Source organism: Gossypium arboreum, chromosome 4, assembly GCF_025698485.1.
Source record: "Gossypium arboreum isolate Shixiya-1 chromosome 4, ASM2569848v2, whole genome shotgun sequence".
Taxonomy (NCBI): domain Eukaryota; kingdom Viridiplantae; phylum Streptophyta; class Magnoliopsida; order Malvales; family Malvaceae; genus Gossypium; species Gossypium arboreum.
Window position 1 is genome coordinate 14,967,257 of NC_069073.1, and position 72,089 is coordinate 15,039,345.

A 72,089-nucleotide genomic window follows, 5' to 3' on the forward strand; every position below is an offset into this window, starting at 1 on the left:
CATTAGTACCTCCTCCATGCATAACATTAACCATTTCCTATGATCAAAACAAATACATATACAACTTGACCAATTCCAACATTTAGCATAGTAATCCTAGGTACATGCCATATGACAAAAATGAAATGAGCTATACAAAGTTTGTTGAGTCAAAACTAGAGTCTGGATGCTAACTTCACTTCTTGGGGCTTCTAGGAATACCTGTACTTGCGCACAGAATAAACAAACCGTAGGTTGAATAATAAAGCTAGTGGCACTTTCATGTCCAAGATATTATAGCATAACATTAGTAAATTGACATAATACACAATCTTGATACCTATCAATACATGTTTCAAAATGCAATACAATTTAGTATATTATATGCATATGAGTATTCTTCTAGCTATGACAAACCAATCTACTCTACATTTCATTATTTGTAATCAATTCAATTCATTTTTCAGTTGTCTTTTAATAAGCCATTTAGCATTCATACTCAATCATACACTCAACATTTATAGTTACATGTCATTGGCATTAAATCATCCAACTTTCATGCTCAGTTCATATCATTTACCTTTTTACTTATCGTTTGGTCCCATTTTGGAGTCTATCGACTCATTCTATTCATTTTGGCCCTCAGATCTTATTTTCGGTTGATTTGCATAATAAGGTACCTGTTTTTCTCAATTCACAATCCATATGCATATACACAATCAATTCCATAACATTACCAATTCATTTTCAGCATTATAAATCAAATTGGCATTTAATAACCATTATTAACATGAGTCAGACTCGAACGAATACACAAATCGTCCAACCAACATACTAATTTAGCATTGGAGTGCATACTGGCACATATAGTGCATCAATGAATAACATGGGTAATCAATCGACACATAGTGCATTTTGGCGCATGAAGCACATCATGGCACATGTAGTGCATCTTGGCACACAAATCACATATTGACGCATAAAGTGCATCCTGGCACACGAGGTACATCCTAGCACATAAGCGCATGAAATTATGCACAATCCAATCCTATGGCATGCCAACTATATCCTGTTGGATCTAGTGCCCTGGTTTTATTATATTTGTTTATTATAAACTTGTAATTTTTTTAAAACAGATTAGTTAATAAGAAAATTCATTGATTACATTAATATACTTTGTATGATTATCCTCATATAGTGTCTGTACGCAAATAAAAATAGAATAAAATGTTACTCATTGGTTGTCAACGTTTAAACTAATACTAAGTGATATTACGTAGTCAGATCATAATGCAGAAAGACAACTTATCTTAGTAGATGAACCTAAACATGCCCTTAGTGTAATTGGAAATGAACAAACTGATTGAAAGACTAATATGTCATTTATCAAGTCCAATTGGGGAAATGCTTTGTCTTGGGCATTGGAGCAAATGACTCCCATAAGATAGAGACATGGATGTGACTAACTAGAGTAGCAGTATATCAGATTGGACCTAAGAAGAATAGATCCTGAATCTATTTATGGATTTATTCACTTGTGACATTCATAGCGTGGCATACCTAAATCCTAAGTGGATGCAGGACTATGTATATGTGATTCGTACACTTTATGTAATTAAAAGCCTGAGTTCGAAAAGATAAGGATTTGAAAGCTAGTGTGTTGGGTGTCCAACTTCTGCAGTATGTAAGGTTATTCACAATAGTGGAATTCATAGCTCAAGACATGGGTAAATGATATCCTCTCATTAGAATTACATGGTTGATGAAAAGTAAACATTGTCATGGGTTTTTCGTCTTTGTAATGGATGACTTGATTACTATTTGATAATAACTGGCTTTTCATTAAGAAATATGTAATGGTTACCATGAGACAAAATAGGATCATATTTGGAGAATGAATATTATCCCAAAGAGGTTAAGAATATCCTATGAGGGTAACACACTTATGACAAGGTCATTGGATGAGTATTGATCGAGTTGCTTTCGTAATGGTATCCTGTTAGGGAGAGCTCAATCATGATACTATAGTGGAATGACTTCCTGACTAAATAATTTTATAATTAATAGGCAAAAAGGTAAATTTTAATTATAAATCATTTGAGCCTCAATTGCATATGTCCTATAGGTGCTTCCACTAGCTCGTCGAAACCAGAAATGAATTACATGTTGAATCAAATGAACATAAATGAATAGAGATGGTGAAATAGAGTAATAGGAAACATTTGAAAATGATTCAGGTTTTCTACAAAATGAAAAAGAAAATGGAGAAATAAAATCATTTGGAAATGAATGCAATTTTCTCCAAAATGAAAAAGAAAAATGAAAATGAGTTGAAAAGAAATCTATGTTTTTCGAATTAAATGAAGTTCGAAAATGTCACATCCCAAAAATCGAGTTAGTAGAATTGGCTTAGAAAATCGAGAATTAGTGAATCAAAAATTGTAATCAGATTAGATAATTAAAATAAATAGGAATAAATATAATAAAATATGAAAATAATTAGAATTATAAATTAAGGTATAGAAATTAAGATTAAGTGTAGAATTAATTTGGCTAAAATGAATTTTTAAAACAAGATTGAATTTAAAAATAATTTAGAAAATGAATTTAAATTGAAAATAAAGACCTATTTGAAAGGGGAAAGAAATTGGAGAAGGTTAAATGGGCAAGGACCCAACTTTTGAAAATTGGTTGCCTATTTTAGCAACCCCCATCGTCTCTTCCCTTTCATTTTCACATTTCATTCAAAAATTTCCCAAAAACCAAATTAAAGCTTTTCTCTCTGAATTGGTTCATCCTTTTTTATTCTTAAGTTTTCTAAACACAAATTCCTCTTTCAATTTCGAAGAATAATCAAGTTTTCTTCTTCAATTCCTTTATTGTTCTTCATACATTCTAGCCCGAATTTGATCTTAAACTCACCATTTTCGTCAAATCAAGGTAACATTTTGACTTTTTACGATTACGATAAGTATGTTGTTATTTTAATTCGAGTTTTAATTGATTTAATCAAGATTTCAATAGATCAACTGATTTTAAACCAATTTTTAGCTTGAATATGATAGATCTCATAGTACAAAGCTAAGCTACTACTTTAAAGTGATTTCTAACTTATTATGATCTAATTAAAAGGTATTTGAACTTGATTTAACAAATCCTTAAGTAATTTAAACAAATTGAACATTTTCGTCTTTCAAATATTCATATAAGCTTGATTTTTCTAGAAAAAATTAGATCTATATAATTAGATAAAATTGATGGTTTATATCTGTCATTAGATGACATTTAGCATTTATGAAATAAAATTTTATGCTTAGAAATGAGATTCGAGTAGCTAAACATCTATTTCCACAAAACTAGCTAATTTTTAGTATTGTGAATGAAAGACTGTGATTTTGGACTGATTTAGTTGTGTTTGCTGTTGTTTATAATGCCTTTGTACTATTTTTGATTTGCAAGTAAAGTTTCAACTCGATTGGAAGCCTCTACAAGTAAGGACAAAGGCAAACAAAAGATTATTTGAGTTTTGGCTTTGAAGCAAAGCTTGGTCAAGGTGAATGGTCCAATGCACTATGATTAATGATAAAATCAGTAAGTTAAAAGGGGTATTAGGTGGTCTAATCACCTAATCTAATTCCCAAGAGTAAGTGTTCTTACTTGAGCTTGATATTTTACAAATAATGCTTACATGAGTTGTGATATGCTAAAGCGTGTAGTATGATTATATTTCTTGAGTATATGTCTGAACATGATTTGAACAGCTGGTTTAATGCACACACATCTGATATGAAGGTGTATTTGGCTCAATGAGCAAAGTGTTTTCACTTGAAGTGCATTATGTAAATATGTGATAAATGTTTGATCATGATAAGTATGACATGTGTAAGTGTGCATAAACCAGAAAATGAATGAGTGAAAGGGATATATTTGCCTTGTAAAATTTTGAAAACAGTGGATATAGTTAGCATGCTATAGGATTTGAGTACTCATTTATATGCTTTGTTATTGGGACATGTTTGGAGGGATAAGGGAATGTAGAGCATTTCTCCATTCATCAGGATATCTTGATGTGTTGAAGAGTGTTAGCTTGATGTTACACTTACTTGGGACATGTAGGCTTTTTTGAGTCATGGTGTGATGGAACTATGAGTATCTAATGAGAGGTATTTGTATACATTTTTATATTCACAAGTTGACAATGTATCAACATGATATGATATTTGAAGATACTAAGTGATAAATTTTTTTGGCATGCTTGCTTTTAACTCTTGTTTTTGTGGTTTGTTGTAGCATCTTGAACACTTACTGAGCTTGTTAAAGCTCAAACTCTTTTGTGTTTATTTTTGCAAGGAAATAGCTTGAGTGGAGTGGTGAAGTGAGAAAGCTTGTGATCCCAAGGCAAATCATCTTGTTTGTGCATGTGAGGTGGTTACTTTGTTAATAAGGGATGTCAATGTGGGTTTATTTCGAGGGACTATACTTTAGTTTTTGATTTGGTCTGTGATGGACTTTCTATAGACTATTTAAGGACTTTTATAACTGGTTTTTAGATGTTTTATTTTGCTTGAATTGCTACATGAATGATGCTAGATGTATGACTAGGCTATATGTTGAATAACATGCATGTGCCTTAATATTTTGTGGCTTTTGATACTTAAAATACTTGCTGAATATTTAGAGAAATACAAAGTGACCAAATGGCAAGGTATGTACCTATAATGCACTTGAAATTTCCTTATATGCAAATTTGGTATGTTGAGTAATTGAATTGGGACTTTAGAAAAGCATGTTAGAGTAGGTGATTAAATTGGATGCGAAATTATGTTAATGTCTGATCTTGGGTGATTGAGCATGATTTATATGATCTATGTATGCCATATGACATCTTAGAATAGGCATTTTGGCTTGAAATCACGAAAGCGAATTTGTATATGAGTGTTAAAGTATTTTATGCTAATGTTGCAAATTTTCTGCAATATATTGCACAGTGCAGTCATGACGATCCTCAATGACGTTGTGACGAGGACTTGTCGTAGGGACACTATTATCATATCGTTGGAACGAGATTTCCCTTCCAGGCAACTTCAAGACGTGATTTTTCGCGTCATCTTAACATAAGCTGATGAGTGAACTGGGCATGTTTTGTTAATATTGCAATTAAGTCCTGATTTTTATACAATGAAATTGAAGGACTTAAACACCATGAAATGCTTTCAAATTTGAATTACAAAATGTTATATTTAATTTCTTAAAAATATTTTTCTGGATATTTTGTGTAATTTACGCTTTAGTCCTTAATCCTCATTTTGAAATTGAATGAGTTTTAATTGTTGTTTGGAACTAAATTTTGCAAATATGGTTTAAAATAAAATGCCCAAGGCACTTGTTGGACTAATTTAATGAATTATGAGTATTTTGCCTACATTTTGTAAAATGATGTTTTTACCCTTGTAATTATTTTTGTTGCATTATGTTCAACGAAGAATGCTTTAGGCTTTTGCACGTTTGTATATTTTCAATTAAGCTTGTACTTGCTTTGTGTGATGGTGGTTTCTGGTGTGTTTGGTTGTTGGTAAGGAGAGTCATATAAGTGGCTAATGTGATGTTCCAGATATGGGTCGGTCCATCCAAGTCGAGTTTGGGGCGCCACAAAAAATGGAAATAAATCATTTGGTTGTAGTGAATCGTTGAATGTAGAAATATTAAATTTATTTTCATATAGACTATTTTACGATAAATTCGTCATGATTTTAACAGAATTATAATTGAGTTGAGAATTATTTAATTGAAAATATATTGAAGTTTATTTATTGGGAAATAGAAAAACAAATATTAGGTTGGATCAAATTATAAATTATTGGGTTAAAAGCCCGAGAAGTATTTATAATTATACACGATAAGAGAAGAGGCCCAAAATCCCTTATGTAAAGCGGGGGAACAGCAAACCCTAGTATAATTAACTAAGGTTGTTGTTCCCTACAACCTAGTTGAACTAGGATTTTTATTTTTCTAGTTGACATAAATTTTTCTAATTCGACAATGGTTCTACCTTCTTTTCCTATAAATGATGACAATAGTATAACTATTAAAACGAGTTTCAAATATCGTTATTCTGCTCGAAAATAGAGAGACTTTTATTCTTTAATAATTAAATATATTTTTTGGAATAATGATTTTGCCGGTTTCTATTTGAGAAGAGAATTTTTGTTTTTAACTAAAAAAATGAAAAGTATTTTAGTTTTGTGTTTGATTCAAATCGTTCGAGTCCACACTTCAAAGCAATTTGTGGTACGAGAATAGTAGAAAAGATCATTTGGTTGAAAGCTGAGAACGTAAAGATCTGCTTATCCGAAAACATAGTTGCGATTTTAGTTTAAGGTTTATTGTTACAAAAATTACAAATCAAGTCGGTTTTCAAAATTCTTATTTTTCGCTGTGCAAGAAAATCATTTTCGAATCAATTTTTTCCATCAATTGGTATCAGAGCTAGGTTATGTTATGTTTATGTGTAAACCGAGACCGAAATTCTCTCTATTCTTTATGTATGATTATATTTGAGGGAATGTATGCGAATAAATGTATTGTAATATTTTATTATTTTATTATTATGGATGATAAAGTAATTTTTCCAAAGTTGTGATTTCTAGAAATTTAAATGTAATTTATTATTATCCCGGACATGTATATTTTAGATCATGGACTATCATCTCCATGCAGGGTTTTATTTTATTATTTATTTAGAATAAAACATGTGAGCAGGGACGAAAATATAAATTTTGTAACCTAATTTTTCTTAACAAAACCCAAAAAAATGAGACACATCCAAACCGATCGAGAGAACGCAAACTTGACCCAAGCAAACCAACAATGGCCGATAGTGATCTAGCAGCGGTGGCTGGCGACATGCAAAAGGAAACGAAGTGACAATGATGACAAAATCGTGAACCTCTACCGCAACAGAAGTCTATGGTAGCAAAATTCAAGACCCAAAGTATGCTTGGTGTGAATTTTGTAATTTTTCAATTTTTATTTTTCTAGGATGGAGCCATGGAAACTCTAACTGGTCAGAGTCATTTAATTTTATGAGATAAGAATGATGGTAATGATATTAATACGAATGCATGTTCATACATATATGAGATAAGTAAGCCATATAGATTAAGGAGAACACCATATGTACTTGCCATGCATCTATTGATTATTCATGATTGAAACTAGACATTAAAAAACCTTACATGTTTTTAAAATATTGAGTGGTAGAAAGTCCCTAAATAAGACTTACAGCCTTCATCATGCTCTAATTCTTGAGATTATCTATGCATTTTTAGGAAATAAATGAGATATTAGTTTGCTGGATAAGTGTTAGTGAAACGCTTTTTGAAACCCAAGTTCAAATCGCTTCTTTCGCACCATTTTTATTATTTTGCAAATTTTGCATCAAACCTAGTATGTGACTTGTTTTAAAATAAATTGTAACATCTGGAATTAGGGCTTAATCGGAACATTGATTTTGAGACCACAAATTTGAAGTAGAGATAATTATTCCGGAATTAGGGCTTAATCGGAACATTGATTTTGAGACCACAAATTTGAAGTAGAGATAATTATTTTATGATTCTCGTGAGGTCTATGATATGGTTGCCTGCTTGTATGAAAGTTTCATGAAGAAATTCTATTGATAAAGTGTTCAATTTGATATTTAGAACTAAATTGCAAAGGTTGCAAAATGTGAGTTCTAGAAGCTTTAGGCATGAAATTGCCATGGATTATTAATTAGAGGTCCTTAAATAGCAATTTTTCCAATTTCTATTTTTATGGACAAAAATGGGCATGAATAGGAAAAATTTGAAAGAAAAGCCTTAAGGGCATTTTTGTCATTTGGTTAATAAAAGAATAAAAAGGGAAAAATAAGTCAAAATTGTGTCCATCTTCTCCTACCTTGGCCAAAAATCTCAAGGGTTCCATAGCTAGGGTTGCTTCAACTGTCAAACTCAATAAAAAAAAAGAGAGTTCGACCGTAAATTGAGAAAAGAGGAAGGTTGTGGACTAAATTAAATAGTAGCCATATTTTGAGTACCGCGGTAAGTTTGTGTGTAAATAATGCAACGTTACATTATTATGTATTTAATGCTTCAATATTGCATGAATTGATTAATTGTCTTTACGGATTTAATTAACGATGACTCGACGATAATTCGATGAGTTCAATACCTCAAAATCTCGGTTGAACCTTAGGAATAGTTAGGATACAAATGTCATGACATTAGGGTTATGTACGATCCCATGTAAAACCATGTCTGGGACATGGCTTTGGCATCGATATGTAATATTGTGTAAGACCATAGCTAGGCTACCGGCATCGATGTGTGATCCCATGTAAGACCATGTCTGGGACATGGCATTCGCATCGACCTACGATCCCATATAAGACCATGTCTGAGACATGGCATTGGCATCGATATGTGATCTCATGTAAGACATATCTAAGATATGGCATTGGCATCCTACCATGTATATGAGAGCTCCCGAGTATCCTTTAGTATTCCAAGTGGTTCAACTGGTAATTCAATGACTATGTTAATGAGATGACAAGGTATGATCATGTTGAAAGGGTACAAGTACGTACACCAAGCTCATAAATATTGAGATTATAAATCGATAAAACCTCGGAAGAAGCGAATGAATGAACTATGATCATGAGTTTATTGTAGATTATGTAAATGGCATGACTTAAGATGTATCTATGATACTTGATGACATTTTGATAAGTATATTATTGTGTTATACGTATAATATTGCATGGTTAATGTTGTTAATTATTTACATGCAAGCTTACTAAGCTTTATGCTTACTCCCTTTCTTTTTTTTCATTGTCGTCAAGCTAGCTCGGGGATCGAAGGAAGTCAGAGCTCAATTCACACTATCAAACTAATCTTTTGGGTATAGTGAATTTAAGTATTTTGAGTATGGCATGTATAGGGACTTGGTCTTTTTGTTATATATCATATTTGTGTAGCCAAATGTGTTGGCTTATAATGATTTGGTGATTCATTTTGTATTTGGCCATGAGATATGACCCATATTAATTATGGGGATGTAATCCTATTCATACATGCATACATGTGCTATGGTCACCCATGTTGTGGTTAAATTCATTTGGCATGGATGAATTATGGATATGATCATGAATGCTTGATGATGGAATTGTGAGTAAATGACATAATAACAACTAAGACATGAATGTGTAAAATGGAATTAAAATGATTTTTCATATTGCATGTGATTTGGTAAACTTGGTCTAAAAAAATATAAAGTTATTATGTATGAGCCATATTTATGAATGTGTAAGTGCTCATTTATGCCATGTAGGATGACATGGTGATACATATAAAAGTGTGCTTGTGTTATTGAGGGTGACAAAAAGTTTGGAAAATAGCCTCAAAGTTGTCCACAAGGGTAGGCACACGGACGTGTGTCTGGACCATGTGTGACACACGGTCTGCCCCATGGGTGTGTGATCCTGTTGTGTGTCCCCTGTACCCTATTAAATACAAAATATAATGCTTAGTGGTAAACACACGGGCAGAGACATGGCTGTGTGTCTCAACCGTGTGAAGGACTCGGCTATAGGACATGGGCGTGTGCCTTGGCCATGTGAAGTCTGCACTTAATTTTTGGAATTTAGTTCTCCACACGGCCTAAGCACACGGGTGTGTGACTTGGTCGTGTGACCCTAATTGCATTGATGACGTCATAAATAGAGAATTATACGGGCTAAGGACACGGTCGTGTCCCAAGCCACACGAGCATGTGTAACCATACAGCCTACCCACACGGGCATGTGACCCTGTTTCATGAAAACTTTCTAAGTTTTTCCTAAAGTTTTCTAAAGTTCTTGGTTTGTTCCCGAACCACTCTTGATGTATGTTTTGGCCTCGTAGGCCCATATAAGGGGCGACATGCATATGTATGAACGAATTTAATTTGAACGAAATTTTGTGACTCGATTTTGTATGTTTGTTTGCGTTTAATTCTGATAATGCCTCAAACCCTGTCCCGACGTAGGATATGGGTAAGGGGTGTTACATTTAGTGTTATCAGAGCTACAGTTTAGTCGATTCTTGGATTAACGTAACATGTGTATGAGTCTAGCTGTACATGCCATAAATGAATTATGATAGTGTGACGACTCTTGACCTTTTTAAATTGTGTTTTCATATAGAAATGAATCCTAATCGAGCTGAAGCTTATGATGTAAGAAATAATGCGCCAGCTCCCGCTTAAGGGGCAACGCCAGTTGAGAGTAGACCCGTGACTGTGAGTCAGGGAGGAGGAGATGAGGCTAGGGAAGCCTTTCTCCATATGATGAATCCTGGTATATGGAGTTCGTTTGAACGAACCCAAACGCTCAACCCCCTCCACCCCCACCTATTCCTCAACCTATCCTCGTAACACCCCAAGGTATGGATTTCGTGAGACTAAATAGAGCTCCAGTTTATAAGATTCGGAAGCAAGGAGTCGAAGAGTTTCGAGCTAGGATAGATGATGATCCCGAAAAAGTAGAGTTTTGGCTCGATAATACTGTAACACCCCAAACTCGGCCTGAATGTTATGGTTGAATCTAGCTATGTCATATGACAGTGCTTTTGAAATTGTATCGTTGCTCTCACCTTATTTCCCGTTTTAAAACACTTCATTATCTTAACACTGGTTCTATTAATCGTCAAAACGTTAACCTCGCGGAAGCTTTCGACACTGTTGAGTGGTCGTGAATATTTTTATAAAACATTTGTTTATTTTAAAAACCAAAGTCTTCCTACTACTAGCAGTAAAACCATAAAATGTTGCAAAACCCAAATTTAAACAAAAACCTGTAATGGCCATAATTAAGTCAAAATTCCCCAAATAAAAATTAAAACCATGATAAGCATAAAACCGTAAATTTATCGTGAGGCAGAAGTAGTGGTCACTATCGAGTCCTCCACTGCACCAATCCGTCATTAAACAGAAAAGGGTGAGTTTTTACAAACTCAATGTGTAATCCCCATAGAAAAATATACACACAGCACAATATCCAAAATTAGTCATATATTTACATATAGTTCGGACCTGAGCCCTTTAAGAATTGGTGTGGACCTTAGCCCACTCAGATACAGAATCAGAAGTCCTTAACCCATCTCAAATATAACATGTCGAATAGAATAGAATAACAGAGTCCTACCCACTAGCCTCAACACACCAACTCCATCCAACCCTGCACACCATGTGCGTGTCTACTGGCCTAGACACCAATTAAGTCAGTATACCCTACAGTTTTGACACGGCCTAGACACATAGGCGTGTCTACTGGCCGTGTGCGGCACACGAGCTGGTATATGGGTGTGTGGTTGGCCGTGTGACCCAAGTCAGTAACCTCTCCAGTTTTCCCACGGCCATGGTGTAATAGGCCAATTTTGGCCCGGGCCCGAAATAAAACAAAAACCTAAACTAAATAAATAAAATGTCCAAAAAATTAACAGTCCATTACAAAACACTACCCAATCTACAAACCAAAAACCCAAGCCCAACAAGATTAAAACCCTAGCAACCCAAAAGGGCCCAAAACTAAACCATTTCCAGCAAACAAAAAGGGAGGCAGAAACCCTAGCCTCTTTACGCCGCCGCTCCTTCCACGCGTGCCTCCGGCCCCCGCACGCCACCACCTCTCCACGTCAACCTCCGTACCTCCATAGCTGGCCTCCGTACCTGCAATGACAACAGCATAGAGAAAAAAAAACAAAGCAAAAAAAAAAACAAACAAAATTGTAAAAAAATTCCGGCTATAAAAAGCCACAAACACATTTTGTATGATTTTTACGGAGAAATATTAATAAAAAAACAGAAGCAATTTGCTAAAGGTGATTCTTTTGTTATTTCAATTTTCTTTTATTCTTTTTTTTCTTTTTTTTCGAAAATAAAATAATATTAAATAAAGAAACAAAAAAAGGAAAGGTTTAGAGAGAACTAAACCATAGAGCTCCGTCACCGGGAACGGCCAAGGTAGCCACTTCCGATGAAAAGTGGCCAAAATCGAAAGGTTTTTAACCTTTTGGGTGGGGATTTCAGAAATTTTGGCATCGGATCTATGTTCAGGGGGGTCAAAATGATAAAATGGCTTTTTTATTTTTTCTACCACCGTGGACAAGCAAGAAGTTGATGATCGGTGACCGTGCACTGCCATGATGGTCCGACGCCGGAACCATGGCCGGAGGGGAGAAGGGTTGAGAGAGAAAAAGAAAGGAGTTTTTGTTTTTTTTTTAAAGGAAGGTTGTAATGGAAAAAAAATTTTGGGGGTTTAAATAAGGAACCAAAATAGTGCCGTTTTGGGATAGCCTGAAACGCCCCAAAAACGATGTCATTTTGGTGTGAAACGGATCTATCCGACCCGCTCCAATTAGGGTCTGCGTGTTTTTGACCGGATGGTCTATTTGCCTTATGGGTCCTTCTGCTTTTTCGCCTATTCTTAATTAAATCCTATTCATTTCTTTTGGCTTTGTAATTTTGCCCCGTAACTTTCGCGTCTTTTTCATCTTGGTCCACATTAAAACTGTGCGTTTTGGAGGGGGATTATTTCCCATTTTGGTCATTCCTTGTTAGCAGCGCATTCAATGTGGTCCTTTCCTTTTCTTACTTATTTCGGATTTGCCCAGAACTTCCGTTTTAAGTCCGATTTAGTCCTTTTTAGTTATTTTTGCTATTTTATTATTAAAATTAATTAATTAACATTATTATTACTATTGTTATTATTATTATTATTATTATTATTATTATTATTATTATTATTATTACTCTTATTTTTTTACTATTATTATTATTATTATTATTATTATTATTATTATTATTATATTTTCCTCATTATATTTAATAACTTATTACCATTATCTTATTATTAAACAAATTAATTTTTACATTATTATTAAATTTCTTTTCGTTTATTTACCTAGTATTTTTTTAAATATATATTTATCATTTTGTTATTTATTTATCTATCTCCTTTCAAACTATAGATTATTTATTATTTATATTAATATTATTATCATTATTATCATTTTTAAACTATTTTACCTATTATTTATTTATTCATTGGTTTACTAATTTATTCATTGGTTTACTAATATGTTCTATTGTTCTTTTATATATATATATATATATATATATATATATATATATATATATATATATATATCTTATTTCTTTATTTTATTGTATTTTTGTCCTTATCATTGTCGTTCACATTACGTGTTTATTATTATTCCGTTATGCATGTTAATACCATGATTTATTTCCCACATTTTACTAAAACATCGTGTTACCTTAATCTTTATTCGATAGATGAAATCTCGTTCTTTTAAAATAAGTAATCATTCGTATTTTAGAATTCGAATGGTCGTTCCCTAACTTACGGGGTTTCGATCTTTTCGATGATTCCGAATAAACGAATGTTTTTAAAGCATGAATTTTAAATATTCTCGGGAATTAAGAAAAGATCGTGTTCTAACTTACAAAATATGATTTCTTTCTAAAACTGAGATAATTGAAAATCTTTTAAAATGAATAAATTTTTCGGCATTTATTTGCATATCGGGAATTTAAGACATTGCGTCCTAACTTACGGGACGTAATTCTTTTTCTCAATTAACGTGAAATATACCCTTTTCATGAATTTTTCAATTAAATAATATTTTAACAAAGGATCATATTTTTAAAAATCTTTTCAAATTTTTAATTTTCGACACTAAGACATTAATTAATCAACTAGGTACCAATTTTGGGCGTATCGGGGGTACTAACCCTTCCTCGTGCGTAATCGACTCCCGAACCTGTTTTCTGAATTTTGTCGACCAAAAATCATCGTTTTAATAAATTTAAACTTTTGTTAAAATTATTAAATTACCAGGTGATCCGATCACACCTAAATAAAAAGGGTTGGTGGCGACTCCCATTTTCATTTTCATTTTTAAAATAAAGTCAACCCCTTTTTCAAAAAAATGGTTTTGACAGCTTGGCGACTCTACTGGGAAAATAAAAGAGTCAAGTCGTAAATTGATTAATTTCTATCTTTTCGTTGAAAATTGAAAAATTCATTTTAAAATACGATCCTTTCATTGCATTTCATTCGTTATTTCTTTTTTTTTTGTTGTAATATGTGCTTTATTGGTTCGATCTTTAGGTGTTTTCGCATATTGCATTGTATTACCGTTCGATCTACCTTTTTAAGTGGGAGTGAGAAACTAGTTCTTCGTGAGGTTTTCACCTCCGCATAGAATAGCGAATCGCTTCCGGGACACATCTGTACCTATGTCTTCATGAGATTTTCATCTCCGTAAAGCCATAGGGAAATGTATTCCCTTGAACCGAACTCGGTCTATATAAGCCTATAATGGGTGAGGATTGAGGAATCTGCTGGTTCAGGTACTGCTTCTTTAGAACCAAACCACATATAACGAGCCTTAAGAGCTCACCCTAGGTAGAACCACTCCAACCCTAATGGTCACACAAATAGGTGCCCTGCCTGTCATTTGTGTTTTGTGTACTGACGTGTTTCTTTTGTTTTGTTTTTTATTGCATTCCATCATCATAGAAAAGAGGTGTTGATTCAAGTTTAGTTGCTAAATAGAGAGCTTGTCATGGAAAATGGATTTCTTGATAAAGTGGAATATAATACGGCCGTCCGAATATAGTCCGAGTAAACACAACGAGAGAAGGCTGATAGTCTGTGGAGGAATATACGACTATAATTCACTGTCTGAGGATTCAAGCCGAAAAAGATTATTCAGGATTAAAGAAGCTAACGAGCATCGGGTCACGGCCCAGATCAAGCAAAAAGGAAATAATCTTTTGGACAATTTGTAAGATTTGACTTTAACATCCGAATAAGAAGAAAAAGATCGATGTCTTCACTTGAAGTACGAGGGAAAGGCCGCATATGTAATCCGTCTTATGTAAAGAAATCTATTTTCTAGAAAAGTTGTTCTAATAGAATTGAATTCAGAATCAATGCCTCTCTTTCTTTTTGTATCCATCCCATGCATCTACATTGCATCATATGTATTAGATTTTCACAAAATGACCCTAATTAAAAAACCATTTTAGTAATCTGTAAACCAACAAAAATCTACCAAGTATGCATCTTTACGATACACGAAGAAAAACTAAAACGATGGGTAAAAGATTGGAAAGATTGGAATAGATGTAGAAGGAGATGCAAGAACAGATGCAAGCGCAAATGCAAGAGCAATTGGCTAAAATCCAATAAGATATGAGGGGCCAAATTCTGGAATCACAAAGGAACATGATGAACCAGCTAACACAACTGCTGACTGGTGGGCTAGACAAAGGAAAGGGTCCTATAGTCAATGCTGGGGATAACAATGAAGATCCTCTCTAACCCCTAGTTTTACCCTGAAAAATGCTCAGACACAACCCGAGGTGTGTACACGAAGGCCATCCGTTACAATCAAGCCCCAACAATTTCAGGCCGGTGCCTCGATGCCAATCAACTATCAAATAGGCTCAGGCTCTAATCTTAAGGATAACCCAACTAATCTCATAGTCCCTAATCTGGATGACATGGTAGAAGCCAAAAGAGCGAGAGTGAAGCTCCCGAAACTATTGGAAGACCGATGCAAGTCATTAGAAAGTGATGGAAAGTGCTGATTATCACTGTGGAATCGATGATAAGGATTTGAGCTTGGTTCCAGACCTGGTGCATCCCCCCAAGTTTAAAACTCCTGAGTTCGAGAAGTATAATGAAACTAACTGGCCCGAGGCTCATATTACCATGTTTTGTAGACGAATGACTGGGTACGTCAATAGTGATAAGCTATTAATTCACTGCTTCCAGGACAATCTGGTTGGGGCAGCATCCAAATGGAACAACCAATTGAGTTGTACCAAGATCAACTCATGAAAGGACCTAGATCAAGCCTTCATGAAACAGTATAGTCATGTGACAGACGTGGCCCCTGACAGAATCACCTTGCAAAATATGGAGAGAAAAAAAAACGAAAGCTTTGGGCAGTATACCCAAAGGTGAAGGGAAGTTGCCACACAAGTCCAACCACCATTTATTAATCACATGCTGGGAAGTACAACCAAAAGTTTCTTAGACATAGTAATGCTCGGTGAAATGATAGAAAATGCGATAAGGTGCGAAAAAATAGAAGCGGAGGAAAGCACCAAGAGATTAGCTCCAAGGAAGAGGGAAAATGAGGTGAACAACACGAGCACGTACAGCAAAGGTCATTCCAAGTCACTCACTATAAACCAACCGAAGACGGTAACTGCCAACCATCAGGGTAACCGAAGACAAGAATTAAATACGAGAACGAATACAGAAAGGCTACAGTTCACACTTATACCCATGACGTATGGAAAGTTGTATCAAAACCTATTTGATGCACACATGGTGTCCCCTTTCTACCTAGAACAGATGCAACCTCCTTTTCCCAAATGGTACGACGTAAATGCTCAGTGCCAATACCATGCTGGAATCATTGGGCATTCAATCGAAAATTGCACTGCGTTCAAAAAGCTAATTAAAAGATTTATTAAAATGGGGATTGTGAAGTTTGACGACCCATCCGTGCCCAATGTAGCAGGAGTTCCCAATGAAGAGTTGCATGAAATCCAAGAATGCATCGAGTTTGAGGCCTTGGTGCAGGACATTATGGACAATAAAGAAATCAAATTTTATAAAGACATCGAATGCCCAGTGGGAATGTTGGAGAATCTAAACATTAACGACTTATCCAAAAAAGGAACCGTGGAATACAATTTAAGGAGCATTTGCCCTTACGTACTTGGGGGTGTTTTGAACAATAGGATTGTGGAAGAGATCCTTGTATTTCTTAAAGCCAATTTAGAGTAATATTCAAAATACGCTTGTTACTTTAAGCCTAGAAGCAATAAGAATCCTTTTGTGAAATAGGCTTATGTCCAAAATCTTTATTCAATAAAATGCATCTTTGCTATCATTTTGAGCAAATATTCTTTTATTCTGTACAGACAATTATGCTTAAATTCTTTTGTTCTTTAGACTTACTTTCAAATATTGTTTTATTCTTCATTCATGATCATACCATACAAATAATTATTCATTCTTTAGAATATTCCTTCGTACATGCAACAGGTCTCCAGATATCAATAACATGAGTGACACTGTTACTAACCCAGAATCTCCTTTTAAGCAAGATATGTGTCTGGAGGATCTCAGGACTTTGAAGATGACAGAGATTGTAACCTATCTCCTGATTTGTTAAGGATGGTAGAACAAGATGAAAACAGATCCTACTTTACAAAGGGTCAACGGACATCGCGAGCCTAAGAGAAGAGAAAGAAGTGAAGATCGGAGCCTATATCACCACAGAGACAAAACGAGACGTCATTGAGTTATTTCAAGAATTCAAAGGCGTTTTGGCATGATCGTATGAAGATACGCTTGGGCTACTAAGACGTGTGGATGCTGTTAAGGCTAAGAAAATATTAAAAGAAGTCCATAAGGGTGTTAGAAGAACACATGCTAATGGTTTTATAATAGCCAGGCAAATCATGAGGTTCGGGTACTACTGGTCCACCATGGAAGGGGATCGTATCAGTTATATCGTAAATGCCAAATTTATGGAGACAAGATTTATGTGCCTCCTTCATTTCTTTATACACTTTCGTTATGTGGAGCATGGATGTTATTGGGCTGATCTCGTCAAAAGCTTCTAGCAGACATCATTATCTTTGTGGCCGTTGATTACTTCGCTAAGTGGGTGAAAATCGCTTCACATGCCAATGTTACAAAGTCGATAGTTATCAAAGTCTAAAAAAAAAAAAGAGATCATGTGTCAACAAGAAATGTCAAAAAAGGTCATATCTAACAATGCACAACAGCACAACATCAAAAGTTTGCAGTTTGTTCAAGAACAAACGCCATATTACCCCAAAATGAATGATACAGCAAAAAAAAGATCGTGGGGAAAATGACCAAGACTTGTAAATATTGGCATGAGAAGTCACCATTTACCTTCTATGCTTATCAAATGTCGGCCAAGACCTTCGCCGGGCCAATACCTTTCTAATTGGTTTATGGAATGGAAGCGATTTTGCCCATTAAAGTCGAGATTCCTTCTCTCCAAGCTTCCATTTAGTCAAGAATTGGATGAAAAAGAATGAGTCCAGTTTCAATATGGTCAAGTGAACCTGATTGAAGAGTTTGAAAGTATCCATCATGGTCAAATATATCAAACATTAATGATGCGAGTTTAAGGTAAGAAGGCTTGCCCTAGAGAATTCCATGAGAAAGACTTAGTTTTGAAAAGGATTCTTTATATACAAAAGGACTTCAAAGGAAAGTGGATGTCGAATGAGGAAAGACCTTATGTGGTAAAGAAGGCCTTCTCTATAAAAGCGTTAATTGTAATCGAGATGCATGGCAATAACCTGCCCAGTCCGGTGAATTTAGATTCAGTCACATTTAGTATTTCCAAAAAAAACTCACACACAAGAAAAACACAAAAAAAATAAAAAAGAAAAGAAAAAGGAAAAGCCAAGGTGAAAACCCACAAATGGCGCTTTGAGACCAAAGGCGTTTTGAATTGAAAACCCGAAAAGGGCAATTCAAATAAAAATGGGGCATGCAGTAGTCTTGTGATCACGTGATTTCTTGATAGGTTTTAAATATTTATAATTAATCATTCTTGAAACTAACTATTATCGCGATGTAGGCAAGTGTACCTATCGAACAGTAGTAAAGTTTTAGCAAGACCGGATTGTCGAACCCAAAGGAACTAAAAGTACTAGTAATGACTGTCTTTTTATTATCTAGCCTAGGAATAAAGAGGTTTTTTTTAATTAACTAATTATCTAAAGTAAGAACTCACAGAGAATAGAATTGGGGAATTGCTTTTGGGAAAATCGATTGAATTAAGACAATACCTAATGAAAAATCCACCTAGACTGTACTTGTTATTCTGGCTCCGAATCGGACGATTTGTTCATTTAACTTGTTCCGTAGAGATCCCTAAGTTATGATATTATCCCTATTTAAGACTAATAACGTCTAATCCCTATATTGAATAATTGAGACCTTTCTCTAATTAACACCCTAGGGTTGCATTAACTCGATCTATGGATCCACTTATTAGATTTCACCCTAATCCGGAAAAATCTTGTCACCCTATGTCTAGGCGCGTAATCAACTCCGCTTAATTATGACAAATGTACTCTTAGACAGGGTCTATTCCTCCTCTGAATAAGAGCTTATCTTAAATCAGTATCCTGGGATATTAAAACAAGAATTAAGAACACATAATTAAGAAAAAGTTAAATATTTATCATACAATTCAGAAAATAATAACAAGATTCGTCTTAGGTTTCATTCCCCTTAGGTATTCAGGGGATTTAGTTCATAACTAAATAAGAAAACATCTTAGAATAATAAAGAATACAAAACATAAAGAAAACCCAAAACTCCTGAAGGGGAAATTAAGGAGAGATCTTCAGTCTTGATGACGAATCCGACTTCTAAGATGGATCAATCGGCTTCCTTGGAGTAATTCCTTACTCCCTATTCTGTGTGTCACTTTTCTTCCTCCTCTAGGGTGTATTTATAGGCTTTGGAATGCCTAAGAGCCCTCAAAATTAGCCTTTTCCGATTGGACTCAATTTGGGCTCGACAGGGACAAGCCCGTGTGCGATTACTTCAAGCCGTGCTCGAGCTTGCCAAATTGACACGGCCGTGTGGTCTACCCGTGGAGGAGGTCCAGGTCATGTTGATTTCGTACTTTGACCCATTTTCTCCGTTTTTGGCCCGTTTCTCGTTCCTTTCGCTCTCCTATGCTCTCCTAAGTATAAAACATGAAATTAAAGCATTAGGAGCATCGAATTCACCAATTCTAATGGGAAATCATCCATAAAATGCGTTAAACATGGGGTAAAAATATGTATAAATTATGGTTTATCAAATACCCCCACTTAAGCATTTGCTTGTCCTCAAGCAAAATTCTCAACTCATAATCAAAATAAATTCTTCTCAATTTATAATTTCTATCGATAATATCTCAAAATAATTCATAGCTAATCATACATTGAGAATTCAACTAAAAGAATATAAAAGTTTCAAACATTCCAAGTTGAGTATTTAATCATGCAAACATAGGTGTCTCCCCTCATCTAAGTAATTACCTTTGATTCAGAATATCATAGAGTTTCACATCCTCACTAAAGATTCACTCAAATCACTCGAGGTGTTTTAAGGACAATAAATGAAGTACTGAATAGTCAATAATGAAAAGTCATTACCATAGGCTTGCATGAAAATCAAATCTCCACCACTGATAAATTGGGATGAAACATCAATAAAAAGGTCTTTAGAGGGTTGTAATGAGGCTTCGTTAGGGGGTGTGGTCACACACTGAAAGAAAGGGTTAGAATCAAGATTGAATTGAAAAATTGCCTAACTAGAAAAAGAGTTAATCATCACTTGCGTACAACAGAGTTTTTTCTCAGAATATGGAATTACTAATGTATATACATAGTTTTTTTTTTCAAAACAAGTTAAAAAAAAATAGACTAACTATTAAGAACAAGACATAGCTAAGCAAATTCTTGAACTCAAATCTCGACAAAAATAGGGATTAATTTAGGGGATTTCAACAATAATATTTTAAGGGTTAATATTAAGGGTGATACAAGAAATGGCTTGTTAGGCTCAATGGGGTTTACTAGGGGTTAATCGTGGAGGTAGGCTTTTCATGGCATGAGTGGGTTATTCCTAAGTGCCTTAATCATTTTGACATATCAAATCAAATGGTGTGGTCTTGACATGCATAATCAAGCAAGTTCTAGAATAACAGTTCGATATTGACGCACTCAAAGAAATAATAAAAGTGAGCATGAAAGAATTAATAGATGCTCAAAAGGCTCAAAAATCTCACAAAAATTATGGCTTTTTTATGTTTAAAACTTCTGAATTCCAACTCAAAGTAATACCTAAACTTTGGGGAAACAACCTAAGATTTTAAATTCTTAAAAATCAACTTATCATGCTTGATTCTTTAATTTCTTGAGGTTTAAACAATCAATGCATAAATGCTTATGTTTTAATTCAAGATATATCAATCATCGTCATAAATCAATCAAAATTTATCCTAAATACGATATGAGAGTTTTCCAAGAGAACAAGGTAGTCATTCAAGGATTTTTCTGATAATGAAATAAATATCCCCCCATACTTAAGATGTACATTGCCCTCAATGTACAAAGATAGATATTAGAATAAAAATAAAATAGGGAGAGAAGTGAAACTTCCTGTATTGAAAATGTATGAAATTCCTAGATTAGCGAGAATTAGTTGCTGGAAATACAACTGGAGGACAAACATGATTCTGAAGGACAAAAGGGTAATTGGGGGAATAATTTCATAGTAATCACAAAGATAAGCCATTTTAAAAACAAAATAATCTTCAAAAATAAATAAAATAAAATCGATGATCTAAATTTTTTTTTAAGTGGCATGGCCTGTTCACACGCCCATGTTGTTTCGGCAGTTTCGACCATGGCCATGTCGCACAACCGTGGCATTTTATCGTACCCCGTGTTGGGGAAATCTTTTACCCTGTTTTCGCACAGCTGTCTCGCATGGCCGTGTTTCCGTCTGTGTTGGTCACACGGCCTTAAGCACGACCGTGTGATAGGCTGTATGAATTTGGGAACCTGTGCGTCGAAGACTCTATTAGTGACCTAGATGTTTAAAAATTCAAATTTAAATAATTTAAAACAGTTAGTACTCGGGTTGCCTCCCGAGAAGTGCTTATTTATAGTCTAAGCTCGTCTTACCTCTCCGTTGAATGATCATGGTGGTTTGAGGAGTTTATACTCCTCATTCCTACTATTAATCTCATCAAAATAAGGTTTTAAATGGGTATTGTTTACCTTAAAAGTGCCGAACTTGGGATGACTCACCTCGACCGTACCGAATGGAAAAATGCTGAGTACCATAAGAGGGATTTCTTCATTCGATGTGGTAGAAACAATGAGGGATCTGTGGCATCTAATAAGACTCTATCTCCAACCTTAAGTTGATTTGGAAAGGGATTGAGCTTTTAACTTATCTCCCACAATTTATGGTGATTTTCCAAAGTCACGTTACTGCTGCTGTCCCAAGCAGATTTATTACCAAATCACTCTTTTACACACCTAACTTGCATGCATGTTATTTAAACATGTATATCACTAGTCAATCATCACATATCTATGATTTTACTTAAGTATAATCTCCAATTCACCGTTTTAAAGCACAACATGTTAGCCGATTTTTCCCTTAGCATCTAAGGCACATGCATGCTCATTTGTTTGGCTCAACTTCACCTATCTCCCATTTTTCATCAAAAGAACATGAAACAACAACCAAAAACCAAAATATGCTTCATGAGTTAGGGTAAAATCAAGAAGAACCCATGAACATCAAAATAGAAGCAAAGTACCAAGAACTTACCTTCAATTTTTCCTCCTCCTAGTGACCGAATATTCAAGGGTTTCCTCCCCTATTTGCTCTCTCTCAAATTCGGCTATGAAGAACAAAAAATGAACAAAAACCTTCCTTTACTTCCTTTTGTTATACTTATCAGTCAACATTTTATGACACATAAATGATATACTAATATTTGTGCCATACTCATGCCATAATTCCAATAAAAAAAATGCCCATAATGCTTATCATGCCCATCATGGAACATTTTCCTAACCCATTATCAATTTTTAACAATTTGTACCATAAATTATTAATATCAAGTGCACATATTGTCTACCACCAACATGATGACTAGCCACTACATGTAAAATGGGAGGTTTGACATGCAAATCCTCCTATTTTGCACTCCTATTTATTTGGCCACTACAAATTAGCCTATAGCATTTTCAAACATTTTCACATAGGTCCAAATTCATAATTTCACTCCCTTTTTCTTATGGAACAAAAATTAACTAAAATTATCGGGTTCTATCTTAAGCTTGGGCCTTCGAGAGGCCCACAAACATAATTAAACCTATGCCAACATTCACAGAATTCCTGAAAATTGGGGCATTACATAGGTTGTACCATTTGTCAGTTTTAGTAGAATTGGTTAAACGATCACCATCAATTTCCGATGTGTTGCCAGAATTACGAGCTTGAAGAGTGATTGTTTTGTCTCCCACATGGAGTGTGAGTTCACCTATGCCAACATCAATAATCGTTTTAGCAATTGCTAAAAAGGGCCTTCCTAGAATTAAAGGAGTGTTGCTATCCTCCTCTATGTTTAGAATAATGAAGTCAATGGGAAATATAAACTTATTAATTTTAACTAGCACATCTTCAATAATACCCCTAGGAAATCTTATAGTTTTATCTGCTAATTGAATGCTCATCCTAGTCTGTTTGGGTTTCCCGAGACCCAATTGTTTGAACATTTTGTAAGGCATGACGTTAATACTAGCCCCCAAATCAGCTAATGCATTATTAACATCTAAACTACCAATTAAGTAAGGAATTGTAAAACTCCCCGGATTCTTAACTTTGTTGGGTAGTTTATTCTGGAGAATAGCTGAGCAAACTGCGTTGAGCTCCACATGCAATGCCTCGTCCATCTTCCGCTTATTTGCTAAAAGATCCTTTAAAATTTTATTGCATTTGGCATCTGTGATAGAGCTTCAATAAACGGTAACTTAATATGTAATTTTTTTATGAGTTTAAGGAATTTACCAAATTGTTCATCTGAGCGATCTCTCCTTGTCGTGTTTAGGTATGGCACACGAGGTTTATATTCGACATTCACTGAATTGTTTTTATTGTGATCTACCTCACCTTGACCTTTGCTTACCACAGTTTCTTGCCTTGGTTCTGGCTCAGGCTCAACAAATCCGTCTTCATCTTGAACATTAATTGCGTTAAGCTATTCCCTTGGGTTAGGTTCAGTATTACTGGTCGTTCGGAGATTAGTTTAGAAAGCTAGCCTATCTGAGTTTCGAGCCCTTGGACTGACGCTTGTTGATTTTTAAGTGTCGTTTTGGTGTTCAGAAAACAGGTTTCTAACACCGATATAAACTTTGAGAGCATCTAATCAAGGTTCGGTTTCTTTTCCTATTGATAGGGTGGCGGTTGGTAGCCCGGAGGTGGTCGCTGACTTCCTTGGCCTCCCAATGAGAAATTTGGGTGGTTCCTCCAACCTGCATTATAAGTGTTACTATATGGATTGTTTTGAGGTCGAGAATTATTACCCATGTAATTTGATTGCTCGTTATCCATGTTGTGGCCATAAGGTTGGTATTCCGAATGGCTTGTTCCACCTCTACTTGCTTCGCATTGCATTTCTGGGTGAACCTGTAAAGAACTAAGAAAACCATCAATTTTCTTATTCAAGAGTTCTACCTGATTAGAAAGCATGGTGACCGAATCGACGTTATAAACATCGGCTGTTTTCGTTGGCTTTTTCCTCATGACTTGCCACTGATAGTTATTCAATGACATCTCCTCTATGAACTCATAAGCATCTTCAAGTGTTTTATTATTGATGGTTCCGGCAACAGCTGCGTCAATCATTTGCCAAGTCGAAGGATTTAAGCCATTATGGAATGTTTGAACCTGAAGCCAAAGCAGTAACCCATGGTGAGGGCACCTTCACAAAAGGTCTTTGTATCTCTCCCATGCATCGTAGAGTGTTTCTCAATCCATCTGCACAAAAGAAGAGATATCATTACTTAATTTAGCCGTTTTAACCGGTGGAAAATATTTTAGTAGAAATATTTTGGTCAATTGTTCCCAAGTAGTAATTGACCCTCATGGTAACGAGTTCAACCACTGTTTAACTTTGTTCCTCAATAAGAAAAGGATAATCGAAGACGAATGGCATAGTCAGAAATGCCATTAATTTTAAATGTATCGCATAGTTCCAAAAAGTTTGCTAAGTGAGCGTCGGGATCTTCATCCTGCAAACCATCAAACTGAACAAACTATTGTATCATTTGACTTGTGTTAGGTTTGAGTTCAAAAGTATTTGCAGCTACAGCAGGTCTAACAATGCTTGATTCAGTTCCTGTTAAAGAAGGTTTAGCATAATCATACATAGTACGTGGAGTAGGATTTTAATTAGCCACAATTGTAGGAGGTAGCTGATTGTCTTGGTTTTTAGTCATCTCTTCGATTAGGGTTGAGTATCGTCTTCTTGCTCGTTCTCTGTGCATCTTAGGCTTCGCCTTATTTCTCTTTGGTTTCTGCGAACTGTGCGATCGATTTCTTCAACAAGTAATGGTCCTGACGGGTTTCTTCTAGTCATAAACTATAAAAACCTGCCAGAAGAAGGAAAAAGGAAATTAGTAAATTAGAATCAAATTTAAAATAAAATTAGATTGCAAGAAAAATAAATGGCTAAAGTAATAAAAATTGAGTGTTCCTAATATTTTAGTTCCCAGGCAACGGCGCCAAAAACTTGATCGCATGATTTCATGATAGGTTTTAAATATTTATAATAATCGTTCTTGAAACCAACTATTATCGTGATGTAGGCAAGGGTACCTATCGAACAGTAGTATAGTTTTAGCAAGACCAAATTGTCGAACCCAAAAAAACTAAAAATACTAGTAATGACTGCCTTTTTATTATCTAGCCTAAGAATAAAGAGGTTTTGTTTTAATTAACTAATTATCTAAAATAAGAATTCATAGAGAATAGAATTGGGGAATTGCTTTTGGGAAAATTGATTGAATTAAGACAATATCTAAGGAAAAATCCACCTAGACTGTACTTGTTATTCTGGCTCCGAATCGGACGATTTGTTCATTTAACTTGTTCCGTAGAGATCCCTAAGTTATGTTATTATCCCTATTTAAGACTAATAACGTCTAATCCCTATATTGAATAATTGAGACCTTTCTCTAATTAACACCCTAGGGTTACATTAACTCGATTAATGGATCCTCTTATTAGGTTTCACCCTAATCCGGAAAAATCTTGTCACCCTATGTCTAGGCGCGCAATTAACTCTGCTTAATTATGGCAAATGTACTCTTAGATAGGGTCTATTCCTCCTCTGAATAAGAGCTTATCTTGAATCAGTATCTTCGGATTTCAAATTAAGAATTAATAACACATAATTAAGAACAAGTTAAATATTTATCATACAATTCAGAAAATACTAACAAGATTCGTATTAGGTTTCATTCCCCTTAGGTATTAAGGGGATTTAGTTCTTAAATAAATAAGAAAACATCTTAGAATAATAAAGAATACAAAACATAAAGAAAACCCAAAACTCCTGAAGGGGAAATTAAGGAGAGATCTTCAGTCTTGATGATGAATCTGGCTTTTGAGATGGATTAATCGGCTTCCTTGGAGTAATTCCTTACTCCCTATTCTGTGTGTCACTTTTCTTCCTCCTCTAGGGTGTATTTATAGGCTTTGGAATGCCTAAGAGCCCTCAAAATTCTCCTTTTTCCGAATTGGACTCAACTTGGGCTTGGCAGGGACACGCCCGTGTGACACGCCCCTTTGCGATTACTTCAGGCCATGCTTGAGCCTGCCAAATTGACACGGCCGTGTTGATTTCGTACTTTGGCCCATTTTCTCCGTTTTTGGCCCGTTTCTCATTCCTTTCGCTCTTCTATGCTCTCCTAAGTATAAAACATAAAATTAAAGCATTAGGAGCATCGAATTCACCAATTCTAATAGGAAACCATCCATAAAATGCGTTAAACATGGGGTAAAAATATGTATAAATTACGGTTTATTACTCTAGGTGTTCCGAATCTCGAGAAGAGTTTCTTAAGGAAACGTACTACCACTCTAGCATCATTAGTAGGTAGAGCTTGGGCTTCCTCTCATTTGGACATATAATCAATTGCTACTAGGATGTATTTATTCCCATATGAACTGGGGAATGGGCCCATGAAATCGATACCCCAAACGTCAAATATTTCACATGAAAGCATATAATTTTGAGGCATTTCATCATGTTTAGATATGTTACCTATCCGTTGGCATTTGTCACATGAAGTAACGTACCTGTTAGTGTATTTGAATAACGAGGGCCAGTAAAAACCTGATTCAAGTATTTTATGTGCGGTCTTAGTTCCACTATAGTGTCCTTCAGTTGGCCCTGAGTGGCAATGTTCCAGTATTTTTTATGTTTCGAATCTTGTAACGCATCTTCTAATGACTTGATCTGCACATCTGCGAAGGGGTCGTCCCAAAAGTAGTTTTTCAGATTATTAAAGAATCGCCTCTTTTGCTGGTGTGTTAACCCTTTTGGGATAATGTTAGCGGCTAAAAAATTTGCGATGTCTGTAAACAAAGGTACCTTAGAGCCAGATATAGCGAAAAATTGTTCTTCAGGAAACAAATCATTTTATTTCAACTTCATCTAGTTCCTTGGTATTGGAATTCTCAAGCCTGGACAGATGATCAGCCGCAAGATTTTTAGCTCCTTTCTTATCCTAAATTTCCAAGTCAAAGTCCTGATATAGGAGAATCCATCGAATGAGTGGAGGTTTTGCATCAGTTTTAGTTAAAAGGTAGCGAAGGGCGGAATGGTCAGTGTAAACAACGACTTTAGACAATATGAGATATGATCGAAATTTATCGAATGCAAAAACCATAGCTAGCAATTCTTTTTTTGTAGTAGTATAATTCTCTTGTGCAGCTGTCAAAGTTTTGCTAGCATAATAGATAGGTTGAAAATGCTTGTCTCTTCGCTGTCCCAATACTACACCTACTGCAAAGTGTAACGGCCTAATTTTCAGTGGTGTCGGAAATGGTGATTTGAGATCACTAAATTCGACAAATAAGATTGAACAAGATAGTAATTTAATATTTATGAGTCAAGTAAGAATTTAGAAGAATTTGTGAAATGGTGAAATTAGTGAATTAAAAGAATTTATTAGGTCAAACGGGTCAAAAATGAGGTATCGAGACCTCAAAGTTGAAAATCGAGCTATAAATATTTTTATAAATATTTATGGAGTGTCATTGAGTTAGTATTAAAGTTTAGTTAGAAAATTTTAACGCTTGGATGGCTAATTAATTGAAAAGGATTAAATTGAAAATAGCACAAAATTTGTTAAATTGTGAGTAAATAGCTTAAGTATTTAAAAATATGGATTTAAAGAGCAATTAGACCCAAAGGTTAATGGCTGGACGGTTTGGGTATGAAATAAGCAAGAAAACAATGTGAACAAGGGCAAAATTGGAAATAGATAAAAGTTAATAGTTAAATAATGATGTAATTGAAAAATCTAGACATTTTCTTCATAATTTCTCAGCCAAAACGCCATAGAAGGTCTGGAGAAAGCTGGTTTTCATATTTTTACATCATGTGAGTCTAATTCTTGCTTTTCTTGATAATTTTATGTTTTTATGACTTTTACAATTAGGTCCACTTGTAGAATTCATTAGTTTTTGATTTTATGGGTGAAATTGGAAGTTACCCTGGATGGATAAGGAATTTTATGATGAATTATTATGAAATTTAAGTTCTAATTTCATATTAAGGTGGTTTTATTAAGTGATTTTGATAGGAAATGATATTTAGGACCTAATTGTGAAAAAGTTGTGAATTGAAGGTTGCTGTTGAAATTCAGAATATAAAAGGTTTTGAAATAGTTTATAATGATAAAATAAAGTGTTAATTGAGAAAAATTAGTTCAATTGATGGGTGAATTGAGTAGGGACTAAATTGTGAAAACTGTAAATTTTGGGGTAAAAGTGCAATTTTGAAATTTGAACAGCATAAATTGTGAAGTGAAATAAAATCAAATAAATGCTAATGAGTAGAAATATTTTATATTATAGATCAAGAATCCAAAGAAGAACGAGGAAAAGAAAAAGTTGCGAATAGTCCCAAAATTTCAATATCTTCTACAAATTAGCGGGTAAGTTCATATGGTTGAAATTAGATGTTTATTTGTGAATGATTGAAGTATATAATGTGTTATTATATACGAATTTGTTGTGGGATTGTGTAGATTTTGTTAATGAAAGAATAAATGTGGAAATGCAAATTAGGAAAAACGCAGGATTGAGTACGTTCAGATCGTGACGTGTGATGAATTGATTGGATAAGACCATGGTTGTTCCATGGCAAAGTGTGAAACGAGGTATGGTATCATCCATCTTGAGTTGTGAAATGTAGGTATGGTATTATCCATCTTGAGTGTGAAATGTAGGTATGGTATTATCAAATCCATACCTTGAGTTAAGAAATGTAGGTATGGCATTTCCCATACCGAGTTAAAAATGTAGGTATGGTATTTCAATGAGGAAAACCATACTGAGTTGTGAATCGTGGCATTGAGCAACGACGTACTCAATTTCGTAAGCCGTTTCCTAATTTGATTATAAGAAATAAAGAGAAGTGATCCAAATGGAAGAGATTGAGTAGTTGTTCTTGTTGAGCTCAACTATGTGAATTATTATAACAATGGTTGTGAATCGCAGAAACTTTAGTAAATGTTTTGGTATTGTTTGGAAATATTATGTTTGGTAAGCATTACTTTTAACCTATGAACTTACTAAGCTTCAATAAGCTTACTTGTGTGTGTTTAATATTTTTATGTAGATTGACTTGAAGTGAAGTGGGTAGATCGGATCAACACAACAAAGCACACTATCCGGATCAATTCCGGTAGCTTTTGTTTTATGTTTGAAGATTTATATGGCATGTATAGAGTTTGAATGAATTGAAGTAAAGATGTTATAAACTAGTTAACAATATTTGTACTAAAATAGTTTTCGGTAAGTAGCAGTAGTTTGACTTTGAAAAATCACTAAAAATAGTAGAAATGGAATTAAATAATGAATAAATTATGGAATCGAATCTCGATGAGTCTATTCTCATATGGAAGAAGCAAAACAGGTATATGAGCTATATTTTATGAGATGTTTAAATTTTTGTGAAACAGGGCCAGAGCAATTTCTGGATCCCCTGTTCTGACTTTGGAAATTCACCATAAATTTTACAAAGATAATTAGAAGTCATAGTTTATATGTACAGATTCCTTATTGAGTCTAGTTTTATTAGAGATAAACGGCATAGTCATTGAAGCTCTGTACAGAGAGATATCTGATTCGTAATACACAAAGGTCAGAGTAGTCAAACCCTGAAACAGGGGAGATTTTAAATAATAAACTGTACTAATTGGCTTGACCAAAAATTCTAGAAAAAAATTGGTAAGTAGATATATGAGTATAAATTCATATAAAATTTACGGATTTGGATTTCGAGTTTTATAACTCGAGATATGAATTATTTAGCAACTATGACACAGTTGGACAGCTTGTCTGGAAAGTGTGATATAAATTCTTTGAATTTGTTTAAGTGCTCAAATAAGTTTAGTAATGCCTCGTGCTCGACTCCGGCGACGGTCTCGGGTAAAGGGGCGTTACATTTATTGGTATCGAGCCTGGTTTAGTCGATTCTCGAACGAATTTGATGTGTAAAGTGTTTAAAATACATGCCATATAAATCGTGATAGTGTGATGTGAATGATCCGATCTAATTACTAATTTTGTTATAGATTGTAAAGATGTCGATAGACCCGATGGTGCTAGTCGGAAGAGGAAGTTAATAGTAGAATACAGACTTCGAAAGCAGGAACAAGTGGTAATGTCCCGATTTCTTTGATGAGAGAGGAAGAACTTAAAAATATGATTTACGGATTAATGAATCGGTGGTATCATGAAACAATACAAGGAAGAAGTCAGCACAACAACCTCCTCCTCCCCTCTGTACCACCGATTACAACCCGGTTGCTCCTCCTTTAATAGATGAATCTAGCAAAAGAACACCAATTGAAAAACTCGAAAGTTTGGAGTGAAGAATTTCGAGGGAGATCGGACGATGATCCGGTAAAGCGAGTATTGGTTAAAGAGTTTGGAGAGAGTTTTAAGCAGATGATGTGTTCTCCAGAGGACTATTTGGGATGTGCGCTTTGCTATTGAAAGAAGAAGCGTATAATTGGTGGGAAACCATTGAGGCAATGGTACTGCAGATAAACTTACAGGAATTCTTCCAAAACGAATTTAAGAAGAAGTATGTGGGAAAGAGATATTTAGATAAGAAGAGAGAATTTCTTGATCTTCGACAAGGGAATAAAACAAGTGGCGAATATGAAAGAGAATTTGTGTATCTCAAGAGATATGCTCGGGATGTTAAAAAACGAGAGGAAGAAATGTGCATTAGATTTGAAGAAGGGCTTAATGATGAAATCGAATGATGATTGGAGGTACAGAGATTCGGAATTTGTGATTTCATCGATCGAGCTCAAAAGATGGAAGAAGTGTATAACAGAAAGATGCAAAGAGAAAGAAGAGGTAAAGAGGTATACAAAGAAGTTTCTCTAGACCAACTTCGACTTTTTCGCCAAAAGTTCGAAATGATTCGTCGACTGTTATAATCCCGAACGATCGAATAATAGTAAAACGACTCAACAAGATGTCGGAGTAACTAAGAAACCAGCAGCTAGTGTTAGTAGTGTGCAAAATATTCGAGACTTAGATGTAAAATTGTGGTAGATTTCATATTGGTGAGTGTTGGGGAAGAGCGGAGCTTGCTATAAATGTGGTGGAACTGATCATTTTATTCGGACTGTCCTCAATTATTAAAGAAGATAGAGAACAAGGGAGAAGCAAGCAAATACTCCTCGTAAAGGTAAACGTTCAGTCAAAGTAGTGCTCTTGGGACTGTTCATTCGGGAACGAGATCTGCACCCGATCGAGACAAGAGTACCTGACGTACATATGCTATCCGGCAAGGGAAGAAGCTTCGCTCCGGATGTGATAGTGGTAATTTCTATCTTTTGATGATTCTGTATGCTTTAATTGATCCCGGATCTACACATTCATATATTTGCACCGCATTAGTGTCGAAAAGAAAATGACTATTGAGTCCATCGACCTTGAATTGCAAGTCACTAATCCACTAGGGCAAAGTGTGTTGGTTAATTTAATATGTCGGAATTGTCCACTTGAAAATACAAGGTGTGAATTCTCTCACGATTTAATGTTGTTACCTTTCCGAGAATTTGATGTTATTCTTGGAATGGATTGGTTGATTGAACACGATGCCATAGTGAATTGTAGAGAAAAACGGATTGATTTAAAATGTCGAGGGGAAATAGTTTCATTGAGTTTGGGGATAAAAGAATGATGTCGATTATTTCACCTTTACACTCGAAAATTGATTCGGAAAGGTAATAAAGCATTTCTAGCTTATATTCTTGATACTCGGGGTTCGAATTGAAGATGGAACAATTGTCGATTGTTAATGAGTTTCTTGATGTGTTTCGAGGAATTACCGGTTTACCCCGGATCGTGAGGTTGAATTCACAATTGATGTAATTAAGATGCAGCTCAATATCAATAACACCGTATAGAATGGCACCGGTGAGTTAAAGAGTTGAAGACACAGTTGCAAGAGTTATTGGATAAAGGGTTCATCGGACCGAGTACATCACCTTGGGCGCTTTGTCTTATTTGTGAAAAAGAAAGATGGTTCGTTGCGATTGTGTATTGATTACTGAGCGGTTGAATAAGGTAACAATTAAAATAAATATCCATTACCTCGTATTGATGATTTGTTTGATCAAGCTGAAAGGTGCTGCAGTTGTTCTCAAAATAGACCTTAGATCCGGGTATTATCATTTGAAGGTTAAAGAGTGTGATGTGCCAAAGGCGCTTTTGAACTCGGTATGGTCACTACGAATTTTGGTAATGCCTTTTGGTTTAACGAATGCCCCGCTGCATTTATGGATTTAATGAATCGAATTTTTCAGTCTTATTTGGATAGATTTGTGGTGGTATTTATTGATGACATATTGGTCTATTCAAAGACGAATCCGAACATGCACAGCACTTGAGAATTGTACTACAGACTTTGAGAGAAAAACAGTTATATGCGAAATTTAGTAAATGTGAGTTTTGGCTTCATGAGGTTGGATTTCTTGGTCATATTATATCAGCTGAAGGAATTCGTGTGGATCCAAGTAAAGTTTCGGCAGTGGTGAATTGGAAAACACCGAAGAATGTAACTGAAGTGCGAAGTTTTCTGGGATTAGCAGGATACTATCGCCGTTTTGTAAAGAATTTTTCCATGATTGCTTCACCAATGACTCGTTTATTACGAAGAATGTTGAGTTTATGTGGTCGATGAATGTCGCAAAGCTTTGATCGATTAAAGAAAATGTTAATGAAGCTCGGTCTTAACTCAACCGTAATCGTATACCGTATGTTGTGTACTGATGATGCATCTTTAAGTGGTTTGGGTTGTGTGTTAATGCAATCGGGAAAGGTAGTGGCTTATGCTTCACGGCAATTAAAACCACATGAAAAGAATTACCCTACACATGATCTTGAGTTAGCTGCAATTGTTTTTGCCTTTAAAATTTGGAGACACTATTTATATGGTGAGAAGTGTTATATGTATACGGATCACAAAAGTTTGAAATACTTAATGACTCGAAGGAACCGAACTTAAGACAGAGGCGGTGGTTAGAGTTCTTTGAAAGACTATGATTTGGTTATTGACTATCATCCAGGAAAGCTAATGTAGTTCTTGATGCAATCGAGTCGAAAGTCATCCTTGTTTGCACTTCGGCAATGAATGCTCATTTGGCTCTTAATGAAGAAGGTGTTGTATTAGTAGAATTGAAGGTAAAACCAATGTTTCTTCAACAAATTCGAAGCTGCAGAATGAAGATCCAAAATTGGTCTTGAAACAACAAATGGTTCGGGATAATTTAGATTCGAGTTCAAGATTGATGATGAAGGTATATTGCGCTATCATAATAGGATTTGTGTTCCCAATAATTCGATTTAAAGAATGATATTCTTTCAAGCACATAATAGTATGTATTCTATTCATCCGGTAGTACAAAATGTATGGTGATCTGAAAAAGACATATTGGTGGCTCGGTATGAAAAGAGAAATTTTAATTTATTGCAAAATGTTTGATTTGCCGACAAGTTAAAGCAGAGCATCAAGTGCCAACGGGTTTATTACAACCCATTATGATTCTGAATGGAAGTGGGAGCATATTTCAATGGATTTTGTGTCGATTGCTGTGACTCAGAAAGAAAGATTCGATATGGGTGATTGTTGATAGATTGACAAAGTCAAGACACTTTATTCCGAATGAATAGATTTTTCACTTAATAAGTTAGCGTAATTGTATGTGTCGGAGATTGTGAGACTACATGGAGTTCCAATATCTATCATTTCGCATCGGATCCGAGGTTTACTTCAAGATTTTGGAATAAATTGCAAGAAGCCTTAGGCACCAGATTGAATTTTAGTACAAGATTTCATCCTCAAACAGATGGACAATCGAGCGAGTGATTCAAATTTTAGAAGATATGTTAAGATGTTGTATACTCGAGTTTGGTGACAGCTTGGGAAAGGTATTTACCGTTGGTGAGTTTGCTTACAACAATAGCTATCGGTCTAGTATAAAATGACACCATTTGAGGCTCTTTATGGTAGAAAATGCAAGACTCCATTGTGTTGGTCTCGAATTGAGTGAATCAAAAATAGTTGGGGTTGATTTGATTCGAGAAACCAAGAGAAAGTCCGGATTATTCGAGATAGTCTAAAAGTCGCTTCAGATCGTCGAAGTCATATGCGGATTTAAAACGAAGAGACATAGAATATGCAGTGGGTGATCGAGTATTTTAAAAGTTTCACCATGGAAAAGGGTGTTACGATTTGGTAAAAGGAAAATTAAGTCCGAGATTCATAGGGCCATATGAAATTGTGGAAAGGGTTGGTCCTGTGGCTTATCGTTTGGCTTTACCTCCGGAACTTGAGAAGATTCATAATGTGTTTCATGTGTCTATGCTAAGGCAAGATAGGTCGATCCTTCACACGTAATTCCCATCCGAAATTGAGCTTCAACGGATATGACTTATTCGGAAGAACCGGTGAAGATTTTGGCTCGTGAAGTTAAGGAATTGCGGAACAAAAGAGTACCATTGGTTAAAGTATTATGGCATCGACATGGTATGGAGGAGGCAACCCGGGAAACAGAGGAGTCAATAAGATCACAAGATCCAAATCTATTTTCAGTAACAAATTTCGAGGACGAAATTTTTAAAGGGGAAAGTTGTAATGACCTAATTTTCAAGTGGTGTCGGAAATGGTGATTTGAGATCACTAAATTCGACAAATAAGATTGAACAAGATAGTAATTTAATATTTATGAGTCAAGTAAGAATTTAGAAGAATTTGTGAAATGGTGAAATTAGTGAATTAAAAGAATTTATTAGGTCAAACGGGTCAAAAATGAGGTATCGAGACCTCAAAGTTGAAAATCGAGCTATAAATATTTTTATAAATATTTATGGAGTGTCATTGAGTTAGTATTAAAGTTTAGTTAGAAAATTTTAACGTTTGGATGGCTAATTAATTGAAAAGGATTAAATTGAAAATAGCACAAAATTTGTTAAATTGTGAGTAAATAGCTTAAGTATTTAAAAATATGGATTTAAAGAGCAATTAGACCCAAAGGTTAATGGCTGGACGGTTTGGGTATGAAATAAGCAAGAAAACAATGTGAACAAGGGCAAAATTGGAAATAGATAAAAGTTAATAGTTAAATAATGATGTAATTGAAAAATCTAGACATTTTCTTCATAATTTCTCAGCCAAAACGCCATAGAAGGTCTGGAGAAAGCTGGTTTTTCATATTTTTACATCATGTGAGTCTAATTCTTGCTTTTTCTTGATAATTTTATGTTTTTATGACTTTTACAATTAGGTCCACTTGTAGAATTCATTAGTTTTTGATTTTATGGGTGAAATTGGAAGTTACCCTGGATGGATAAGGGAATTTTATGATGAATTATTATGAAATTTAAGTTCTAATTTCATATTAAGGTGGTTTTATTAAGTGATTTTGATAGGAAATGATATTTAGGACCTAATTGTGAAAAAGTTGTGAATTGAAGGTTGCTGTTGAAATTCAGAATATAAAAGGTTTTGAAATAGTTTATAATGATAAAATAAAGTGTTAATTGAGAAAAATTAGTTCAATTGATGGGTGAATTGAGTAGGGACTAAATTGTGAAAATCAGTAAATTTTGGGGTAAAAGTGCAATTTTGAAATTTGAACAGCATAAATTGTGAAGTGAAATAAAATCAAATAAATGCTAATGAGTAGAAATATTTTATATTATAGATCAAGAATCCAAAGAAGAACGAGGAAAAGAAAAAGTTGCGAATAGTCCCAAAATTTCAATATCTTCTACAAATTAGCGGGTAAGTTCATATGGTTGAAATTAGATGTTTATTTGTGAATGATTGAAGTATATAATGTGTTATTATATACGAATTTGTTGTGGGATTGTGTAGATTTTGTTAATGAAAGAATAAATGTGGAAATGCAAATTAGGAAAACGCAGGATTGAGTAATGCGTTCAGTATCGTGACGTGTGATGAATTGATGGATAAGACCATGGTTGTTCCATGGCAAAGTGTGAAACGAGGTATGGTATCATCCATACTGAGTTGTGAAATGTAGGTATGGTATTATCCATCTTGAGTGTGAAATGTAGGTATGGTATTATCAAATCCATCTTGAGTTAAGAAATGTAGGTATGGCATTTCCCATACCGAAGTAAAAAATGTAGGTATGGTATTTCAATGAGGAAAACCATACTGAGTTGTGAATCGTGGCATTGAGCAACGACGTACTCAATTTCGTAAGCCGTTTCCTAATTTGATTATAAGAAATAAAGAGAAGTGATCCAAATGGAAGAGATTGAGTAGTTATTCTTGTTGAGCTCAACTATGTGAATTATTATAACAATGGTTGTGAATCGCAGAAACTTTAGTAAATGTTTTGGTATTGTTTGGAAATATTATGTTTGGTAAGCATTACTTTTAACCTATGAACTTACTAAGCTTCAATAAGCTTACTTGTGTGTGTTTAATATTTTATGTAGATTGACTTGAAGTGAAGTGGGTAGATCGGATCAACACAACAAAGCACACTATCCAGATCAATTCCGGTAGCTTTTGTTTTATGTTTGAAGATTTATATGGCATGTATAGAGTTTGAATGAATTGAAGTAAAGATGTTATAAACTAGTTAACAATATTTGTACTAAAATAGTTTTCGTAAGTAGCAGTAGTTTGACTTTGAAAAATCACTAAAAATAGTAGAAATGGAATTAAATAATGAATAAATTATGGAATCGAATCTCGATGAGTCTATTCTCATATGGAAGAAGCAAAACAGGTATATGAGCTATATTTTATGAGATGTTTAAATTTTTGTGAAACAGGGCCAGAGCAATTTCTGGATCCCCTGTTCTGACTTTGGAAATTCACCATAAATTTTACAAAGATAATTAGAAGTCATAGTTTATATGTACAGATTCCTTATTGAGTCTAGTTTTATTAGAGATAAACGGCATAGTCATTGAAGCTCTGTACAGAGAGATATCTGATTCGTAATACACAAAGGTCAGAGTAGTCAAACCCTGAAACAGGGGAGATTTTAAATAATAAACTGTACTAATTGGCTTGACCAAAATTCTAGAAAAAATTGGTAAGTAGATATATGAGTATAAATTCATATAAAATTTACGGATTTGGATTTCGAGTTTTATAACTCGAGATATGAATTATTTAGCAACTATGACACAGTTGGACAGCTTGTCTGGAAAGTGTGATATAAATTCTTTGAATTTGTTTAAGTGCTCAAATAAGTTTAGTAATGCCTCGTGCTCGACTCCGGCGACGGTCTCGGGTAAAGGGGGCGTTACACAAAGTCACTCGTATCACACATTAATTCAAATGGTAAGTTCCAATCAGGTGTAATTATAATTGGAGCATTAATTAATTTATCCTTTAAAGTATTAAATGCTTCTAAGCACTCCCGATTGAAATTAAAAGGTATATCTTTTTCTAGCAATTTAGTCAAAGGCTTAGCTATTTTAGAAAAATTCTTAATAAATCTTCCATAAAAACCAGCATGTCCTAAAAAGCTTCTAATATCCTTAACCGAACTAGGAGGGGGTAACATTTCGATTGTTTCTATTTTAGATTTGTCCACCTCAATCCCTTTACTAGAAATTTTATGCCCTAATACAATACATTCTTGAACCATGAAGTGACATTTCTCTCAGTTAAGCACAAGATTCGTTTCCTCACATCTTATTAAAACTCGTTTTACATTTTTAAAGCAGAAATGGAAAGAGTTACCGAATACCGAGAAATCGTCCATAAATACTTCCATGATATCTTCCACGAGTTCATCAAAGATGGCCATCATATAGTGCTGAAAAGTGGCAGGAGCATTACATAATCCAAAAGGTATTCTACGATAAGCGAACGTACCATATGGGTATGTGAATGTCATCTTTTCTTGATCTTCAGGAGCTATTGGGATTTGGAAGTAACCAGAGAGTCTGTCTAGAAAGCAATAGTACATGTGCCCGGATAGTCTTTCCAACATTTGGTCAATGAATGGCAAGGGGAAGTGATCTTTTCTTGTGGCATCATTCAGTTTCCTGTATTCAATGAAAACTCTCCATCCTGTGACTGTCCTTGTTAGGATTAATTCATTCTTCTCGTTGGTCACAACCGTCATGCCTCTTTTCTTAGCGACAACCTGCACTGGACTTACCCAAGAACTATCAGAAATAAGATAAATAATTCCAGCATCTAGAGGTTTAATTACCTTGGCTTTAACAACTTCCTTCATGTTGGAGTTCAGTCGTCTTTGAGCTTGCACACACAGTTTGTATTCATCTTCTATCAAAATTTTGTGGTTGCAAAAAGAGGGGTTGATTCCTTTAATGTCGAAAATTTTCCATGCTATGGCCTTTTTGTGTTCTTTTAATACTTGGATTAATTCCACTTTTTCCTTGGGTTGCAAATTAGAAGCAATAATAACTGGTAATGTAGAATTATTTCTAAGGAATGCGTATTCTAAGTGGTTTGGTAATTGTTTAAGTTCCATTTTGGGAGGCTCTTCAATAGAGGGTTTTTTCTTAAGTTCATCGTTTATCTTAATGCCCTCATATTCTACTTGTTTTGATGAATGCTCATTAGGTTCATCATCTGTCTCCTCTTCTTGAGCTAGATACAGTTCCGTCGTGTCTTTCTGTATAATTTCCTAAAAAGAGTCTTGAGTAATATGATCAATAGAGTCAATAAAGTAACATGAGTCATCCTACTCCCTAGAAAACCTCATAGCATCATAAATTTTAAAAATAATCTCCTCGTCACCCACTCTAAGTACCAATTTACCGTCTCCCACATCGATTACAGCCCTAGCAGTGGCTAAAAATGGGCGCCCTAGAATTAAGGGCACTTCCACATCTTCATCCATGTCAAGCACAAAAAAGTCAACAGGAAATATGAATTTATCTACTTTCACAAGTACGTCTTCTATAATACCCCTAGGATATTTAACAGATCTATCTGCTAATTGAATACTCATCCTAGAAGGTTTAGGTTCCCCAAGACCAAGTTGTTTGAACATTTTATATGGCATCAAATTATTGCTAGTGCCTAAATCAGCTAGTGCTTTCTCAACATTCAGACTACCAATTAAGCAAGGGATAGTGAAACTTCCTGGATCTTTCAGTTTGGTTGGCAGCTTGTTTTGGAGTATGGCTGAGCACTCCTCGTTGAGTTTTCTTGTAGATAAGTCCTCGAACTTCCTTTTATTTATTAGAAGCTTATTCAAAAATTTTGCGTAGGTAGGCATCTGCGAGATGGCTTCAACAAAAGGTAAGTTGATATGTAATTGCTTAAAAAGTTCAAGAAACTTACCGAATTGTGCATTAATGCGGTCTTTTTTCAATTTTGCTGGGTATGGAATTGGTGGTTTATATTCCTTCGGCACTGGGTTGTCACTCTTTTCGTGTTTTTCTTCCCCCCTTTCGCTTGTCACAAATTCTTGTGTTAGCTTCATTTCAGATTCCACTAACACTTTCCCACTCCTTAGTGTAACTGCTTTTACATGCTCTTTTGATTCGGTGTTACTAGGTAAGCTTCCTAGTGGTCTTTCCAAAATTAGTTTGGACAGCTGGCCTAGCTGCGTTTCGAGCCCTTGGATCGATCCTTGTTGATTCTTGTCTTGGTATTCTGGAAATGAGTTTCTAACACCGATATAAACTTTGAGAGCATCTATTTAAGGTTCGGCTTCTTTTCCTGTTGATAAGGTGGCTGTTGGTAGCCCGGAGGTGGTCACTGATTTCCTTGGCCTCCCCATGAGAAATTTGTGGTTCCTCCAACCTGTATTATAAGTGTTACTATATGGATTGTTTTGAGGTCGAGGATTATTACCCATGTAATTTAATTGCTTATTATCCATGTTGTGGCCATAAGGTAGGTATTCCGAATGGCTTGTTCCACCTCCACTTGCTTCGCACTGCATTACTGGGTGAACCTGTCAAGAACTAAGAAAACCATCAATTTTCTTATTCAAGAGTTCTACCTGATTAGAGAGCAAGGTGACCAAATTGACGTTATAAACACCGGCTGTTTTCGTTGGCTTTGTCCTTATGAATTTCCACTAATAGTTATTCAATAACATCTCCTCTATGAACTCATAAGCATCTTCAGGTGTTTTATTATTGATGGTTCCGCTAGCAGCTGCGTCAACCATTCGCCGAGTCGAAGGATTCAGGACGTTATAGAATGTTTGAACCTGAAGCCAAAGCAGGAACCCATGGTGAGGGCACCTTCTCAAAAGGTCTTTGTATCTCTCCCCTGTATCGTAGAGTGCTTCTAAATCCATCTGCACAAAAGAAGAGATATCATTACGTAATTTAGCTGTTTTAACCGGCGGAAAATATTTTAGTAGAAATTTTTTGGTCAATTGTTCCCAAGTAGTAATTGACCCTCGTGGTAATGAGTTCAACCACTGTTTAGCTTTGTTCCTCAAAAAGAAAGGGAATAACCGAAGACGAATGACATCGTCAGAAACGCCATTAATTTTAAATGTATCGCATAGTTCCAAAAAGTTTGCTAAGTGAGCGTTGGGATCTTCATCCTGTAAACCATCAAACTGAACAAACTGTTGTATCATTTGAATTGTGTTAGGTTTCAGTTCAAAAGTATTTGCAGCTATAGTAGGTCTAACTATGCTTGATTCAGTTCCTGTTAAAGAAGGTTTAGCATAATCATACATAGTGCGTGGAGCAGGATTTTGATTAGCCGCTATTGCAGGAGGTAGCTAATTGTCTTGGTTTTTAGTCATCTCTTCGGTTGGGGGATGAGTATCGTCTTCTTGCTCGTTCTCTGTGTATCTTAAGGTTCACCTTATTTCTCTTTGGTTTCTACGAACTGTGCGATCGATTTCTTCGTCAAAAAGTAGTGGTCCTGACGGGTTTCTTCTAGTCATAAAATATAAAAAACCTGCTAGAAGAAAGAAAAAGAAAATTAGTAAATTAGAATAAAATTAAAAATAAATTAGATTGCAAGAAAAATAAATGGCTAAAGTAATAAAAATTGAGTGTTCCTAATATTTTAGTTCCCCGGCAACGACGCCAAAAACTTGATCGCGTGATTTCGTAATAGGTTTTAAATATTTATAATTAGTCATTCTTAAAACTAACTATTATCGCGATGTAGGCAAGTGTACCTATCGAGCAGTAGTAAAGTTTTAGCAAGACCGGATTGTCAAACCCAAAGGAACTAAAAGTACTAGTAATGATTGTCCTTTTATTATCTAGCCTAGAAATAAAGAGGTTTTGTTTTTAACTAACTAATTATCTAAACTAAGAACTCACAGAGAATAGAATTAGGGAATTGCTTTTAGGAAAAACGATTGAATTAAGACAATACCTAAGGAAAAATCCACCTAGACTGTACTTGTTATTCTGGCTCCGAATCGGACAATTTATTCATTTAACTTGTTCCATAGAGATCTCTAAGTTATGTTATTATCCCTATTCAAGACTAATAACGTCTAATCCCTATATTGAATAATTGAGACCTTTCTCTAATTAACACCCTAGGGTTGCATTAACTCGATCTATGGATCCCCTTATTAGGTTTCACCTTAATCTGGCAAAATCTTGTCACCCTATGTCTAGATACGCAATCAACTCCGTTTAATTTTGACAAATGTACTCTTAAACAGGGTCTATTCCTCCTCTGAATAAGAGCTTATCTTGAATCAATATTCTGGGATATCAAAACAAGAATTAAGAACACATAATTAAGAACAAGTTAAATATTTATCATACAATTCAGAAAATAATAACAGGATTCGTCTTAGGCTTCATTCCCCTTAGGTATTTAGGGGATTTAGTTCATAACTAAATAAGAAAACATCTCAGAATAATAAAGAATACAAAACATAAAGAAAACCCAAAACTCCTGAAGGGGAAATTGAGGAGAGATCTTCAGTCTTGATGATGAATCTGGCTTCTGAAATGGATCAATCGGCTTCCTTGGAGTAGTTCCTTACTCCCTATTCTGTGTGTCGTCTTTCTTCCTCCTCTGGGGTGTATTTATAGGCTTTGGAATGCCTAAGAGCCCTTAAAATTAGCCTTTTCCTAATTGGACTCAACTTGGGCTCGGCAGGGACACGCCCTTGTGCGATTACTTCAGGCCGTGCTCGAGCCTGCCAAATCGACATGGCCGTGTGGTCTGCCCGTGTGAGGAGGTCCAGACCGTGTTGATTTCGTACTTTGGCCCATTTTCTCTGTTTTTGGCCTGTTTCTCATTCCTTTCGCAATCCTATGCTCTCCTAGGTATAAAACATGAAATTAAAGCATTAGAAGCATCGAATTCACCCATTCTAATGGGAAATCATCCATAAAATGCGTTAAACATGGGGTAAAAATATGTATAAATTACGGTTTATCATCTTTACTTCAGGCCGTGCTCGAGCCTGCCAATTTGACATGGCCGTGTGGTCTGCCCGTGTGAGGAGGTCCAAGCCGTGTTGATTTCGTACTTTGGCCCATTTTCTCTATTTTTGGCCCGTTTCTCATTCCTTTCGCTCTCCTATGCTCTCCTAGGTATAAAACATGAAATTAAAGCATTAGAAGCATCGAATTCACCAATTCTAATGGGAAATCATCCATAAAATGCGTTAAACATGGGGTAAAAATATGTATAAATTACGGTTTATCATCTTGCTCTGCCTAGATTAACAAGGAGGAGGTATGCCACATCTTGGGGCATTGGCAAAGTACTCTAGATCTCCTAAACACATGTCGAGCTCAAAATGGTCTCCAAGAAGTTCGTACAGAGAAGCTCAGGCTGCGATATCTGGGGCATCTAGTTTTCATCTTACCCATATTGAATTTGCTATCCTTGATACTGTATTCATTTTTAGCTACGCTCCCAATCAATTTCCTTCTTATTACATTTGCTATCTTTGATTATTCATTTTGAGATAATTTTCTTCTTATTGCATTTGTTATCATTGATTAATTTATTCATTTCGAGCTATGCTCCCAATCAATTTCCTTCTTGTCCACTGTTATGATCTTTTTCAAGCATTTTGCATTCAAATAATGATTAATGGACTAATAAAACTTTCACAAAAGAAGTTCTGTATATACTCTAAAAGCTTCCAAATAGTACAAGAGCCTGAAACAGGACTGTTGCTTAGAACTCACCAAACCTAAGGGTTGGAAATGTTTGAGGAAAAGGAGTCTAAATTGTGACTATCACTTCAGATTTTCTATCAAATATATCAGTTGAATGAGGAAAAAAGGTATACGTCAGTGATAAAACCTCAATGAACCATGAGCAATGTTAACTCAAGCATTAAAAATGGATCATTCTCAAAAAAAATGATATTCTGCATTCATGCAAATATCATGCACACACATCTGGTCTTCATACCCAGAGAATGGTGTAGTAAATCAAATTGATTGAAGAAGTTACAAACCCTATACCCCTAATTTGCAGTGGGATGGATTGAAGAAGATATAGATCCTATACCCCTAAATTGCAGTAGAAAGATACAAATCCTATACCCCTGAGCTGTAGTGGGATGGATTGAAGATGGTACAAATCCTATACCCTCGAGTTGTAGTGGGATGGATGGAAGAAACCACAAATTTTATCTCCTTGAAGTTGCAGTGAAGCAAACCACCTGAGCAAAAAGTGATTGTTTCCTCGGGTTTCCTGTCAAAGGTACCAGTCGAGCAAGAAGGCAGCGCAATACGTCAGTGATAAAACCCTGATAAACAACGAGTAATGACAACCTAAGTATTAAAAAAAGAATCATTCTCATGACATTCTGAATTCATTGAAATATCATTCATTCACATCTAGTTAGGAGTATTTGATTCATTCTGATCATGAGATCCTAATCATTTGGCATAAGCATAGGCCCATGAAACTGATTCTACAGGCCATGTCCCCCAGAGGACGATGTAGCAACATCGGTGAATCCATAAATCTCATCTCCCTGAAGTAGCAGTGGAGCAGATTGAAGTTGTAGATCTTATCTCCTTGAAGTTGTAGTGGAGTAGATAGAAGACGGCGAATCTTATCTTCTTAAAGTTGCAGTGGAGCAGATTTAAGCCACCAGCCTTATCTCCCTAAAGTTGCAGTGGAGCAGACTGAAGACAGTGAATCTTATTTCCCTAAAGTTGCAGTGGAACAGATTGAAGTTACAAATTATGGCGGATCTTATCTTCCTGAAGTTGCAGTGGAGCAGATTGAAGCCACCAGCCTTATCTCTTTAAAGTTGCAGTGGAGCAGGTTGAAATTACCAATTCTTACCTCCTTGAAGTTCCAGCGGAGTAGATCGAAGCTACAAACCTCTTCTCCCTGAAATTACATTGGAGCAAATCAAAGCCATAATCCTTATCTCTCTGAAGTTTGCAGTAGAGCAGGATAAAAATACACAAACCTTATCTCCTTGAAGTTGCAGCGGAGCAGGTTGAAATTACCAATTCTTATCTCCTTGAAATTTCAGCGGAGTATATCGAAGCTACAAATATATTTTTCCTGAAATTATATTGGACTAGATCGAAGCACTCATTCCTATACCTCTGAAGATACAGTAGATTGGAATGAGGTTACTTGAAGAAGAAGAAAAGAAGTGCCGAGACTCAGCAGGTCCAAGCACAATTTGCCTTTTTATAGTCTTTGCTCCATTCTCGTTACATGACAATGAGAAAAGAGGGGTAGCTGTATTAGGCCAACTTTGGCCCAGGCCCAAAATAAAACAAAACCCCAAACCAAATAAATAAAATGTCCAAAAAATTAATAGCCCATTACAAAACACTACCCAATCTACAAACCCAATACCCAAGCCCAACAAGATTAAAACCCTAGCAGCCCAAAATAGCCTAAAACTAAAGCATTTCCAGCAAACAAAAAAGGAGACAGAAACCCTAGCCTCTTTACGTCGCCGCTCCTCCCACGCGCTCCCTCAGCTACCGCACGCCACCACCTCGCCACGTCAACCTTCGTACCTCCATAGCTGGCCTCCGTACCTGCAAGGACAAAAGCACAGAGAAGAAAAAACAAAGAAAAAAATTGTAAAAACTTTTCGGCTATAAAAAGCCACAAACACATTTGTATGATTTTTTACGGAGAAATATTAATAAAAAAACAGAAGCAATTTGCTAAAGGTGATTCTTTTGTTATTTCAATTTTCTTTTATTCTTTTTTGTTCTTTTTTTTCGAAAGTAAAATAATATTAAATAGAGAGACAAACAAAAGGAAAGGTTTAGAGAGAACTAAACCATAGAGCTCCATCACCGGGAACAGCCGAGGTAGCCACTTCTGATAAAAAGTGGCCAAAACCGAAAGGTTTTTAACCTTTTGGGTACTTTTTTTTATTATTGCCAGTGACCGGCGGCCGCAACGGTGGTCCGACGCTGGAACCATGGTCGGAGGGGAGAAGGGTTGAGAGAACAAAAGAAAGAATTTTTTTTTAAAGGAAGGTTGTAATGGAAAAAAATTTTGGGGGTTTAAAAAAGGAACTAAAATGGCACCGTTTTGGGATAGCCTGAAACGCCCCAAAAACGAAGTCGTTTTGGTGTGAAACGGATCGACCCGACTCGCTCCAATTAGGGTCCGCGTGTTTTTGACCGGATGGTCTATTTGCCTTATGGGTCCTTCTGCTTTTTTGCCTATTCTTAATTAAATCCTATTCATTTCTTTTTGCTTTGTAATTTTTCCCAGTAACTTTCGCGTCTTTTTCATCTTGGTCCACATTTAAACTGTGCATTTTGGAGGGGGATTATTTCCCATTTTGGTCCCTCCTTGTTATCAGCGCATTCAATGTGGTCCTTTCCCTTTCTTACTTATTTCGGATTTGCCCCAAACTTTTGTTTTAAGTCCGATTTAGTCATTTTTAGTTATTTTTCTATTTTATTATAAAAATTAATTAATTACCATTATTATTATTATTATTATTATTATTATTATTATTATTATTATTATTATTATTATTATTATTATTATTATTATTATTATTATTATATTTTCCTCATTATATTTAATAACTTATTACCATTATCTTATTCTTAAACAAATTAATTTTTATTATTATTATTATTATTATTATTATTATTATTATTATTATTATATTTTCCTCATTATATTTAATAACTTATTACCATTATCTTATTCTTAAACAAATTAATTTTTACATTATTATTATTATTATTATTATTATTATTATTATTATTATTATTATTAAATTTCTTTTGTTTATTTACCTAGTATTTTTTTAAATATATATTTATCATTTTGTTATTTATTTATCTGTCTCCTTTCAAACTATAGATTATTTATTATTTATATTAATATTATTATCATTATTTTTATTTTTAAACTATTTTACCTATTATTTATTTATTCATTGGTTTACTAATATGTTCTATTGTTCTTTTATATATATATATATATATATATATATATATATATATATATTACTTAGTTTTTCACCTATTACTTTTCTTTTTATTTATATAGCTTATTTCTTTATTTTATTGTATTTTTGTCCTTATCATTGTTGTTCACATTATGTGTTTATTATTATTCCGTTATGCATGTTAATACCATGATTTATTTCCCACATTTTACTACAAAATCGTGTTAGCTTAATCTTTATTTGATACATGAAATCTCGTTCTTTTAAAATAAGTAATCTTTCGCATTTTGGAATTCGAAAGGTCGTTCCCTAACTTACGGGGTTTCGATCTTCTCAATGATTCCGAATAAACGAATGTTTTTAAAGCATGAATTTTAAATATTCTCCAGAATTAAGAAAAGATCGTGTTCTAACTTACGGAATATGATTTCTTTCTAAAACCGAGATAATCGAAAATATTTTAAAATGAGTAAATTTTTCAGCATTTATTCGCATATCGGGAATTTAAGACATTACGACCTAACTTACGAGACGTAATTTTTTTCTCGATTAACGTGAAATATGCCCTTTTTCACGAAATTTTCAATTAAATAATATTTTAACAAAGGATCATATTTTTACAAATCTTTTCAAATTTTTAATTTTCGACATTAAGACATTAATTAATCAACTACGTACCAATTTTGGGCGTATCGAGGGTGCTAACCCTTTTTCGCATGTGACTCACGAACTGCTTTTTCGGATTTTGTAGACCAAAAATCATCGTTTTAATAAATTTAAACTTTTGTTAAAATGATTAAATTACTAGGTGATCCAATCACACCTAAATAAAAAGAATTGGTGGCTACTACCTTTTTCATTTTCGTTTTCAAAATAAAGTCGACCCCTTGTTCAGAAAAATGGTTTCCACACATGGCACACGGGCGTGTCCTCGGCCATGTGGTGTAAGTCAGTATGTATGCCCTATTTTCACACGGCCTGTGACACGGGTATGTCTGGTGGCCGTGTGAGGCACACGGCCTGTTCACACGGGCTTTGTGATCCTTAAATGTTGGCAAATTTTATAAGTTTCCCAAAGTTTACAAATGTTATCGGTTTAGTCCCGAACCACTTCTAAAGTATGTTTAAGGCCTCGTAGGCCCTCATAAGGGACAATGTGATAGTAATGAATGATATTTGATTATGAATGCATATTGTAAGAGATATGTTTGATAAATGAGATGTATTGGTCGGTAATACCTTGTAACCCTATTCTGATAATGAATACGGGTGAGGGGTGTTACACGAAGGGTGTTACAAATTAAACAATATTTCGAAAAAATTACTTATCAAAAATTCAATTCACCTACAACATAACTCTATAAATATTTTTATTAATTATTTACAAGCTCAATTTATGGAAACAGAGTCCCGAAATAGTATTTCCAACACCACTGACTTTCTTTTCATTACAAGTCTACCATTAAAAAACCGGAACTAGGACAACTATGGTAGCTGAAATAGTGGGAGATTTACATATTTATTCTGATAATTTTAGGAAGATTATTTTGAAAGACAATTTCTACGTACCAAGTTTCAAAAGAAAGAAACTTAATTTCAATTGCATGGTTTTGTAAAGACGACTTGGTTGTGACTTTTAATAATGGAATTGCAATATTTAGAAATCACAATCTTATCTATAATAGATTAATGTAAAATACTCTCTATGTGAAAGATGGCATTTTAAGTTCGCTTAAAGAAATTGATCTTCTAGTGTGTGTGAATCTTTCTTGAAAGGTAAGATAACCAAGTGAGCATTTAATGCAAAAGGAACGAGCACTTAAAACCCCTAAAACTTATACACACTTATGTATGTGACCTCAAGAGCATCAATGTAAGAGGTGGTTATGAGTATGAGTATTATGTAACCTTTATTGATTATTATTTCAAATATGGGTATGTGTACCTTATGCACTTAAAGAGTGAAACCTTTGACAAATTCAAAGAGTTTCATGTGATAGTGGAGAAACAATTAGGTTTAACCATAAAGACATTTTGGTCTGATCAAGGTGGGAAATATTTATCTGATGAGTTCTCAGGATACCTCATAAACAATGAGATTTTATCCCAGTTGATGTGCTGGCCACTCTACAATAGAAAGGCATACAATAGAAAGGCATGTCAAAGAGAAGGAATCAACGTTATTAAACATGGTACATTCAATGTCAAGTTATTCGAAGCCGTTAATCTCTTTTGAGGATATGCGGTACAAACAATTTGCTATATTCTAAATGATGTACTAACTAAGGAAGCATCGAAAACTCAATATGAATTGTGGCATAGTAGGAAACCTAATCTTACTCATTTAAGAATTTGAGGATGCCCAACCCACGTATTGGATAAAGATGTGAAGAAATTAGACTCACAGACAGAATTACGCATGTTTGTAGGATATCCAAAGGGAACAAAGAATGGTTTGTTTTATAATTGAAAAGAACAAATTACAATAGTGTCAACTCATGTTACTTTCCTTGAAAAAATTTACATAAATGACTTCAAACCTCAGAGTAAAGAGTTACTCAAGGAACTTTCAAGAAATATACAAAACCCTATAGAAACAGTTTCAGAACCAAATTGTAATAGTAGACCTACAAATGATCAGCAACATAGGGTGCTTCTTTGTAGTAGGAGGGTCTCTCGTTGGCCTGAGTTCTTTCAATATGGTAGAAGTGTTTTTGACACTGAGCCTGCCGAACAGAAAGATGATGACCCACTCACGTATGATGAAGCGATGTAGAGTGCTGACTCCAAGCTCTGGGAAATAGCTATGAAAGCTAAGATAGATTATATAGACTCCAAGCCCTTGTGGAAACTTGTAGACTTACCAGAAAGGATAAAACTCATAGGGTGTAAGTGGATCAATAAGAGGGAAAGAAATATGCATGGAAAAGTGAAAACTTATAAGGCCAAACTTGTAGCAAAATTTTATACTGAGAGAGAAGGAAACGATTACGAAAACACCTTCTCTTCGTTTGTCATACTCAAGTCACTTCGCAATTTGCATATTGCAATCCATTGCGACGACTCTCAATTACGAGATTTTGAAAATGAATGTTAAGATAGCTTTCTCTGATGGCTTTCTTGAATAGAGCATCTATATGATGCAACCCACTAGATATATAGCTAAAGGAAATGAACGTTAAGTTTGCAAACTGCTTAGATCCATATATGGACTTAAGCAAGCATCACACTCTTGGAATTAAAGATTTGATCAAGCGATCAAGATTTTTAGCTTTTAGGAAAACGTAGACAACCTTGTGTTTGTAAACGTTTAAGGGATGAAAAGGTGGTCTCTCTTGTTTTATATGTTGATCACATTCTACTCATTAGGAATGATGTAGGGAATATTTTCATTAGTTAAATTGTGGTTAACTCAATAGTTTAGCATGAATGACCTGGGAAAAATAATTTTATTCTAGGTATTCGAATCCTAAGGGATCAAAAGAAAAAAGTGATAACACAATCTCAGGCTTAATCATAGACAAGATATTGGAGCACTATGCAATGACAGATTCAAAGAAGGGAAATCAACCCTCCGTATAGAGATTTTATCTTTCTTTAGAGGACTATCCTAAGACAGTGGAGAAAGAAAAACCATGACAAAGGCTCCTTATGCTTCAGAAATAGAAAGTCACATGTATACTATGCTATGCACACGCCTAAATATTTGTTTTGCAGTAGGGTTGGTAAGTCGATATCAGGCGAATCCAGGACCAGGACACTAGTAAGAAGTTAGCCATATACTCAAGTATTTATGAAGAATAATGGATTATATAAATATCTTACTCCTATCAGATATACTGATTTTGACTTCTAAACGTGTCGGGATTTGAGGAAATCGACATCGAGCTGTGTTTTTACCCTGGGCGACAGGTCCATTGTGTGGAGAAATGTAAAGTAGAGTTGTACTGCTAACTCCACTATGAAGGCTAAATATGTGGCTGCTTCTGAAGCTACCAAAGAAGCAATATAGCTTCAAAATTTCCTTACGGATCTTGAAGTTGTTCCTAGTATAGGAAAAGCTATGTCACTGTATTGTGGCAACAATACGACAATAGCTAATAGCAAGGAGATGAGAAGCCATAAGAGGACAATACATATTGATCAGATGTATCATATCATAAGGGAGGCAATTGTAGACGGAATCGTAGATGTGGTCAAACTCGCATACGAAGACAACCTTACAAACTCGTTTACCAAGAATCTATAGCTAGGAATTTCAAGAAACACATGGAGAGTAAGGGAATGCATAACATGACTCATCTACTTCACTAGGAAAAGTGGGAAACTTTTGGATCTAATGTCTTGAGTGTTGTATATTCATTTGAAAACTTGTAATTTTTCTAACAGATTGGTTAATAAAACAAATTCATTTATTACATAATATACTTTGTATGATTGTCCTCATATGGGTTGTAATAGCCCATTTTTCAGTGGTTTCGGGGCCACCAAATTCGACAAGGAAGTTCGTGAATATTATATTTAATATTTACGAATTAATTGTGACTTTGAAAAGGTTTTTGACATTGTGATTTTTGTTATATAAGCGATTTATTAAGTTTAAGTGGTATGACCCTAAGGTCAAGTGGTTTTAGAAAATGAGGTATCGGGATCTCATTTTTATAAACTGAGTCGTAAATATTTTTATAAAACTTTACTGAGTGTCATTAAGGTTAGGGGTGTGCAAAATTCGGTAAAACCGAAAAAATTCGATTAACCGACTGAATTCGGTTAATCAATTGGTTAATCGAATTAATTCGGTCGGGGGTCAGTTAATAAATTTTTGAGTTTTCTGTTAACTATTAATTCAATTCGAAACCAGTCAGTTAACCGAATTTTTTCGGTTTAACCGAAAAAATTAATAAATAAAATAATAATATATAAATAGCCTACTATTCACTCAAACCCAATCTAACATAAACCCAAATACCCAATCTAATATATATTAACCCGAGTACCCAACCCAACCCAATCCAATTACCCAACCCAATCATAAAAATTACAAGTAATTTAATAAATAAAAATAAAAATCTAAAAATAAAAATAAAAATAAAAAACATATAATTTTATACAAATAATTCAGTTAATTCGGTTAATTCGGGTAATTCAGGTAATTCGGTTAATTCGATTAATTTGGTTAATTTGGTTAATTTTATACTTATTTTAACCAAAAATAAAAATATATATAATTTTCTTTTAAATCAGCTAACCGACTGAATTAACTGAAAAAATTTCTATTCGGTTAATTTTTTTGAAAAAATTTCAGTTCGGTTAACGGTTAAAAATTTTGAAGGGTCGGTTAATTCTGTTAATATTATTTCGGGTTGGTTAATCGACTGTACACCCCTAATTAAGTGTTATTAATGTTTCGTTGAAAATTTTTCATGTTTCGATGATTAATTAATTAAAAAGAACTAAATTGTAAAAGATGTAAAATTTAATCACTATTTGATTTGAGTGATTAAATGATTAATTGAATAAAGGAAAAAGGACTTAAATGGTAACTAGACCATTCAAGGTATTAGTGGACAAATATGGACATGACTTTGGTGTTTTATTTATTTATTAACCAAGGGTAAAATAGTAATTTGATAATTAATTTAAATTAAATTAAGCCAAAATGTTTTATCATCTTTTACATTGCTTCATCACCGAATTGAAAAGGGAGAAGAAACCATTTTGAGCATGGAGGTTTCGGCAAGTTCAAATTCTAGATTGGTATGTGATTTTAGATCCATTTTTAATGATTTTTAGGTTTTTGATATCGTTGCAACTAGGTCCAATTAGCCCATACCTTCGATTTTGACACTGTTAAAGATTTTTAATGTTACCATTGATGAATCTTATTATTTTTATGTTATATGATGAATTTGGAATGTTTATTGATAATTAAAAGTATTTTATTAAGTGATTTTTATTAATTAACCAATTAGGGACTAAATTGTTAAAATAATAAAAGTACAAGTATTTGATGTGAAATAATTACAAATAAGGGATGAAATGGGTGCCATGAATATTCAGTTGTTATAATTTGACATTAAAAATGGTTAATTTGCATGTTTTGGGCTCAGGGACTAAATTGAATCAAAGTAAAACTTTAGGGGTAATTTTGTAAAAATGTCAAAAATAATCAAATTTCATTAAATGAATTGTTTTATTGCCTAAATTAATATATTCAATGAAATTATTAATTTAGATCAAGATTGTGTAGAAAATCGAAGAAAATAAAATTACCAAAATGCCCCTAAACTTTAGTATTTCTGCAATTTAGCAAGGTAAGTTCATATGAACTGTATTCTGTATAATTTTAATTAAATTTAATGTTAATATGTGATTATATTGTCACTAAAGCAATATATATATATATGTTAGTATGCAATTTACCTTGTTATGAAACGACGTAAATCCAATGACGTACGATGATTACCGAGTCCCGTTTAAACCTTAGAAATTTGTAGGATACAAATGGCATGTCATTAGGGATTATCGATTGCAGCTTGTGAGAGCTTACCGATTACAGCTCATGAGAGCTTACTGATGTACAGCTCGTGAGAGCATACTGATTCACAACTCGTATGAGCATACATGTCCAATAATTGATGAATTATAGCTTAGCAACTATGTGTGAGCTATCCCGAGTATCCAACGGTATTCTAAATGGTTCAACGGGCAATATTCTTATACGAAATGGTCAGAGTTCAATACGGACTATTACAGTGACACATATGAATTACATGGAAATGTTATTACATGGTATATGGAAAATTGGTTTATATATGTATTTACATGGCTAACATGTGATGTGTTATTGTTTGATGCTTAGGCATTTGCTAAGCTATTGATTGAATGGTATTATGTTTACTTATAAGTTGCATTGAAATGGTAAGTGCTCCAATGGAAATATGCTTGTGTTCGTGAAAGAGTAGTAAGGTTTAAATTATATAATTTCTTGTGAAATGGCTTATCATGTGACTAATTCCAAAAGGAGTTATGTTTTAATGTACTAGCTTGTAGCTATGATTGAATGATATGCTTATGTCTTGTGTGTTATGCATATGAAACGGATCTGGAAAGGTAATAAAATAGTAAGTTCATACTTGAAGTGTAGAATGATGAAAAAGGAAATGATGAATTGAATTGATGTTGTTATTTGAGCTAATGAGAGTAAATGCAATAGAAAGTAATGAAATGCAAATGAAAATAAGAAAATTTGAAAGGGTTTAAAGTTTCATAAAGTCTTACTATGCTAGGGATGATATGTATATGTGATTCTGTGGATTTATTCACTTTGTGAGTTGTTGGATATGGTTTCATGAACCTTGCAGTATTGTTATATGATTATTCTTGATATGTATAAATTTTATATTTGAAATTGACTGATGTGACTAAAATTTATACGAGTTTACTAAGCATTCATTGCTTACGTAGTTGTTTTTTCGTTACTTTTCAAATTATTAGAAGCTCGATTGGGTTGTAAGCTCGTCTATCACACTATCCAACGATTATATCGGGAGATTTTGATGTTTTGGTTAAGGTTATAATGGCATGTATAGGTGAACTTATTATTGACGATTAGTTGAACGTTAGTTGATGTGTTTGGCATGTATATGTCATTTTGGGTGATATAGCCTTGGTACATTTGGTGCCTTGTTGATATGTGTTAATTTGATAATGTGTTAAAGCATGTTTAAATGGCCAAAGTGATATATGATGAATTGACCTCAACATGGTCAAGATATGGTATGCTTTGGGAAGGTTTTGAACTAGATATGGCATGAATCTAATATGGTGTGGTGATTTGGTATATTTGTTATAAATGACCTATATGGCTATTGGTGCTAGTTGTTGAATGGCATATTTAGTACCATTTGGTATGTTATTGATAGTTAAATCAAATGGTATGTTTTGATGTAAACTTAGTTTGAAGTTAGTGAACATTTTTGGAAAATTTGAGTATATGATTATACATGTTTAGGTGTTGAGATTGAGGTGCCCCTTGGGCATATTGGTTGTATGCAAATGAACCATATTTGGATAGCTTAATTATGTATGGTCTTGATGCATTTTGATGGCTTGTTTAATTGTGTAAAAGTGGTTGTAGTTACATGCATGAATGGGTGAGAAACATAGCTTGGAAATGGCCTATTTTTCGTCCATACAGGCAAAGACACGGGCATATGTCTCAGCCGTGTGTGACATAGCGACACGACCGTGTGACCCCTACAGTTTTGAAAATTTTCATCTTTTTCTAAAAAATTCTAAATGTTCTCGATTTAGTCCTGACTTGTAATTATTTTGAAGATGTAAAAAAGAATTTACAAAGTAGCTTTAAAATGTGGAAAACTTTATATAGTTTAAAGAAAATGTATCTTACGGCCCTATATAATTACAACTCATTCCTGACCCTAAGACTCCGCCTCTGGGTTGCCTTATTGGATGCATATTACTACAATAAGCAATATCTGTTAGAGTACGGTGGATTCAGCCCTAGTCCCTCTACAAATTCTCATGTTTAACTTGTCTATATTAGGACAGTACGCCTATCTCAATGGCGTAGTATTTACATCATATGAACTGGCTCACTTGTCCTTGACACATCACCTTCAATGATACCATCACTTGTTTACTCGCGCTCCTAGAGAACAAAACATCTTACTTTATCGCAGTTGATCTACTACGAACGACTTGAAAATAGAAGATTCATGTATAGTTATTGTAATGACCCGAAAGCTAGTGGTCTCGAAAATGATGGCTTTAGAACTCCATTCTTCAATGATCGAGTCCATAAATGTTATTAATTAATATTTACGGGCTTATTAAAAAGTTATATTGAATTTTGATATGATAAATTTGCTAATTAGACAGTTAGTTAAAGTACAAGTGGTTTGAACTTAAAGTCGGTAGTTTTAGAAAATAAGGTATCGGGACCTCATTTTTATAAATTGATATTGTAAATATTTAATTGAAATATTTACAGAGTTTTTATATAAGCGAATTGAATTTTGGTTTGAAAATTTTAGTGAATGGATGATTAATTAGGGTATAAGGACTAAATCATAAAATAGTAAAATTTGATTTCTATTAAAAAAAAATTTCATTAAAGGTTTATGTAACGCCCCAATTTTCGGGAATCCTGTGAATGTTGGCATAGGTTTAATTATGTTAGTAGGCCTCTAGAAGGCCCAAGCTTAAGATAGAACCCGGTAATTTTAGTTAATTTTTGTTCCATAAGAAAAAGGGAGTGAAATTATGAAATAGGACCTATGTGAAAATGTTTGAAAATGCTATAGGCTAAATTGAAGTGGCCAAATAAATAGGAGTGCAAAATAGGAGGATTTGCATGACAAACCTCCCATTTTACATGAAGTGGCCAGCCATCATGTTGTTGTAGACAAAATGTACACTTGATATCCATAATTTATGGTACAAATTGATACAAATTGATAAAAGGTTAGGTAAATGTTCCATGATAATAGGTTAGGTAAATGTTCCATGATAATGGGTTAGGTAAATGTTTCATGATAATGGGTTAGGTAAATGTTTCATGATAAGAATTTCATGTCTTTTGTATTAAAGAATTAAATGGATGAAATATGAAGTTTTATTAAAAGAAAAGGGGGTGAAAATAACAAAGTTTTGTCCATCTTTGTTCATCATAGATGAAAGTTAGAGAAGAGAAAGGAGAGGAGAAAGCTCTTGAGTATTCGGTCATTAGGAGGAGGAAAATTGAAGGTAAGTTCTTGGTACCTTGCTTCTTATTTTGAGGTTCATGAGTTCATCTTGATTCTACCTTAACTCCTGAAGCATATTTTGGTTTTTAGTTGTGTTGTGAGCATTTAGTCATGAATTAAAATGAAGGAAATGGTTGTTGTTTCATGTTCTTTTGATGAAAAATGGAAGATAGGTGAAGTTGAGCCAAACAAATGAGCATGCATGTGCCTTAGATGCTAAAGGGAAAAATCGGCTAACATGTTGTGCTTTAAAATGATGAAATGGAGATTATGCTTAAGTAAAAATCATAGATATGTGATGATTGATTGGTGATATACATGTTTAAATAACATGCATGGAAGATAGGTGTATGAAAGAGTGATTTGGTAATAAATCTGCTTGGGACAGCAGTAGTAACGTGACTTTGGAAAATCACCATAAATTGTGGGAGATGAATTAGAAGCTGAATAAATTATGTAATTAAAGCTTAATGAGTCTAGTTTCAAATGGAATAAATGAGAACATATTTTGAATTCTGTACAATGAGAAATTTGATTCGTAATGAAGAGTGGTCAGATTAGTCAAACAGTGAAACATGGGAAACTTTGAGAAAAATCTGGTATTGATTGGCCAAACCAAAAATTCTGAAAATTTTATGAATAGAAGATATATGAGTCTATTTTCAGGAAAAATTAATGGCACTTGATTTGGAGTTTCGTAGCTCCAGTTATAAATGATTTATTGACTATCGCTCAGGAAGACAGCTTGCAGTGAAATTATGATTATGTGGTAAACATTGACAAAAATTTGTTAATGAGTTGCTTATTGTTTTCTTATAAGCTTACTATGATCTGTAGGTGTGGTTGGTCGAATATTGTAAGGGGTTAATACGTAGTTTGTATTTGAATAGTTAGATTAACGTGTTAGTAATCCAATTGTAGGCGGTTCGTGTGTGGATCTCGTCAGCATATCATCGCAAACAGGTGTGTAACTAACACCCTCTTTCTTAGTCTAGATCGGCAAAAGTCGAAAAATCGAAATGCCGAAAATCGGTATTTTGTAGATTTGCGAGTGTGCGAATGCTCGTGAGGTAAATCGATTAATGTTTTTGGTAAGCTACAATGTTTGGACTGCAAAGTGCATGATTTCTGTGCCCTTGATATTTTTGGGCTTAATGGGCCAAAATTGGAATGATGGGCCAACGGGCCCAATTCGGTAAGAACACTCGGTACGTGATTCTGTTAGTACTTGAAAAGTAGGAATATGCATGAAAAACCCTAAAATAGATAAATTACTGAAATACCTTTAAAAGTGGAAAATTTACGTTTTACCCCTAAGAGATAAATTATCAAGTACCCCAGGGTTAAATTGACCTAAATGCATGTTTGATGTTGTTATTTATTGCATGCCATGTTGTTATTATCGATGCATGGGATTGGGATATTGACGGAGGAAGTCTGAAAGTGGCTTGTCCACATCTTGGAGGCTTTGCCTCAATTTATCGTTAATCGAGCAAAGAAGGTCAGAATCGTGGAGTGTTAAATTTGGGTGGGTTGAGCTATTCCCACATGGAGTGTATGGCTGGTACGGGTGGAGTGTAGTGGTTGGTGGGTTGAGTAGTCTCCCAAATGGGCTTGCATATGTTTCTTGATGTTGCATGTATTTTGAAATGGGCCTATGGGCCCATCTTTATTATCTGAATAAGGGGCTAAGGCCCGGTTTATTATAATCAAAAGGGCTCGCCCAAGACCACTATTACCCAAATGGGCTTGCATATGTTATTGATGTTGCATGTATTTTGAAATGGGCCTATGGGCCATACTGCTATCTGAATAAGGGGCTAAGGCCCAGTTTATTGTAATCTGAAAAGGGCTCTGGCCCAGTACCACTGTTACCTAAATGGGCTTAAGCCCAATAAGCTTGAGCTGACTTGGGCTTTGAATAGGTTTTCCTTATACACTGAGTTTCCCCAAACTCACCCCTTTTATTTTCATCCACGCAGAAATCCCCAACCATAATGGGCTTGGAGTCGTGAGGGAATTTGAGTGGCCACCCGCTCGAAAGTTTGATTTTCTTCCGTGAATGGACATCCTTTTATTTACGTTTGAAATTTTGGGCTTTTAAATGTAATAAGGCCGCTTAATTATTTTTGATGGTTTTAATATGTATTACTAAGATAGGTAATACTTATTTTAACTGCTGAAATTGGATAGCTTTAGGGCGCATTTTCAAAAACAACAATTGATTTCAAAATAACACGACAACAAGCAAAGCTTCCGCAATGAAAGTATTTTCCAAAATTAATCACTTTTCCTAAAAATGACTTAATCAAATTGGTTTCCTAGAAATATCCATGACATTAAGGTGTGGCAATGGCGGTATGCATGTCTAGGATTGGATCCGAAGGGAGCTTGGTTCTTAAGCAGTCCGATGGACTCACCACCTCTTTTCCGATTTCCTACCTGGTGCACAGCTTCCATTCACTTTAACCCTTAATGAATTAATCTTTTGAACATCAAGTACGATTTTCTGGACTTAGAATGGAAAATTTTTTTTAACGTTTTTGATGTGCCATGCCGGATCCGGCCATAACTTCTGGGCTGGGTTTAGGGTGCTACAGTTTAAATAATGAATTTCTAGGGTTATAAAGGGAAATAAAACCAATATTAAAATGGACGGTTGGAGTAGGTATTTTACTTTGTTTTGTTAATTATTAGTTAAAATAAATAATATTATGTAAAAATAATAGAAGATAACATAAGTGGGTCGGAAGAGAATGTTTTTCATTGTCATCTTCCCACTATTCAAACAATATTGTAGAAGAGGAAAAAAGCTTCAAACAATTTCAAGATTCGGCCTTTGCATGTAAGCAAATTTTATTTTAAGTCCATTTTTCATAAATTTATGTTTTTAAGATCGTTGTAGCTTAATCTAACTAGTTCGGGCATTAAATTGTAAAATTGTTAAAGTTATAAAATGTTTACATTTCTGATTTTTGAGATTTTTTATGTTTAATGGTAGGATTTGAAGCATAGAAATGTAATAGGACAAATTTATAAAGTGAAATTTGTTAGTTTTGAGTTTAGGGACTAAAATGAAATTATTTTGAAATTGACATGAAATTTCTATAATTATTGAATTTATAGGTTTGTACAAGGATGAAATTGAAATCGGAATGAAATACGAGTCTTAAATGCGAAAATTATGGTAGTTTCAATTTTGGAGACTAAATTGAATAAAATTTAAAAGTCTAAGTGGCATTCAAATAATAAAATTAAACTAATATGTGTTTATAATTGGATGAAATAGGAGGTTGAAATTCATAAATTGAATTGAATAATTGTATAGATCAGTAACTAGAACAAATTGGAATTAATCGGAGGGAAAAGGTAAATTTGCTAATCAGTCCTTATATAATTGATCATTTGTTACTTTTACCAGGTAAGTTCATATGGTATATTTGTGTTAAATTCCTATTTATTTAAAATTATAATTGTAAATGTAAGGCCGCTTTCAGTGAAATCAGAACTGTGGTTTTGGGACCACAAATTTGATGAGTAAATTATTAGTTTATTATTATTTTAATGTCTATAGGATATTATTAAGGTCGTATTAAAATTTCGTTAAGAAATTATCAATTAAGTAAAAAGGACTAAACCGTAAAAAGTATAAAAGTAGAGTTCTACTAACAAAAAGGGTCAATTGGCTTTGAAAATTCAAATTGAATGGACTTAAATAGTAATTAGACCATATGTGAGTGACTAGATGTGCATGGCAAGGTATTATTGTAATTATGGAAGTTTTTAAAGGTTAAAATGGTTAATTAGTAATTAAAAGGAAAATTAAGTTAAAAAAAGAATGAAATCAAGCTATCATCTTTTTCTTTTTACCTTATATATACCGAAATCACTATAGGAAGGGGGAGAGAGCTTCGATTCCTATTTCTTCTTGCATGGTATGCATTCAACCTCGATTTTTAATGATTTTTTATGTTTTCGGAATTGTTGTAGCTTAATCTAGCTAGCCCAGGGATTATGTAAAACTGTTAAAGTTTGAAGGTTACACCATTAATGTTTTTGAATTATTCTTGAGGTTTAATGCTAGATTATGAATCTTTGTTGATAATTAAATAAGTTTTGTAAAGTGATTTTTGATGAAATTTGCATTTAGGGATTTATTTGTAAAAATGGTAAAATTCATGTTAAATTTATGAAATAATGGTTTATTTGTGTTGATATAGTCCCTAATAAATTTGTTTAGCCTGAGTGGAGGATTAAAATGCTTAGATTTCAATTTATGAGATTAAGGACTAAATTGTGAAAAGTTAAAATACTTGGGGCAAAATGGTAATTTTGTATAAAAATGAATTATGAATTAAATTGATGTTTGGAAGTATTGTTTTAGATCACAAACGAGTTGAAGATCGTGGAAAAGGAAAGATTTCAAAGTAGTTCATGTGCTTTGCAATTACTACAATCTAGTCATGTAAGTTCGTTATATGTTTATTTTTAGTTCAATTAAATACCATGTTAGAGATTGAATCTTTAAATTATGTTATGAATGATGTTTAAATGTTGAATTAAATTGTTATTCAGGCTTTGTACCTAACAGGCTTAGTGTCGGTGTTATTCAGGCTTTGTGCCTAGCAGACTTAATGCCGGTGTTTTCAGGCTTTGTGCCTAGTAGGCATAGTGCCGATGTTATTCAGGCTTTGTGCCTAGCAGGCTTAGTGCTGGTGTATTAAAAGTTAACATCCTTTGGCAATTTGGTAGTTGATAGCAAATGAGTTTATTATCGAACTTACTAAGCTCCATTGTGCTTATTAGTTTGATTAGTTTTTGTAGGACTCTTAGAATCACTGCTTTGATTGGATTTGCTCGAAAGCTCACACACTATCATCATCATCTCGATAGTTATTTTGGATCTTGTTGTAGTTGGTTAAAGTGGCATGTATTAGGAAAGTCCTTAGTATTATGATATTTTGGTGAATATATAATATTAAAAGTTGGTATGTTGTGCTTGTTGTTATTGAATGGTATTTGGACTTATGTTGCATATCTAGATAAGTCTTTTTGGAACACTTATATGTAGTAGATGTATAAAACCTTTTTGGTGCAAAGTGATGGATTAACAATGTTTCAATTTTTTTGTGTGTTTAAGCTTAGTAAAAAAATGAGATATAATGCTTAAATTTGTGGCAGGTTTTTGGCATGTTTAGGTAAGTTGTGGATGAATGCATTTAAGGTGCCTTGAATGGCATATTTTTTGAATGATATTGGATTATTGATTTGGTCATTTCATGTAGGTTTTGGTTATGTTTTGATGCTTTGGTGAAGTGTTCTAAAGGCCATTAGATGGTTGCTTGAATTGGTGATGGAAATGGCTTGTTTTTGGGCAATTTTGATGTCCACAAGGCCTAAGAAATGGGCGTGTGACTCAGCCATGTGTGACACACGGCTGTGTGTCCCCTGTAGGTTTTTATCCATACAAGTCAGGCTGTTACACGACCTAGCACATGGCCTGGCACACAGGCATGTGTGGCTATTTCGAGAGTTACATGACTTGGCCCACAGACGTGTGGCTTGGCCGTGTAACCCAACTCAGAGAGTTACACAGGTGAGGACACGGGTTGGGACACGACCATGTGTCCCTATTTCGATTGTTACATGGCTGTGTGATCCCTGTACTCAAATTTTTCTATCTTTTCCTTAAACTTCCCTAATGATTTCAATTTAGTCCCGAATGGTTCCTAAGATCTTTTTAAGGCCTCAAAGGCTCGATTTAGGAATGATATGCATATGAATGAATGCCTTATGTTATGTTTATATCAATGTATGAAATGTATGTCATAATGTTTCATTTATTAGGTAATGCTCTGTAACCCTATTCTGGTGACGGTTTTGAGTTAGAGGTGTTTCGTGTTTCAACAAATATGTTTATTTGAAATTTGGATTGTTTACAATTTGGTACAAAAATGTGAGATATGGACTAAATCATAAAGAAGTGACAAATTGACTGATGAATTGAATATAATGAATTGTAATATGAGGTTGATTAGTTGAATTGAATCAAATTGATTTGATTATGTTTGATCTTCAAGATATTCAAGATAGAGGACTAAATTGAATAGATTTGGAAATATTGTACATTGTTGTAATTAAAAAATTGGTTTTATATGAAAATAAGTATAATGTTATGCATACAAATTGATAATTGGTTGATGAAATGACAACATTGAATTGGGAAATTAACTTATAAATGAAATTGAGTAAATTGCTACCCTATAATATGTTCGGGAAAAGTCAGATATAGTTGACATACCATAGGATAGGAAGAGTTCAGGGTTACTTTGACTATGTGTCGATGAGGCACTAGGTGCCAAATTACTTCAGGTATACTGATGAGGCACTGGGTGCCAAATACTTCGGTTTTACCGATGAGGCACTAGTTCCAAACACATTGATGAGTGCTAAACATATTGACGAGTGTTGGGTGCAAACTATTTACTTCAACATTGTCTAATGAGGCATTGAGTGTCAAACTAGTGTGATTGGTTGGATCCGTGTATTCGTCGGAGTCCGAGTTAGGTTAATAGGGGTATAAAATGTAAATGGAATAAATTATATATGAATTGTGTTGGTAATATGACTTGATGATACAAATATGTGTTGTGATTTATAAAAGATCATGCCAAATTATTATACAATCCCGAAGGACCAATACAATAATGTGATGAATTAATGATTTGATTCGGAATTTGAATAATGAAATGAAATAGTGAACAGAATTATATTGAAATTGGATGTATTGTTGATAATAGATAGAAAATGATATCAAATTGAATAAATGTTCATTATAAGTTTTTGGGAATGTTATATGCTTGATTTATTATAAGATGAGATATATGTTGATGCTCACTTTGTTGATATGTGGTTGCCATGTTTAGGTAAACTTGTAAAGCTAGTATCTTATCGAATTAAGTTGCAATTTGAGTTAAGTTGTTGTTTAAATACTTGTGAACTTACTAACCATTTGTAATGATTACCATGTTGTTTCCTTTTCCTTGTAGATGGCTAACTTGCAGAACGTGTCAAATGGATTGTCGAGAAGCTCACACTATCCTGATATTGGTTCAGTAGCTCTTTTGATCATTTTATGTTCGGTTATGTGGCATTTATGGGGCTGATATAAGTGTTTATCTTGGTTGGCTGATTTTGGACTTGTTCATGGGCATGTATAAATGTATGTACGCTTGGTAATATGTTATATTGCATGTGGATTTTATGATTGGAAAATTTGAAAATAAATTTAATATGGTTATATTGATGAAATTGATTGAATGTGTGGAGAAGGTTTGAATGTTTACAAGTGAAATGATTACTTAGGGACTTTAATGATATATAAATGTTTGGTTGATTGAGAAATTTTTTGTTAAGGTATTGGAATGAAATTTAATTGTATGGTTTAATGCATAATGCTATGAAAATATGATGATTTGAAATGGTATATGTATGTTAGGTAAGTTTGAATTGAGCACATAGTTTTGATAAGTTTTGGTGCTAAAATTTTGGACATGTTGCATTGGTAATTAGAATTGTTTGAATTGAGTAATGATAAATGAATGTTTAGAAATGCCTTTAAATTGGTTTTGTGCATGTTTAGATGTATATATATGCACTAAGTAAGCTTAAGGTTTGGCTTGGCATGAAATAGGTACCATATGGACAAATTTCATAAAAAAAAAGGGTCATCGTCTCGATGTGAAATAACCCTCGTCGCAACTTCAATAGACAGTTTGTGTTGTCCTGACGTTAAGTGGTATGATGTCGTGACGTGACTCAATGATTTAGTGACATCACAACATAGAGAAGGTCACATCATGACGTGGAACCTAAACTTCAAAACCTTTTAATTTGGTCCTCATTCATGCTTGAGTCTACAAAAGAGCTTTCATAAGCTCAAGTAAGGCTCATACTTAATTGTGTATTATAATAGGTGTTTATGACATGATTGAATATTTGAGTGATTCGTTTATAATGTACTGGATTTGAAATTTTAGAAATGTTATAAAAAGGTCCCTATTTGATATCGGGTTGACTTTGAAGTATTCATTTGCTCATATAAGACTTGAAAAAAAATGTTCATGTTTATTGATTGATTGCATGATTAATAAAGTGAAATGACATTTTTACTATGAATTTGTCAGTAGTTGCTCCGACAACTAATATGGCACTCTGTTGCTTGGGCCCCACAATCGGGTCAGGTAAGGGGTGTTACAGCTATGCAAAGCCTTGCACCCATAAAGCTTTCACTGGTGAGATTTCATAGATGTAATATCAGAATATAGATTTAATAGCGATTGATCTCTTGGTGGATTTTCCCTGTGGATTCTATCTTCACTAGTTACCTTTGTAGACTTTTATACATCTATTTCCTTGAGTGGAAATCCTTGCGGATTCTTACTTGGGAATCTGTGAAAGATAACCCATAAATAATTTCCATTGCACGCCTTGCACTAATAATTATAGATAATCAAATAAGATCGATCTTGGCGAATAGTCCCTGTTGCATACTGCTATTAGCAACTTGTCATAAAAAACTCAGATTAGTATTACAATCCTCATGGATTCATGTTTCAGACCTAAGTATGTGGATTCATGCTTTACAAAAGGCACCAGCAGATTCATAAGAAAGACCCCATTATGGATTAATAAAGAAAGTCTACTCATCTCAATCAAGTAAACAGATCTGCCAGTCCATCTCATCCTATCTCTATTTCGCAAGAACAGATAATCCATTATTGGTGCTATTCTTTTTGAAATAGATAACATGAAGGTGGATTATTAAGAGCGAATTTCCCTATTTTTGGAATCATAAATATGAAATAGTCCTAATGAACTGTCATATCTTTCATATATGGACTCGGATAAAAAGATAGCTCATACCTTTGATTTTGCACATAATAATAGATTTCAAAAGAACAAACTCACTCTTGGCAGACTTATCTCGTGGATCCAATATTTGCGGAGACATAAATGCAAACACATATATATAGATTCATATATATGATTTTATCTCATAGACCTCCACTGGATTATGCCATCTAGGCATGTCTAGTGGATTCATAAACGTGAATCGTTTCGTGGACCTTCTTGGATCTTGCCATGGACATGGACCTATATTCCTTCATACATCCCATAAAGGGCTCTCATATACTGGTACGCACCCTCCGAACAGTCAACCCAAACTTCTGCAAAGTCATATAGCATTAATATTTGTTTTCAATATAGTCTCCCCGAACCTCCGCAAAACCTCTTTGTTAATTCTAACACATAAGTGTTCCTCTATAAGGTTGGGGTCATTCACCAATCTCGATTTGCATTTTCATGCCGTGCCGGAGTAAAATCACATATCATATTCCCTTCTTCGTCACTCATCTCAATCACACATAGTTAGACCTCCACCATCCTGCATATCATTCACGCACATGCATTTCAACCAACACTACTATTCATGCATGACACACATTACGCCAAAAATTTCATCAATTTAATGTGGTTAAACTTAAAACCTGCTACGCATTTTCATATTTACACAACATGCATCATTATATGTCATCAATCAACCATAGAACAACTCATCATTTGCATAACATTCAGTCCAACCTACGTAGCACTCCATACTGAAGGTAAGCAAACAACCATTTCAAAATTTCCAAATGAAGATAATTCATCATTATAAGAATCATACTTTGCTTGCATGCAGAGGCCATTTAAATGATTAACCACAACCTCAACCAAAACAAAACAAATTTGATAGATAACTAAAATCCTTAACTTTCTTTCATTTTCTTAAATCCATTAACAGAATAAGGTTAAAAAGCTTACCAATTAGATAAATTATCAATACTTATGCACAAACTTTAGCTTTTTTCCTCCATTTAGACTATTCTTAATCTTTCTTTCTTACAACCAAACCAACGAAGAAGATGAAGAAAGAACAGAAAATGAAAGAATAGCACCGGAGAATAATGTCTCTCCTTTATATAACACTCTCTCACTTCCTTCACCGATCTCAAATTCAACAGCCAAGTGTACATCCATAATCATCATGTCTCCTATTAAAGTATATTTCTAGTTCAAACTCAACGGAACCAATGTTGAAATCCAATCTTTTTACAACCAGTCCTCCAATTTCTCTTATTTCCTGTGAAAAAAATAAAATAAAATAAAAATAAAAAACACACAGAGATTTTGTAACGCCCCAATTTTCGGGAATCCTGTGAACGTTGGCATAGGTTTAATTATGTTAGTAGGCCTCTAGATGGCCCAAGCTTAAGATAGAACCCGGTAATTTTAGTTAATTTTTGTTCCATAAGAAAAAGGGGGTGAAATTATGAAATAAAACCTATGTGAAAATGTTTGAAAATGCTATAGGCTAAATTGAAGTGGCCAAATAAATAGGAGTGCAAAATAGGAGGATTTGCATGACAAACCTCCCATTTTACATGTAGTGGCTAATCATCATGTTGTTGCAGACAAAATGTACACTTGATATCCATAATTTATGGTACAAATAGATACAAATTGATAATAGGTTAGGTAAATGTTCCATGATAATAGGTTAGGTAAATGTTCCATGATAATGGGTTAGGTAAATGTTCCATGATAATGGGTTAGGTAAATGTTTCATGATAAGAATTTCATGTCTTTTGTATTAAAGAATTAAATGGATGAAATATGAAGTTTTATTAAAAGAAAAAGGGGTGAAAAGAACAAAGTTTTGTCCATCTTTGTTCATCATAGCTGAAAGTTAGAGAACAGAAAGGAGAGGAGAAAGCTTTTGAGTATTCGGTCATTAGGAGGAGGAAAATTGAAGGTAAGTTCTTGGTACCTTGCTTCTATTTTGAGGTTCATGAGTTCTTCTTGATTCTACTTTAACTCTTGAAGTATATTTTGATTTTTAGTTGTGTTGTGAGCATTTAGTCATGAATTAAAATGAAGGAAATGGTTGTCATTTCATGTTCTTTTGATGAAAATGGAAGATAGGTGAAGTTGAGCCAAACAAATGAACATGCATGTGCCTTAGCTGCTAAAGGGAAAAATCAGCTAACATGTTGTGCTTTAAAATGATGAAATGGAGATTATACTTAAGTAAAATCATAGATATGTGATGATTGATTGGTGATATACATGTTTAAATAACAAGCATGCAAGTTAGGTGTGAAAGAGTGATTTGGTAATAAATCTGCTTGGGACAACAGCAGTAACGTGAATTTGGAAAATCACCATAAATTGTGGGAGATGAATTAGAAGCTGAATAAATTATGTAATTAAATCTTATTGAGTCTAGTTTCAAATGAAATAAACAAGAACATATTTTTAATTCTGTACAATGAGAAATTTGATTCGTAATGAAGAGTGGTCAGATTAGTCAAATAGTGAAACATGGGAAACTTTGAGAAAAATCTGGTATTGATTGGCTAAACTAAAAATTCTGAAAATTTTATGGATAGAAGATATATGAGTCTATTTTTAGGGAAAATTAATGGTACTTGATTTGGAGTTTTGTAGCTCCAGTTATAAATGATTTAGTGACTGTTGCTCAGGAAGACAGCTTGCAGTGAAATTATGATTATGTGATAAACATTGACAAAAATTTGTTAATGAGTTGCATATTGATTTCTTATAAGCTTACTATGATCTGTAGGTGTGGTTGGCCGAATATTGTAAGGGGTTAATACATAGTTTGTATTTGAATAGTTAGATTAACGTGTTAGTAATCCAATTGTAGGTGGTTCGTGTGTGGATCTAAACAAGATATCGTCGCATAAGCAGTGTGTAATTGACACCTCTCATAGACTAGATTGGCAAAAGTCGAAAAGCCGAAATGCCGAAAAGTCAGTATTTTGGAAATTTGCGAGTGTGCGAATGCTCGTAAGATAGTTGGGTTTGTATATTTGGTAATCTAAAGTAATAAACTGCAGTACGCGCAATTTCGTACATTTTGATAATTTGGGCTTAATGGGCTAAAGATCGGGTTCATGGGCCAACGGGCCCAATTCAGTAAGTATGTGCGGTAAGTGTTCTGATAATACGTAAATAGTTAGGATATGCATGAAAACCCTAAAACTTGCTAAATTACTATAATACCCCTATGTATGGAAAATTACTGTTATACCCCTAGGTGCAAAATTACCGTTATACCTCTAGGGTTAATTTTGACTGAAAAGCATGACGATCTAATTCTGTATGATGTATGCCATGATTATATATATGTTGCATGGGGACATGGGTTATATTATAGAGGAAGCATTCTGGTGGCTATGCCACAAATATCTGATCTGGTGGCTCTGCCACATATATCTGATACGGTGGCTCGCCACGATTATCATATCTGGTGACTCTGTCACATTATACGATACAGCGCCATGCTGCAAATTCGTGGTGTGTAGCGGTTGGGTGGGTCGAGTTGTCTCCCACGCGGTGTAAGGTTGGTACGGGGTGTATACGGTTAGATATGGTTGGGTTTACGCATAAACATGTAATATCATTACGTTCATTATGGGCCTATGGGCTTTATTTTGAATACATTGCAGGCTAAGGCCAACTTATTCTATTTACGTGGTTTAAGCCGATATAGGCTATGGTTGGGTTAATTTACACATCGAGTTTCCCCAAACTCACCCTTTCATTTTCATCCACGCAGTAATCCCCAACCATAGTGGGCTTAGAGTCGTGAGGGAATTTGAGTGGCCACCTATTCGAAAGTTTGATTTTCTTCGGTGAACTGGACATCCTTTTATTTACGTTTGAAGTTTTGGGTTTTTAAATGTAATAAGGCCGCTTATTTATTTTTGATGGTTTTTTTTTATATGTATTACTAAGATAGGTAATACTTATTTTAACTGTTGAAATTGGATAGCTTTAGGGCACATTTTCAAAAACAACAATTGATTTCAAAATAACATGACAACAAGCAAAGCTTCGCAATGAAAGTATTTTCCAAAATTAATCACTTTTCCTAAAATGACTTAATCAAATCGGTTTCCTAGAAATATCCATGACGTTAAGGTGTGGCAATGGCGGTATGCATGTCAGGATTGGATCCGAAGGAGCTTGGTACTTAGCGTCCAATGGACTCACCACCTCTTTTAGGTTTCCTACCGGTGCATGACTTCCATTCACTTTAACCCTTAATAGATTAATCTTTTGAACATCAAGTACGATTTTCGGACTTTGAATGGAAATTTTTTTACGTTTTGATGTGGCATCTTGGATCAAGCCATAACTTCGGGCGGGTTTGGGGTCTTCTGATTTTACTGATATCAAAGCCTAGGTTGCAACAACTCGACTGTGGAATGGGTTTACAAAAACAAAGATTTTCGATAACGAAAATTTTATAAAGAATCTGAAAAACTCAAATTTCAAAATTTAGATCTTTAGAAGGTGGCATTCAATCTCCTACCAAGTCTGTAAGTATTACTCGAACTCTTCGAATATTTTTCGACTTATCTGCATCAGATGAAATCCTACTAGGATACTCTAGATAGGATAATCTGAAACCATAGGAAAATCGATAAGAGATCAAAGCGTGGCTAGGCTTCGATTCTGCGAAAACAAACTCGAACTCATGTCGATTCATAAAACATCCGTAATAAACACCGGAATATTAATTGATGCATAAAAATTCGTAATCAAGATAATACGATATGAGTACAAGAGGCCGTGGACGGAGCCGAGGAAGTGCTCGAGCGAGATCTTCGTCTTCAAGACATATGCCGGCGGCAGATGCACCAGTACCACCGGCAACAAAGGTAGAGTCTCATGACCGCAGTGCCGAGGATGATTCCCTATCACAGGCAATGCTTCATGTTCTGGAAAGGGTTGCCGGAGCAAGTTCGAGCAACGAAATCCAGGGATCTATTTCTGGATGACTTCGGGACTAACGGAACGGAGATCTTTAGGGGCGTGTCTAGTATAGCCCCGAATGTGGCGGAATATTGGTTGGAGGCCACAGAACGGATTATGGATGACTTGGACCGCTCGAGGAGATTGTGAGTGGGGTATCTGTACTAAGTCCTTGGGTCACTTTCGGTTAGGGTAGACAAAGCGTATAGGAATGTACCCTTAGAAACTCAAGGCAAGGTTTTTCCTGGAGATCTGATGGAGTTACCGTTCGGAGAGTTTGACCTCATTTTGGGAATGGATTGGCTTGTTAAGCATAAGGCGACTCTGGATTGTGCTTCTAAATGAATGGTGTTAAGAACTACAAAGGATGAGGAGGTTATGGTGATAGGTGAGAGAAGGGATTATTTGTCCAATGTGGTGTCGGCATTAAGAGCCGAAAAGTGGATTCGGGAAGGTTGTGAGGCCTAATTGGTATTTGTAAGTCGATCGGAAGAGGAGGGACTGACAGTGGATAAGGTTAGGACTGTAAAGGAGTTCCAAGATGTTTTTCCGGAGGAGCTTCCAGGATTACCTCCGAATCGAGAAGTTGAGTTTGGAATAGACTTGTTACCTGGAATGGCGTCTGTGTCTATCGCAACGTATAGGATGGGACTGAAGGAGTTAGTAGAGTTAAATGCTCAAATTCAAGAGTTGTTGGATAGGGGCTTCATTAGGCCAAGCGTGTCTCCATGGGGAGCACCGGTGCTATTCATGAAAAAGAAGGATCGTACAATGCGGATGTGCATTGATTATCGCCAGTTGAACAAACTGACGATTAAAAATAAGTATCCACTGCCAAGGATTGACGATCTGTTCGACCAGCTTAGAGGAGCTTCTGTATTTTCCAAGATCAATCTTCGATCTGGATATCATCAGTTAAGGGTCAAGAAGGCAGATATCCCTAAGACAGCATTCAGGACTCGGTATGGTCATTACGAGTTTCTGGTTATGCCATTTGGATTGACGAACGCTCCTACAGCGTTTTTGGATCTGATGAATCGTGTGTTCCAACCATTTTCGGATCAATTCGTAGTCGTCTTTATTGACGATATCCTAGTATATTCTGAAACTGAAACGAAACATGATGAGCATCTCCGTATAGTGCTGTAAGTATTAAGGGAGAAAGAACTCTTTGCGAAGTTCAGCAAGTGTGAATTTTGGTTAAGGGAGGTAACCTTCTTAGGACATGCGGTCTCTGTTGAGGGGATTAAGGTAGACCCTCGGAAAATTGAAGCGATTTTGGAGTGGAAGCCACCTAGGTCAGTGTCAGAAATACGGAGTTTTCTAGGACTGGCATGATACTACAGAAGGTTTGTGGAAGGTTTTTCTGTGATGGCAGCACCTCTGACAAAACACATAAGGAAAGGAGTACCGTTTGTATGGACTAAGAAACAGCAGGAAGCTTTTGAAAAGTTGAAGAAAGTTCTGACTGAAGCACTTGTGTTAATTCAGCCGGAGTTTGGGAATGATTTTACTGTGTACAGTGACGCATCACACGTGGGTTTGGGTTGCATGTTAATGCAAGAGGGTAAGGTGGTTGCATAT

General features: G+C 34.6%; 1 long non-coding RNA gene and 1 other non-coding gene across 3 annotated transcripts; both read left to right on the top strand.

Annotated features, from left to right (window-relative positions):
- The first annotated feature begins 2,621 nt into the window (after positions 1–2,621).
- Positions 2,622–4,639, top strand: LOC108460973 (uncharacterized). 2 transcript variants are annotated; one of them, XR_008281243.1, is made up of 3 exons: positions 2,622–2,919; positions 3,439–3,622; positions 4,330–4,639. It is a non-coding gene; the product is annotated as an uncharacterized LOC108460973 (long non-coding RNA). The 2 variants fall into 2 exon arrangements; XR_001867699.2 differs by having other exon boundaries at positions 3,444–3,622.
- A 20,002-nt stretch (positions 4,640–24,641) lies between these two features.
- Positions 24,642–24,748, top strand: LOC128292171 (small nucleolar RNA R71). Its single transcript, XR_008282156.1, has one exon. It is a non-coding gene; the product is annotated as a small nucleolar RNA R71 (small nucleolar RNA).
- The last annotated feature ends 47,341 nt before the right edge of the window (positions 24,749–72,089 follow it).